Genomic DNA, 72,089 nt, shown 5'->3' with positions numbered 1-72,089 from the left:
CTTCACCTCTTGCCATGTTTAACCACATTTAATATTGTCGTGTATCTAATAGGGATAGAACTAAATAAATAAACGTGGAGTTTCGTCAATATGCAACTCGTTGCATATTGAACTTCACTTAATGTGTAGTGTTTGATTGTGTGAACTCTCATGCCGTGACTTGCATGTTTTCAGTTGCTCATGCATCATATGTGTTGTGCATCGTGTGGTGTATATCATGTGTTGATTTGTGTTTCTGTTTTGCTTCATTTAGATAGAGTTCCGCAAGCGTGTCGGATTGTGAGCACCCGTTCGACTATGTCGGTTCGTCTGCTTCACGGAGTCATTCTTCTTCCAAGCGGGATCTCAGGCAAGATGACCATTTCCCCAGATAACATTACTATCATTGCCATGCTAGTTTTATCGCTTCTATCGTTTATTTCTCGTTGCCCACCACTTGTTAAATATCAGCCTCTCAACAATGCCATGAAACCTTCAACCTGTTCGACCTAGCAAACCACTGATTGGCTATGTTACTTCTTGCTTAACCTTGTTGTTAGCGTTGCTAGTTGCAGGTGTAGATGCTTCCATGTGATAACATGGGTCCCTTGTCATATCACCATATTAAATGCTATTTAATTTAATGCACCTATATACTTGGTAAAAGGTGGAAGGCTCGACCTTTCTAGCCTGGTGTTTTGTTCCACCTTGCCCCCTTAGTTTTCGGCTACCGGTGTTATGTTCCATGATTGAGCGCTCCTAACACGATCGGGGTTGTTATGGGGACCCCCTTGATAATTTGTTTTAGATTAAAGCTGGTCTGGCAAGGCCCAACTTTGGTACTACATTTGCCTAATCACCTAATAAAATTGCATAGGGACTTTCCGGACCCCGAGGATAATTTAATCAACCCCCGGGCTAGTGCTCCTCATGAGTGTTGGTCCAAACTGGACAAACTGCGGGGCCACCACGGGGCAACTCGAGGTTTGGTACATGTAGGCTTTTCCATCCGCCGTGTCCTGAGAACGAGATACGCGGCTCCTATCCGGATCGTCGACACGTCGGGCGGCCTTGCTGGATTAGTTTTACCTTTGACGAGATATCTTGTGCATCGGGATTCCGGTGATGCTTTGGGTAATTTCAGAGTTCAGGTTTTCCACTAGGGAATCCGACGAGATCGCGAGCTTCGTGATTGAGGATTTCTATGCGGCTTGTGGTAATTTGTGATGGACTAGTTGGAGCACCCCTGCAGGGTTAAATCTTTTCGGAAAGTCGTGCCCGCGGTTATGTGGCAACGTGGAAACTTTGTTTAACACTGGTTCTAGATAACTTGAAGTAAATTAATTAAAATATGCCAACTGTGTGCGTAACCGTGACTGTCTCTTTCGTGAGTTCTTTCTCCGATCGAGGACACGGTGGGGTTATGTCTGACGTAGGTAGGTGTTCAGGATCATTCATTTGATCATCAGTACTCACGTCCGTTATACGTAGATCTTCCCCCTCTTATTTTCTTGTACTCGTAAGTTAGCCACCAAATATATGCTTAGCTGCTGTTGCAACCTCACCACTTAACCATACCTCACCCATTAAGCTTTGCTAGTCTTGATACCTTTGGAAATGAGATTGCTGAGTCCCCTGTGGCTCACAGATTACTACAACATCAGTTGCAGGTACAGGTAAAGGTTACTTGACGCGAGCGCATTGATTGTTCATTTGGAGTTGCTTCTTCTTCTTCTTCTTCATCGATCTAGGATGGGTTCCAGGTCGGAAGCCTGGGATAGCAAGGATGGACGTCGTTCTTCTTTTGTCGTTTGTTTTCGTCCGTAGTCGGACCCTGCTCTTACTCTTGATGAATATGTAATGTACTGTTGTGACTCTGATGTAGCTTGTGCCGAGTGTAAGCCAATTCTATATATATATCTCTTCTTTTCAGTACATGTACTTGTAATATCCATTCTTGCGACACGACGAGATGCGCTTCTATCCCTGACGAGGCCTTCGTGCCAAATTGAGGATAGTGTCGCATCTTGGGCGTGACACCAATGCATTAATACTTGGTGAATACATGAACTCCTCATACTATGGTCATCTCCGGGAGTGGTTCCGGCTATTGTCACTCCGGGGTTGCCGGGTCATAACACATAGTAGGTGACTACAACTTGCAAGATAGGATCTAAAACACACATATATTGGCGACAACATAATAGGTTCAGATCTAAAATCATGGCACTCGGGCCCTAGTGACAAGCATTAAGCATGGCAAAGTAGTAGCAACATCAATCTCAGAACATAGTGGATACTAGGGATCAATACCCGCCAAAACTAACTCGATTACATGATAGATCTCATCCAACTCATCACCGTCTAGCAAGCCTACGATGAGATTACTCACGAATGGTAAAGAGCATCATGGAATTGGCGATGAAGGAAGGTTGATGATGACGATGGCGACGATTTCCCCTCTCCGGAGCCCATAACGGACTCCAGATCTTTCCTCCAGATGAAGAACAGGAGGTGGCGGCGCCTCCGTATCGTAAAACGCGATGAATCCTTCTCCATGATTTTTTCCGGGCGAGACGGACTAAATAGAGCTGAGATTGGAGGCGGTGGAACAACGTGGGCCCCACAAGCCTGGTAGGCGCGGCCAAGGGGGTTGTCGCGCCTCCTGGGCTTGTGGCCCACTGGCTCACCTCCTCCGGTGGATCTTTGCGCAGGTATTTTTCATTAAATCCAGAAAAATTCGCCGTAAATTTTCAGGTCATTCCGAGAACTTTTATTTCTGCACAAAAACAACACCATAGCAATTCTGCTGAAAACAGCGTTAGTCCGGGTTAGTCCCATTCAAATCATGCAAATTAGAGTCCAAAACAAGGGCAAAAGAGTTCGGAAAAGTAGATACGACAGAGACGTATCAACTCCCCCAAGCTTAAAGCCTTGCTTGTCCTCAAGCAATTCAGTTGAAAACTGAAAGAGACCAAACAAAAACTTTGACGAACTCTATTTGATCTTGTTGTTGCAACTATTTCTAACTCATAACCAGAATTTCAGCAAGATCACAAACAAACCACATAAGCAAATGACATCTAGGTCTAAGGGTAAACTCATAACAATGGCATAATCAACTAGCGAGCAAATAATAATAAGTCTCAAACGTCAACACTTCAATCAAAACAACATGAAGCAGTACGAACAGATGGTATCTCGCTAGCTCTTTCTGAGACCGCAAAACATAAATGCAGAGCACCTTCAAAGACCAAGGGCTGAATAAACATTGTAATTCATAGCAAAGAAGATCCAGTCACAGTCATACTCAACACAGTTAAAAGCAAAGCATAAAAATGACAGAGGTGCTCTCTAATTGGTGCTTTTACAAGAGGAGGATGACTCAACAGGAACGTAAATAGACACGCCCTTCGCAGAGCGAAGCATTGATTTGCAGAGGTGCCAGAGCTCAATCTTTGAAAACAGAGATAATAATTTTGGGTGGCATGCTTTCATTGTCAACGCAATGACTAAGAGTTCTCAACATCTTCCACGCTACACATGCTATAGGCGGTTCCCAAACAGAAAAGTAAAGTTTTTACTCCCCCACCACCAATCAATCACACTCCACGGCTAGCCGAATCCTCCGGTAATGTCGTGGGTATAAGCCTGACAGTAGATGTGTAGGGTACGAAAAGGATGGGCAGAGTCCCAGCTACGGCGAGGTTGTATGAGTTCAGGCCCCTCTACGGTGCAGGTAATAGCCCTACGTCTCAGTGCTCTGGGAGCTTGTTGTCGAGTGGAATATGGAATACAATGGTTTGCTAACCCCTGCACCAGCGGGGGAGGGTGGCTTATATAGAGTGCGCTGCCCTCCACAACGGTTCCGGTACAGGGGTGGATTAGTGGCGATTGAATGCCTACGTTACAGGTAACGTACGTCCTAAATGCTAATAAATGCACCGGGAAACGTACGACTGTTTCCCTCCAAGGGGGTTACGATGTACCGAGTGGCATCCAGTCGGTTAGTTTGATGTGCTCCGAATGCTAGTCTCCGACTGGATGGTCGAGGACCTGTTACCGACTGGACGATGGGGACTCCTTAATTCAGTCGGAACTGACTAAGGGCCTTGTACCTTATGAGGGGTAGTACTTGGGTAGGACTTACAGGGCAGGCCTATGACCCTACCCAAGGACTATAACCCCATCATTAGTCCCCGAATGGATTGGGGTTGGAACGACGAAGCGATGCTTGAAGTTTGGATCCGACTGGAACGGATGTGACTTTGGCGTTGCTTGCCTCGATCCATTTTATCTTCTCTGACCAACGATCCGAGTGGAAATTTTTGTGGAACAAACTGTCGGGAACCGAGTGCTTCCAGGGTATCTCTTGACGTGACCAGTCAACTGACAGCGGCGGATTTTCCGGGTTCCTCAAATTTCGGTTTCCGCGCACTCAGCGGGGATGACGCCAGCGCGCTCGAGTAGCGCCTGACGCCTCGATTCTCGCGCCTTCATCCTCTCCACTGATATCGCCGCGGTCGGTCGGGGGATAAGGTTTCGGGGCCACCTGCCAGCGACCCAGTCGGAACCTTACTTAAATCCCAACGGCAAGGGTTTTTCGTTACGCCCGCCGGATCTTTTGCCTTTGCTTCGTCCTTCTCGCCGCCTCCAGCGTACCTAACCTCCCCACTCCTCCTTCCCCTCCACGGATTCACAGCTTCCGCCATGACCAAGGGTCAGACCAGCAAGATGGAGGCGAGGAAGAAGAAGGGGAAGGCGGCGGCTCCTGCTCAGCGGCGGCAGCGGCCGTTGCTGGCGGGGTGGATCCAAGGCGACTTCCTCCCCTCCACGGTGACGGAGGGGGATCTGCTGCAGCTGGTGGAGCACGGGGTGATCGTGCACAGGTCTTGGAGGCTGTCGGCGGAGAATGAGGTCGAGCCGGCGCCCCGGGAGGGGGAGCGCGTCCTGCTGCTCAGCCATGTCTATCGAGGTTTCTCTCTGCCCCCCGCATCCTTACTTCAAGGGCATTATGAACCACTTCGGGGCACAGCTTCACCACTTTCCCCCGAATGCTATTGCCCATCTCTCCGCTTTCATAGTTCTGTGCGAGTGCTTCATCGGCTGCCCTCCCCATTGGGGGTTGTTCAAACATATATTCTCTGCTAGATCTCAATACATCAAACGACTCAGCCAGTCGGATGATAAAACACATCTTCTCCAACTCTGCGGACGCTTAGGTTTCCAGAAAAAGGGGCGGAGTAGTTATCCTGCTCTTCAGCTGAGTGAGTCGGTTAGGAACTGGCAGTCGACGTGGTTCTACTGCCAAGACATTGCCTGCCCGAATGCCTCGACAGGGTTGCCTCCCTTTAGCTTAGATCGTCCCGCTCCACCTAAGCAGCTTGCGCTCATGAAGGAGGAGAAGATCGACATCCAGCCCCTGGTCGACGCACTCGTAGACGTCGTCAGAAGGGGAGTCACCGGCATAGATTTGCTGGAGATTTTCCTTGGTCGGCGCATACAACCACTGCAGGCTCGCGACCACGCCCGCGACCACGCCATGTGGCACTACACGGGGCCCGAAGACTCCACTCGGACCAACGTCTTGAGCATGACCGAGGAGAAGGTGGCGTCGTGGGTGCTCCAGATCACAGGCGCCTGTGAGAACCCCAGAGGGTCTCGGTGAGTGAGGGCTTTCAGCACAGACAATCCTCCTCCGAACCAGGTGAGGACTATTTGTCGAGTGCACGTATCTGTCTTAGTTTTATCGCTTTCTTGAATCTCATGTCGCCGACTGTATTTTACGCAGAAGTGGACCAACTGGTTTTCCCCTGTCTCGAACGGGGACCCGACTGAGGAGGAGGAGGAAGGCAGCCGGGAGGGCAGTGTGGAGAGCGGCGAGTATGTCTCCGACAGTGGGGAGACGGAGGAGGAGTCTGGTGAAGAAGAGGAGGAAGACGAGGAGCAGGACTCGCCGCCTCCGCTGCCAGAGCACCAGACCAAGCACCGACATGAACCTGCGGTTCCCTCGGCCCCTCCGGCATCCTCGAGTGCTCCGCCTATTGCTCCCGAGGCTCCGAGTGCTTGGAGCGCCAAGAGGGTCAGGGACGCTGCTGTCGAGCCCGTGGGTCAGCCTTCCAAGGTGGCCAAACCGAGTGGGTCTAAACCTCGGAAGGCTTTGCCGCGGATAAGGGTCATCGTTCCCGTCACCTCGACGTAAGTGTACTGTTCCTCTAACTTCCTCTGATATCCGATTGGACTACTGTTTTATTAGTCGAATGAATTTCACTCGACAGGGTTGCCACCTCTGCCACCTCTCCGGCGCGCCAGGAGGATGATCCCATGGACGCGTACAACGTCGTCTCGTCCCAGCCAGGTGCGTTGTAGCGATTCCGAGAGTTTCATATTGTCGCATCGCGGATTCTGTCTTTGGTCTTGTCCCTTTCTTTTTCTGAGATCCGGCGCCGTTCGGTCCGGCAGGGGCGATTTATGTGGATGAGGGTGGCCAGGGGAGGCCTGAGCAAGCTGCGGAGCCTGTCCTTGAGGCTGCCCCGCCAGTTACTGCTCTCACCGCGGTCGTTCCGCCGACTGAGGCGATGCCGCCGACTGAGGAGGCGTAGGTGGCTGCTGAACCGACTGGAACAGGCCTTGGGATGCCCAAGGAGCTTCCAACGATGCCAGGCCCGCCAAATGTCGAGTTCAACATCGAACACCTCCCGGAGGATCAGGTGGGAGCGGCCAAGGGAGCCATGGTGCAGGCAGAGCTGATGGCGGGAGAAACCAAGAAGGCGTACGACTCCATCGCCTCTCTGTACCAGCGAAGCTTGGAGCAGCGGGACGATATCCGAGTAAGTAGTCTAGTAAGTATTTCCTTTTCTCTTGTTTCTCTTGTAACCCACTGGGTGTGCTCGGATACCGTATGATGTTTGCAATGGGTTCACTCTGAGTGAACCCAGTGGGTGTAGTGTTGGAATTATGCCCTAGAGGCAATAATAAATATAGTTATTATTATAATTCCTGTATCAAGATAATAGTTTATTATCCATGCTATAATTGTATTGAATGAAGACTCATTTACATGTGTGGATACATAGACAAAACACTGTCCCTAGCAAGCCTCTAGTTGGCTAGCCAGTTGATCAAAGATAGTCAGTGTCTTCTGATTATGAACAAGGTGTTGTTGCTTGATAACTGGATCACGTCATTAGGAGAATCACGTGATGGACTAGACCCAAACTAATAGACGTAGCATGTTGATCGTGTCATTTTGTTGCTACTGTTTTCTGCGTGTCAAGTATTTGTTCCTATGACCATGAGATCATATAACTCACTAACACCGGAGGAATACTTTGTGTGTATCAAACGTCGCAACGTAACTGGGTGACTATAAAGATGCTCTACAGGTATCTCCGAAGGTGTTCGTTGAGTTAGTATGGATCCAATATGGGCATCCAGGTCCCGCTATTGGATATTGACCGAGGAGTCACTCGGGTCATGTCTACATAGTTCTCGAACCCGCAGGGTCTGCACACTTAAGGTTCGACGTTGTTTTATGCGTATTTGAGTTATATGGTTGGCTACCGAATGTTGTTCGGAGTCCCGGATGAGATCACAGACGTCACGAGGGTTTCCGGAATGGTCTGGAAACAAAGATTGATATATAGGATGACCTCATTTGATTACCGGAAGGTTTTCGGAGTTACCGGGAATGTACCGGGAATGACGAATGGGTTCCGGGAGTTCACCGGGGGGGCAACCCACCCCGGGGAAGCCCATAGGCCATGAGGGTGGCGCACCAGCCCTTAGTGGGCTGGTGGGGCAGCCCAAAAGGGCCCTATGCGCCAAGGATAAGAAATCAAAGGAAAATAAAAAAAAAGGGAGGTGGGAAAGGAGAGAAGGACTCCACTTTCCAATCCTAGTTGGACTAGGATTGGAGGAGGACTCCTCCCCCCTTGGTGGCGCAGCCCTTGGGGCTCCTTGAGCCCCAAGGCAAGCCTCCCCTCCCTCCTCCTATATATATGGAGCAATTAGGGCTGATTTGAGACGACTTTCCCACAGCAGCCCGACCACATACCTCCATAGTTTTTCCTCTAGATCGCGTTTCTGCGGAGCTCGGGCGGAGCCCTGCTGAGACAAGATCATCACCAACCTCCGGAGCGCCGTCATGCTGCCGGAGAACTCTTCTACCTCTCCGTCTCTCTTGCTGGATCAAGAAGGCCGAGATCATCGTCGAGCTGTACGTGTGTTGAACGCGGAGGTGCCGTCCGTTCGGTACTAGATCGTGGGACTGATCGCGGGATTGTTCGCGGGGCGGATCGAGGGACGTGAGGACGTTCCACTACATCAACCGCGTTCTCTAACGCTTCTGCTGTACGGTCTACAAGGGTACGTAGATCACTCATCCCCTCTCGTAGATGGACATCACCATGATATGTCTTCGTGCGCGTAGGAAAATTTTTGTTTCCCATGCGAGGTTACCCAACAGTGGCATCATGAGCTAGGTTCATGCGTAGATGTCTTCTCGAGTAGAACACAAAAGTTTTTGTGGGCGGTGATGTGCGTTTTGCTGCCCTCCTTAGTCTTTTCTTGATTCCGCGGTATTGTTGGATTGAAGCGGCTTGGACCGACATTACTCGTACGCTTACGAGAGACTGGTTTCATCGTTACGAGTAACCCCCTTTGCTCAAAGATGACTGGCAAGTGTTGGTTTCTCCAACTTTAGTTGAATCGGATTTGACCGAGGAGGTCCTTGGATGAGGTTAAATAGCAACTCATATATCTCCGTTGTGGTGTTTGCGTAAGTAAGATGCGATCCTACTAGATACCCTTGGTCACCACGTAAAACATGCAACAACAAAATTAGAGGACGTCTAACTTGTTTTTGCAGGGTATGATTGTGATATGATATGGCCAAACGATGTGATGTGATATATTGGATGTATGAGATGATCATGTTGTAATAGAAATATCGACTTGCACGACGATGGTATGGCAACCGGCAGGAGCCATAGGGTTGTCTTTATACTAACGTTTGTGCTTGCAGATGCGTTTACTATTTTGCTAGGATGTAGCTTTAGTAGTGATAGCATGAGTAGCACGACAACCCCGATGGCAACACGTTGATGGATGATCATGGTGTGGCGCCGGTGACAAGAAGATCGTGTCGGTGCTTTGGTGATGGAGATCAAGAAGCACGTGATGATGGCCATATCATGTCACTTATGAATTGCATGTGATGTTAATCCTTTTATGCACCTTATTTTGCTTAGAATGACGGTAGCATTATGAGGTGATCTCTCACTAAAATTTCAAGACGAAATTGTGTTCTCCCCGACTGTGCACCGTTGCTACAGTTCGTCGTTTCGAGACACCACGTGATGATCGGGTGTGATAGACTCAACGTTCACATACAACAGGTGCAAAACAGTTGCGCACGCGGAACACTCGGGTTAAGCTTGATGAGCCTAGCATGTGTAGACATGGCCTCGGAACACATGAGACTGAAAGGTCGATCATGAATCATATAGTTGATATGATTAGCATAGGGATGCTTACCACTGAAACTATTCTCAACTCACGTGATGATCGGACTTGGGATAGTGTAAGTGGATCATGAACCACTCAAATGACTAGAGAGATGTACTTTTTGAGTGGGAGTTTAGCATATAATTTGATTAAGTTGAACTCTAATTATCTTGAACATAGTCTAAGTCCACTTTGAACATATTTGTGTTGTAGATCATGGCTCACGCAACAGTCATCCTGAATTTTAATACGTTCCTAGAGAAAGCTAAGTTGAAAGATGATGGAAGCAACTTTGTAGACTGGGCTCGTAATCTTAAGCTAATCTTACAAGCTGGGAAGAAGGATTATGTCCTTAATGCTGCGCTAGGAGATGAACCACCCGCTACGGCTGATCAGGATGTTAAGAACGCTTGGTTAGCGCGTAAGGAGGACTACTCAATAGTTCAATGTGCAGTCTTGTATGGCTTAGAACCGGGACTTCAACGTCGCTTTGAGCGTCATGGAGCATTTGAGATGTTCCAGGAGTTGGAGTTTATCTTTCAGAAGAACTCCCGGATCGAGAGGTATGAGACCTCCGATAAATTCTATGCTTGCAAGATGGAGGAAAACTCGTCTGTCAGTGAACATGTGCTCAAAATGTCTGGGTACTCAAACCGTCTAGCTGAGCTGGGGATTGAACTCCCGCAAGAAGCTATCACTGACAGAATCCTTCAATCACTGCCGCCAAGCTACAAAGGCTTTGTGTTGAACTACAACATGCAAGGGATGAACAAGTCTCCAGGCGAGTTGTTTGCGATGTTGAAAGTCGCAGAGTCTGAACTCCGTAAAGAGCATCAAGTGTTGATGGTGAATAAGACCACTAGTTTCAAGAGAAACGGCAAAGGCAAGAAGGGCAATTCGAAGAAGAGCGGCAAGCCGGTTGCCAATCCGCCAAAGAAACCCAAAGCTGGACCTAAGCCTGAAACGGAGTGTTTCTATTGCAAGGGTATGGGTCACTGGAAGCGCAATTGCCCCAAGTATCTGGCAGATAAGAAGGCGGGCAAAGAAAAATCAGGTATATTTGATATACATGTTATTGATGTGTACTTAACCGGCTCTCGTAGTAGTGCCTGGGTATTCGATACCGGTTCTGTTGCTCATATTTGCAACTCGAAACAGGAACTGCGGAATAGACGAAGGCTGGCGAAAGATGAAGTGACGATGCGCGTAGGAAATGGTTCCAAGGTTGATGCAATCGCCGTCGGCACAGTGTCACTTCAGCTGCCATCGGGATTAGTGATGAACTTAAATCATTGTTATTTAGTGCCTGCGTTGAGCATGAACATTATTTCTGGATCTTGTTTACTGCGAGACGGTTACTCTTTTAAGTCTGAGAATAATGGTTGTTCTATTTCTATGAGTAACATCTTTTATGGTCATGCACCGAATGTGAGAGGATTGTTCATATTGAATCTTGATAGCGATACGCATATACATAACATTGAGACCAAAAGAGTTAGAGTAAACAATGATAGCGCCATATTTTTGTGGCACTGCCGTTTGGGTCATATTTGTGTAAAGCGCATGAAGAAACTCCATGCTGATGGACTTTTGGAGTCACTTGACTTTGATTCACTTGACACGTGCGAACCATGCCTCATGGGCAAGATGACTAAGACTCCGTTCTCCGGAACAATGGAGCGTGCAAGTGACTTATTGGAAATCATACATACCGATGTGTGTGGTCCAATGAGCGTGGAGGCACGCGGTGGATATCGTTATTTTCTCACCTTCACTGACGATTTAAGTAGATATGGTTATGTCTACTTGATGAAGCACAAGTCTGAAACTTTTGAAAAGTTCAAGCAATTTCAGAGTGAAGTGGAAAATCATCATAACAAGAAGATCAAGTTCCTACGGTCTGATCGTGGGGGTGAATATCTGAGTTTCGAGTTTGGTGCAAACTTAAGACAATGTGGAATTGTTTCACAATTAACACCGCCTGGAACACCACAGCGTAATGGTGTGTCCGAACGTCGTAATCGTACTTTGTTAGAGATGGTGCGATCTATGATGTCTCTTACTGATTTGCCGTTATCATTTTGGGGTTATGCATTAGAAATAGCTGCATTCACTTTAAATAGGGCACCATCAAAATCCGTTGAGACGACACCATACGAACTGTGGTATGGCAAGAGGCCAAAGTTGTCGTTTCTTAAAGTTTGGGGATGTGATGCTTATGTCAAAAAGCTTCAGCCTGAAAAGCTGGAACCCAAAGCGGAAAAGTGCGTCTTCATAGGTTACCCAAAAGAGACAGTTGGGTACACCTTCTATCTCAAATCCGAGGGCAAAGTGTTTGTTGCTAAAAACGGAGCTTTTCTCGAGAAGGAGTTTCTCTCGAGAGAATTGAGTGGGAGGAAGATAGAACTTGACGATGTTGTCGAACCTCTCATCCCTCTGCATGGTGGCACAGGGCAAGGGGAAACCTCTGTCGTTGCGACGCCGGTTGAGGAGGAAGTTAATGATGATGATCATGAAACTCCAGTTCAAGTTTCTGTTGAACCACGCAGGTCGAAGAGATCACGCGCTGCTCCAGAGTGGTACGGTAATCCCATCTTATCAATCATGTTGTTAGACAACAATGAACCTGCAAATTATGAAGAAGCAATGGTGGGCCCAGATTCCAACAAATGGCTAGAAGCCATGAAGTCCGAGATAGGATCCATGTATGAGAACAAAGTGTGGACTTTGGAGATACTACCTGAGGGCCGCAAGGCTATTCAGAACAAATGGATCTTTAAGAAGAAGACGGACGCTGACGGTAATGTGACCGTTTATAAAGCTCGACTTGTGGCAAAGGGTTTTTCACAAGTTCCAGGAATTGACTACAATGAGACTTTCTCACCCGTAGCGATGCTTAAGTCCGTCAGAATCATGTTAGCAATAGCTGCATTTTTCGATTATGAAATCTGGCAGATGGATGTCAAAACGGCGTTCCTTAAACGGTTTCCTTAAGGAAGAGTTGTATATGATGCAACCCGAAGGTTTTGTCGATCCTAAGAATGCTGACAAGGTGTGCAAGCTCCAGCGATCCATTTATGGAATGGTGCAAGCATCTCGGAGTTGGAACAAACGCTTTGATGAGGTGATGAGGGCATTTGGGTTTATACAAGTGGTTGGAGAATCTTGTATTTACAAGAAAGTGAGTGGGAGCTCTGTAGCGTTTCTAATATTATATGTGGATGACATATTACTGATTGGAAACAACGTAGAGCTTTTGGAGAGCATAAAAGGTTACTTGAATAAAAGTTTCTCTATGAAGGACCTAGGAGAAGCTGCTTACATTCTAGGCATTAAGATCTATAGGGATAGATCAAAACGCCTGATAGGACTTTCGCAAAGCACATACCTTGATAAAGTTTTGAAGAGGTTCAAAATGGAACAGTCCAAGAAAGGGTTCTTGCCAGTTTTACAAGGTACGAGATTGAGTAAGACTCAGTGCCCAGCAACTGATGAAGATAGAGAGCATATGCGCTCCGTCCCCTATGCTTCAGCCATAGGTTCTATCATGTATGCGATGCTGTGCACTAGACCGGATGTTAGCCTGGCCATAAGTATGGCAGGTAGGTTCCAGAGTAATCCAGGAGTGGATCACTGGACAGCGGTCAAGAATATCCTGAAGTACCTGAAAAGGACTAAGGAGATGTTTCTCGTATATGGAGGTGACAAAGAGCTCGCCGTAAAAGGTTACGTCGATGCAAGCTTTGACACAGATCCGGACGACTCTAAGTCGCAAACCGGATACGTATTTATTCTTAATGGGGGTGCGGTAAGCTGGTGCAGTTCCAAGCAAAGCGTCGTAGCAGATTCTACATGTGAAGCGGAGTACATGGCTGCCTCGGAGGCGGCTAAGGAGGGTGTCTGGATGAAGCAGTTCATGACGGATCTTGGAGTGGTGCCAAGCGCACTGAATCCAATAACCTTGTTCTGTGACAACACTGGTGCCATTGCCTTAGCAAAGGAACCACGGTTTCACAAGAAGACCAGACACATCAAACGACGCTTCAACCTCATCCGCGACTACGTCGAGGAAGAGGAGTAAATATATGCAAAGTGCACACGGATCTGAATGTAGCAGACCCGCTGACTAAACCTCTTCCACGGCCAAAACATGATCGACACCAGAACTGTATGGGTGTTAGATTTATTACAATGTAATTCACATGGTGATGTGAGGGCTAGATTATTGACTCTAGTGCAAGTGGGAGACTGTTGGAATTATGCCCTAGAGGCAATAATAAATATAGTTATTATTATAATTCCTGTATCAAGATAATAGTTTATTATCCATGCTATAATTGTATTGAATGAAGACTCATTTACATGTGTGGATACATAGACAAAACACCGTCCCTAGCATGCCTCTAGTTGGCTAGCCAGTTGATCGATGATAGTCAGTGTCTTCTGATTATGAACAAGGTGTTGTTACTTGATAACTGGATCACGTCATTGGGAAAATCACGTGATGGACTAGACCCAAACTAATAGACGTAGCATGTTGATCGTGTCATTTTGTTGCTACTATTTTCTGCGTGTCAAGTATTTGTTCCTATGACCATGAGATCATATAACTCACGGACACCGGAGGAATGCTTTGTGTGTATCAAACGTCGCAACGTAACTGGGTGACTATAAAGATGCTCTACAGGTATCTCCGAAGGTGTTCGTTGAGTTAGTATGGATCAAGACTGGGATTTGTCACTCCGTGTGACGGAGAGGTATCTCGGGGCCCACTCGGTAATACAACATCACACACAAGCCTTGCAAGCAATGTAACTTAGTGTAAGTTGCGGGATCTTGTATTACGGAACGAGTAAAGAGACTTGCCGGTAAACGAGATTGAAATAGGTATGCGGATACTGACGATCGAATCTCGGGCAAGTAACATACCGAAGGACAAAGGGAATGACATACGGGGTTATACGAATCCTTGGCACTGAGGTTCAAACGATAAGATCTTCGTAGAATATGTAGGATCCAATATGGGCATCCAGGTCCCGCTATTGGATATTGACCGAGGAGTCACTCGGGTCATGTCTACATAGTTCTCGAACCCGCAGGGTCTGCACACTTAAGGTTCGACGTTGTTTTATGCGTATTTGAGTTATATGGTTGGCTACCGAATGTTGTTCAGAGTCCCGGATGAGATCACGGACGTCACGAGGGTTTCCGGAATGGTCTGGAAACAAAGATTGATATATAGGATGACCTCATTTGATTACCGGAAGGTTTTCGGAGTTACCGGGAATGTACCGGGAATGACGAATGGGTTCCGGGAGTTCACCGGGGGGGCAACCCACCCCGGGGAAGCCCATAGGCCATGAGGGTGGCGCACCAGCCCTTAGTGGGCTGGTGGGGCAGCCCAAAAGGGCCCTATGCGCCAAGGATAAGAAATCAAAGGAAAATAAAAAAAAAGGGAGGTGGGAAAGGAGAGAAGGACTCCACTTTCCAATCCTAGTTGGACTAGGATTGGAGGAGGACTCCTCCCCCCTTGGTGGCGCAGCCCTTGGGGCTCCTTGAGCCCCAAGGCAAGCCTCCCCTCCCTCCTCCTATATATATGGAGCAATTAGGGCTGATTTGAGACGACTTTCCCACAGCAGCCCGACCACATACCTCCATAGTTTTTCCTCTAGATCGCGTTTCTGCGGAGCTCGGGCGGAGCCCTGCTGAGACAAGATCATCACCAACTTCCGGAGCGCCGTCACGCTGCCGGAGAACTCTTCTACCTCTCCATCTCTCTTGCTGGATCAAGAAGGCCGAGATCATCGTCGAGCTGTACGTGTGCTGAACGCGGAGGTGCCGTCCGTTCGGTACTAGATCGTGGGACTGATCGCGGGATTGTTCGCGGGGCGGATCGAGGGACGTGAGGACGTTCCACTACATCAACCGCGTTCTCTAACGCTTCTGCTGTACGGTCTACAAGGGTACGTAGATCACTCATCCCCTCTCGTAGATGGACATCACCATGATAGGTCTTCGTGCGCGTAGGAAAATTTTTGTTTCCCATGCGACGTTACCCAACATGTAGTCCCCGAGACTTCTGTCGAGTGCTTTCACCGGCGGTTGTCTTTATGCATATTGTCTCTGACTTAGCCGTATTCGTAAATAATATGGTCGACTGCTAATAGTTGGGGCACGCGGAGTGCACCTACTGTAAGAGTCTCCGAGAGTAATTTTACTCAGGTCGGGTGGTATTAGCCTTGTAGGCGTAGGTGTTGTCATGAATCTCAATAGGGCGGACCTGTTTGAGTTGCATGCCAGTGGGGTCACTCTCAGTGAACCCACTGGGTGTAGTCCCCGAGACCGCTGTCGACTGCTTGCGTCGGTAGGGGTCTGAAGAACTTAGACTTGGTATTGTTGGATTTGTCTGATCGTCTCTTGGCGTTGACGGCAGAAAACTTGCGAGATGGGGACAGCATATGAGACTCTCAGGGCAGAAAAGGTGCAATTTGCTGGTGAGCTGGATGCGGCACTGATTGCAATGGCTGGAATGAAGGAAGTGCTGGCGGAACGAGAGAAGTCGTTGGAGCAGGCTCGTGAAGTGAACAAAGCGCTGACTGCTGAAGTTGAGAAGATGGGGAAGCAAAGGTCCACGCTGATGGGACAAATGGATGTGCTGAACAAACGGTGTATAGTGCAGGAGAAATACGTCAGTGCCTGGGCTCGGCAGATGATGACGCGTCTGGGTGGTAAGTCCTGTTTTTCCGAGTGCTTGTGGTACGTGCGTTACACTCGGCGCTGATTGTTTGCTTGCCCTGTGTTTGCAGATTTTTGCGTGGACGCTGAAGCTAAAGCAGCTGACGTGGAGCGGTCGATTCGCGAGAACATTCCACTCGGCGAGGACGCCAATCGAGATCTGCTCGCAGCGCACATTCGCGTGGGCAAAGTTGGTCCTTTCATCGGTCGACTGAGAGAAGTCGTCGGTCGGATCGACAAGGAGCTTTGGCCGGAAGATGAGTCGCGGCAGGAGATGGAAAACTTGATGAGTCGACTGGAGGAGGTCCCCAACCGAGTGCAGTCATGGAAGAAATTTGCGGCTCGCTGTGGTGCAGACGTTGCTCTGTCCTTGGTCCGAGTGCATTGCAAGGAGGTGCGCGAGGAGAAGCTGAAAGCGTTGAAGGTCGCCAACACGAAGAAACTTCGATTCGAAGACTTCATGGAAACCTTCCTTGAAAGTGCCACCCGCATCGCCGACGGAATCGACCTGGACACCTTCGTGGAGCCCTCCAGTCCTGGCGCCAATTCAGACGACGCGTAAGAAAACTTTATCCTCGGTATGCCGAGTGTTGATTTGTAAGAAACTTTGGCCATTGCTGTTGGCCATCACATTCTGGTTTCGGTGTGGGTAAGCTTGATCCACACCGAGCCACTATCTTTGCTTGAACTTTGAATCGAATCCTTTGCTCTTCTGTTGCAATTTTGACTCGAGTTTTTGTTTGGCGTTTCTTGGTGAAGCCAAAGGCAAACATTCGGAACATGTCAGTTGTCTTGACATCTGCATGAGCCTCATTGAGGGTCCGTAGAATTTCCGATTTGATCTGTATGATCACCGAGTGGATCGGTATGATCGCCGAGTGGATCGGTAAGACGTACTCGGAGGTCAAAGAGTACTTGGGCGATACGGGATCGCAGCTAGGTTGTCGAGTGCGACTATCAGGTCGCACTCGGGGGGAGTTGGTACTGATGTAGTTGTCAGTTGTTTTGACGTCCACATGAGCCTCAATGACGGTCTGCAAATCATGTAGTTGTCAGTTGTTTTGACCTCCACATGAGCCTCAATGAGGGTCTGTAACTCATGTAGTTGTCAGTTGTTTTGACATCCACATGAGCCTCAATGAGGGTCTGCTACTCATGTAGTTGTCAGTTGTTTTGACATCCGCATGAGCCTCAATGAGGGTCTGCTACTCATGTAGTTGTCAGTTGTTTTGACCTTCACATGAGCCTCAATGAGGGTCTGTTGAGTTCCCGAGTGTACCTGTAGGATACAGTCGAAGGCATGCGGGTGCTTAGGCGATTCTGCATCGCAGCTAAGTCCCCGAGTGTGACGTTAAGTGCACGCTCGGAGAAAGTTAATACTTAGGCGATTTCGGATCGCAGCTAAGTCCCCGAGTGTGACGTTAAGTGCACACTCGGAGAAAGTTAATACTTAGGCGATTCTGGATCGCAGCTAAGTCTCCGAGTGTGACGTTAAGTGCACACTCGGAGAAAGTTAATACTTAGGCGATTCTGGATCGCAGCTAAGTCCCCGAGTGTGACGTTAAGTGCACACTCGGAGAAAGTTAATACTTAGGCGATTCCGGATTGCAGCTAAGTCCCCGAGTGTGACGTTAAGTGCACACTCGGAGAAAGTTAATACTTAGGCGATTCCGGATTGCAGCTAAGTCCCCGAGTGTGACGTTAAGTGCACACTCGGAGAAAGTTAATACTTAGGCGATTCTGGATCGCAGCTAAGTCCCCGAGTGTGACGTTAAGTGCACACTCGGAGAAAGTTAATACTTAGGCGATTCTGGATCGCAGCTAAGTTTTTTTTTTTGAGACCGGAGTCTACGACCGCGGAAGAACTTTGAACCTGCAAAAAACTCAATCTGCTCTATATTATTTCACCAATACTTGTTCTTTACATTGCTTCAGTCGACGGTCACGTGTAGAAGCGCTTCAGGAGATCTCCGTTCCATGCTCGCGGCTCGTCTGTCTCCCTGTCGACGTTGTAGAGTCTGTATGCTCCATTGTTCAGCACCTTGGAGATGATGAAGGGTCCTTCCCAGGCAGGAGCCAACTTGTGAGGTCTTTGCTGATCCACTCGGAGCACCAGGTCGCCTGCTTGAAACGTACGACTCCTGACGTGTCGCTCGTGAAAACGCCGCAGATCTTGTTGATAAATGGTTGAGCGAGTCAGTGCCATCTCGCGCTCCTCCTCTAGAAGGTCCACTCTGTCTTGCCTTGCTTGTTCTGCTTCAGCTTCGGAGAAGAGTTCGACTCGTGGAGCATTGTGAAGTAAGTCACTCGGAAGGACTACTTCTGCTCTGTAGACGAGGAAGAACGGTGATCGCCCTGTAGATCTGTTCGGGGTTGTGCGAAGACCCCAAAGCACTGAAGGTAGCTCGGTGACCCATGCGCGAGCGGCATGTCCCACCTCTCGCAGGAGTCGGGGCTTCAAACCTTGCAGAATAAGTCCATTCGCCCGCTCTGCTTGTCCATTGGACTGAGGATGCGCCACGGAAGCAAAATCCACTCGGATACCTTGGCTTGTACAGAAACCTTTGAATCTGTCCGAGTCAAAGTTTGTCCCGTTGTCCGTGATTATGCTGTGAGGTACACCGAATCTGGAGATGATGTCCCTGACAAACTTGACGGCTCTTGAGGCGTCGAGCTTCTTGATGGGCTTGGCTTCGATCCATTTCGTGAACTTGTCGACTGCCACCAGCAAATGTGTGTATCCTCCTTGGCCTGTCCAGAATGGACCGACTGTATCTAATCCCCATACTGCAAACGGCCACACAAGAGGGATTGTCTTCAACGCAGATGTTGGCTTGTGGGACTTGTTGGAGTAGAACTGACAGCCTTCACACCGGTCGACCATATCTTTAGCCATTTCGTTTGCCTGCAACCAGAAGAAACCAGCTCTGAATGCTTTGGCGACGATCGCTCTCGAAGAGGCGTGATGGCCGCAGGTTCCCGAGTGAATATCTTCCAGGATTAACTGTCCCTCCTCTGGGGAGATACATCATTGAATAACGCCTGAAATGCTTTCCTTGTACAACTGGCCATCAATGACAGTGAACGACTTCGACCTGCGAACTATCTGCCTGGCCTGGACTTCGTCTTCTGGTAATTCTTGCCTTAGGATATATCCAATCATCGGCACAGTCCAATCGGGGATGACGGCAAGAATCTCCATGATCAGATCAACCACAGCAGGTACGTCGACTTCAGTCGAATCAGACGAGCTCTTTGGTTGTGCTGGTTCCTCTGTGAAAGGATCTTCTTTGACTGAGGGAAGGTTTAGGTGCTCGAGGCAGACGTCACTCGGGACTGGTCTCCGAGTGGATCCGAGTTTTGCCAACTCGTCAGCTGCTTGGTTCTTCAGTCGCGGAACATGGTGGAGTTCTAGACCTTCAAACTTCTTCTCAAGCTTCCTCACTGCATTGTAGTATGTGGTCATGGTGGGGTTCCTGACATCCCACTCTTTCATCACTTGATTAACCACCAAATCTGAATCGCCATAGACCATCAGGTGACGGACGCCGAGTGTGATGGCCATACGCAGTCCATAAAGGAGAGCTTCATACTCTGCCTCATTGTTGGAGGAATCAAAGTGTATCTACAGCACATATTTGAGTTTGTCGCCCTTTGGCGATACGATCACAACGCCAGCGCCGGAGCCATTCAACATCTTGGACCCATCGAAGAACATTGTCCAATGAGCCGAGTAGATGTGGGTCGGTTGCTGTTGTTCTACCCATTCTGCTATGAAGTCAGCCAGAGCTTGAGACTTAATAGCTTTCTTGGCCTCGAACTTGATATCGCAGTACAACATCTCCATTGCCCACTTCGCCACTCAGCCTGATGCGTCTCGATTGTGGAGGATTTCCGACAACGGAGCATCAAAAACGACAGACACCGAGTGATCTTGGAAGTAATGTTCCACCCTCTTCGCAGTCATGTAAATCCCATAGATGAGTTTTTGATAGTGGGGATACCTCTGCTTGGAAGGAGTCAGGACTTCGGAAACGTAATACACTGGTCGCTGAACTTTGTATGCTTTGCCTTCTTCTTCTCGCTCGACTGTAAGTACAGTACTGACGACTTGATTTGTAGCCGCGATATACAGAAGAAAGGGTTCTTTACTGAGCGGAGCAGTAAGAACCGGCTGGGTGGAAAGTAGGACTTTGAGGTCGTCGAATGCGACTTGGGCTTCGTCTGTCCACTCGAAAGTATCTGATTTCTTCATGAGTCGGTACAGAGGAAGTGCTTTCTCGCCGAGTCGACTGATGAACCTGCTCAAAGCCGCTAGGCAACCTGTGAGACGTTGAACGTCGTGTATTCTGACCGGCCTCTCCATTCGGACGATGGTCCCGATCTTTTCGGGGTTGACATCAATCCCTCGTTCGGAAATGAAGAAACCGAGTAACTTTCCGCTGGGAACACTGAACGAACATTTGGCGGGGTTGAGCTTGGTATCGTACCTACGAAGGTTGGCGAATGTTTCTGCCAAGTCAGTCAGCAGGTCGGAACCTTTGCGTGACTTGACTATGATATCATCCATATACGCCTCCACATTCCGACCGATCTGGTCGAGGAGACATTTTTGGATCATGCGCATAAAGGCAGCTCCTGCATTCTTCAAACCGAATGGCATAGTGATGTAGCAGAAGCACCCGAAAGGGGTGATGAAGGCTGTTTTTAATTCATTGGGACCATACAGATGGATCTGATGATAGCCCGAATAGGCATCAAGAAATGACAGACACTCGCAACCCGCAGTCGAATCGACGATTTGATCGATGCGGGGGAGCGGAAAATGGTCTTTCGGGCAGACCTTATTGAGGTGCTTGAAGTCGATGCACATTCGGAGCGACTTGTCCTTCTTGGGCACCATGACAACATTGGCGAGCCACTCGGAGTGGTGAACTTCACGAATGAAGTTGGCTGCCAACAGCTTGGCCACCTCTTCTCTGATTGCCTTCCTCTTATGCGCGGCGGACCGACGCAGGCGTTCTCGGACAGGCCGAGCGGTGGGATCCACATGCATTCGGTGCTCAGCCAACTCCCTGGGTACACCTGGCATGTCAGAGGGTTTCCATGCGAAGATGTCCCAGTTCTCATGGAGGAATTGGGTGAGCTCGGCTTCCTATTTAGGATCGAGGGTGGTGGAGATGTTCGTCGGGGCAGCAGTGGCGTCCGTTGGGTGGATGCTGACCTTCTTCGTCTCTCCCGCCGACTGGAATGCAGACTCCGAAGCTGGCTTCTTCGAATGCATCAAGTCAGCGGGGTCGACCGCTTTCTTGTACTCGTCAAGCTCGAGGACGGCCATCTGCTGGTCGGCGATTCTTGATCCCTGCTGCAGACACTCTTCGGCCCGCTGCCGATTGCCTGTGATGGTGATCACACCCTTCGGGCCTGGCATCTTCAGCTTCAGGTATACGTAACATGGACGGGCCATGAAACGTGCATACGCTGGGCGGCCCAGAATTGCGTGATAAGCGCTCTGGAAGTCGACCACTTCGAACGTCAGCTTTTCCTTGCGGAAGTTCTTGTCGGAGCCGAAAACGACGTCCAACGCGATCTGGCCGAGTGACTTAGCCTTTCGTCCAGGGACGACCCCATGGAACTGCATGCTGCTCTCGCTGAGTTTGGACATCGGAATGCCCATCCCCTTGAGAGTGTCGGCATACATGATGTTCAAGCCACTGCCGCCGTCCATGAGGACTTTGCGCAGTCGGACTCCTTCCACCACCGGGTCGACGACCAGAGCCTGTCTCCCTGGGGTGGGTACGTGTGCTGGATGATCTGACTGGTCAAAGGTGATCGCAGTCTGAGACCATTTGAGGAACTTGGGGTTGGTAGGGGTGGCCATGTTCACCTCTCTGTTCACCAGCTTCAGTCGACTCTTGCTCTCAACGTCAGCAAAAATCATCAGAGTTGCATGGACTTGGGGGAACGGATCCTCCTTATCCTCCTCATCCTGTTCACGGTCCTTCTCACTCGTTTGCCCTTCGTTGAACCCCTGGATCAGGAGGCGACACTGTCGAGTGGTATGCTTTGCATATATGGGGTTGCCCTCTTCATCCATCTTCGTATGAACCGGACATGGCTGGTCCAGGATGGGGTTATTGAACTGCTTCTTCTTGGGGGTGAACTGAGCCTTCCCTTTGCCCTTGAACTTGGCATTGGTTACGGCTGCAGTCTCTGCTTGCGGAGCGGTCGGAGCTTTCTGCTTCTGCTTCCGAGTGTTGCCCCCATCCCCATCAGCGACTGTTTTGTGCTTGCCGCTTCGGATGCGGTCTTCTTCTTCGCCATTTGCATAGCGTGTTGCTATCTCCATCATCTTGCTGATGGAGATGTCGCCTGTTCGGCCGAACTTCAGGTACAGATCCCTGTACCGCACGCCTGCCTTGAAGGCGCAGACTGCTTGATGCTCCGTGACGTTCTCCACCGTGTGGTAGAGAGTTGTCCAACGCTGAATGAAATCTCGCAGGGGCTCATACTGTTTCTGGACGCAGTGCTGGAGCTCCACGAGGCCAGCAGGGCGCTTGCACGTCCCTTCGAAGGTCCTGATGAACACTCGGGTCAGATCTGCCCAGCTGTAGATGCTTGAGGGGGCCAACTGGTTTAGCCACGCTCGCGCCGAGCCGTCGAGCATCAGAGGGAGGTGCTTCATGGCAGCATGGTCGTCTCCTCCTCCGATCTGGACTGCTACTCGGTAATCATCCAGCCACGTTTCTGGCTTGGACTCCCCTGTAAACTTGCTAATTCCCGTCGCCAATCGAAAGTTGGGAGGGATGTCAGCCGAACGGATGGCTCGACTGAAACACTCGGGGACCAGAAACGATGATCCTGCTTCCACTCGGACGGTCAATACCGTAACCATCGCGATGGGCTCGGCCCCTGTCGACCCTCCGCTAGGTGATATGCCCTCTTGCGTCGGGCCTTGGGTCGTAAGTGCCGCCGACTGAACGCTGATCATCATGATGTCGGGGCCCGTAGGGCCCACCCCGCGGAGGGGTGCGTGAACGGCGACGATCTTCGGGATTTATGGAGCGACTGCCTCCTCTGTGTCGCTGATGAGAACAAGGGCTATGAACTGACCGATGCGTATTCGCATGAACAGAACTATTGTAGATCCTGTTGTGCGACTGGGAGACCGCCGAGTTTTGCTGCTGCGCCGTGTGCAACAGGGCGCGGATTTTCTCGATTCCCCTGCCAGCCTCTGAATCAGTCGGCTGAAGGGAATCGGCTATCTTGGCGGCCACAGCCAAGTTGAGGAGGGGTGTGCGGAACAACTCCACGTTGCTCCGTCGAGTGTGCCGACTGGCAGAACGGCGAGGCGGTCGACGCGCGCCGGACGTTTCGCCGATCTCGTGCTCGTTCCGGCCAGCTTGACGGGGATCTTCATGGGAATTGGCCATGTGTACTTCTGTTGCAGGCCCGCGACCCGCGTACTCGGAAGGAAACTCAGTCGGAACCGAGTCCGAGGGCTCGGACGGCGGGGCTACCACAACCGACTCTAGAACCGCCACTTGTGAAGACGCGTTCTGGCGAGCCTGGGCGTGTTGCACCCAACGCTGGAGCCGCGGACGGCGGGACCGCTTGTTGCGGCGCGTGACGGCGGTGTAGGTCGACACCGGAGCCGACTGCTGGAGAAGAAGAATGCCGCGGGCGCCGACACGGAAGTGCGTAGCCCCGCGACGGGGAAGCGCCTCGACGTCGAGAGGGGCGTCCCGAAGCCATGCCGAATCGTCGACGATGAAGGAGAGAGCGCCGAAGAGGATCTCGTGACCCATGCTCAAATCTCCACCGGACGACATGACGAAGTGGTGTAGTCGCAAACTCGCCGGAAGTCGCCTAGACGCCTGCCCCACGGTGGGCGCCAACTGTCGTGGGTATAAGCCCGACAGTAGATGTGTAGGGTGCGAAAAGGATGGACAGAGTCCCAGCTACGGCGAGGTTGTATGAGTTCAGGCCCCTCTACGGTGGAGGTAATAGCCCTACGTCTCAGTGCTCTGGGAGCTTGTTGTTGAGTGGAATATGGAATACAATGGTTTGCTAACCCCTGCACCAGCGGGGGAGGGTGGCTTATATAGAGTGTGTTGCCCTCCACAACGGTTCCGGTACAGGGGTGGAGTAGTGGCGATTGAATGCCTACGTTACAGGTAATGTACGTCCTAAATGCTAATAAATGCACCGGGAAACGTACGACCGTTTCCCTCCAGGGGGGTTACGATGTACCGAGTGGCATCCAGTCGGTTAGTTTGATGTGCTCCTAATGCTAGTCTCCGACTGGATGGTCGAGGACCTGTTACCGACTGGACGATGGGGACTCCTTAATTCAGGCGGAACTGACTAAGGGCCTTGTCCCTTATGAGGGGTAGTCCTTGGGTAGGACTTACAGGGCAGGCCTATGACCCTACCCTAGGACTATAACCCCATCAGGTACCTTCCATACCAACATCAATCCTGGGGGAGTTTTGTTTGTAATTATCTTTTCGATTTGAGCATGGAACTGGGAATTCCAATTACCGGCCCCTTTCTTGTGAATGATAGTGAATAAACACATATCGAGGATAACACGCCTAGCATGGAAGATACTGATAGCCCCCTGTCACCACATGAGCGGTTCGGGCATGCAAAACAGATTATTTCTTGAAGGTTTAGAGAGTGGCACATGCAAATTTACTTGGAACGGCAGGTAGATACCGCATATAGGTAGGTATGGTGGACTCATATGGAACAACTTTGGGTTTATGTAAGTGGATGCACAAGCAGTATTCCCGCTTAGTACAAGTGAAGGCTAGCAAAAGACTGGGAAGCGGCCAACTAGAGAGCGACAACAGTCATCAAAATGCATTGAGATTAACTAACATTGAGTGCAAGCATGAGTAGGACATAAATCACCATGAACATGAATATCATAGAGGCTATGTTGATTTTGTTTCAACTACATGCGTGAACATGCGCCAAGTCAAGCCACTTGAATAATTCAAAGGAGGATACCATCCTATCACACTACATCATAGTCATCTCAACATTCATGTGGGCATCCAAGACAAACCATTATAAGCTCCTAGCTAAATAAGCATGGCATAAGCAACTATGATCTCTAAGTTGTCATTGCAAACATGTTTCTCTCAAAACAAAGCTGAATCGGGCATGATTAGCTAGTCATATTTACAAAAACAAAATAGATCGAGTTCATACCAGCTTTTCCAGGCTCAGTCACTTCATCATATATCGTCATTATTGCCTTTCACTTGCACGACCGAACGATGTGAACAATAATAAGAGTGCTCGTGCATTGGACTAAAGCTAGAATCTGCAGGCAAACACAAAGGAGAATACAAGGTAATATGGCTCTTTGACAGCTAAACAGGTATGCATGTGAGAGCCACTAAACATTGTAACCATGGTCTTCTACCTTAAACCAAAGAAAAAGAAAACTATTTACATGGGAAAGCTCCCAACAAGCAAAAGAAGAAAACAAAAATATTTTTGTTTGTTTTTCAAACTAGACAGACACACTAAACGAAAATGAGAAAAAGAAAATAAACTAGCATGGATGATACAGTGGCAAAGTGTGAACACCGACGAACAAAGTGAAAGCATAAGCAAGAATGTAAAGTCAGTGAGAACACGTACTCCCCCAAGCTTAGGCTTTTGGCCTAAGTTGGTCTACTCCCAAGGAGGGAAATAACCAGCTCTGGGGTACTCCGGACTGGACTGAGGATGCCACTGCTGTGTGAGCTCCTCTGGCTCCCACTGATAAACTGGCGTCTGGTACTCGACTGGTGGCTCAGGCACGGGCACCTGCGGTTGGGCTAAGCCCCAATATGCGTAGATGTCCGAGGGCATAATAATGTACCTGCCTGCATGAAGATTGAACAAAGAAGGAGCAAGCAAAGTAATAGTCTCACGAGTACCCTGACTAAATACAAGGTTATAAATCATCCTTCTATTTATATCTCTATCAAGAAAGTCATGGCGAACCATGCTATCGTAATCTAGATATCTCTCGGGAAGAAGAATCTCTTCTTCCTCTTCCAGTCTAATAGGTATCTCAAAGTGTCTAGCAAGACGAGTAGCATAGATACCTCCATAGACAATGCCCTTAGAACGGTTCGTGTTCAACCGTTGAGCTACTATAGCGCCCAAGCTATAAGTTTTATCGTTATAAAGGGCTTCGCGCAAGACCCCAAGATCTGGGGAACTAAGTGACCCAGCCTTCCCACGGCCAATCAAACATTTTCCCACAAATAGTGAGAAGTACCGAAGCACGGGAAAATGAATGCTAGCAGCTATAGCGCAAGACACTCCTCTCTCCTCTCCTACAGCAATTGTATCGATGAAAGCCTCCAAGTCCCGTGGACGAGGTTCATGAATATCCCCAACGTAAGGTAATTTGCAAACATTGCAAAAATCCTGGAGTGACATGCGCTGGGGGATATCATAAAGTTTGAACTCAACCATATGAGGATTCTTCCTAGGGTAGAAGTTAAAGCTTTGTACGAAGATATTAGTGAGGAGGAGGTATTGCGGACACTTATCTTCAATGAAGGCGGTAAGGCATGCGTTCTCCACCAAGTGATAAAAGTCCTCATAAAGTCCAGCGGCACGTAAGAACACGCCGCTTGGCCACTCGCACGCTCGAACTTCTGCGACTCGAGGGACCAAATACTTGGGCTTCTTCTCACTTCCATCATCCTTGGGGTCACGGCTTGAAGAGCGTCTTAAGAACCTCCTCATCTTTTCCCTTTTCTATCTCTGAAAATTTCTGAAATTTTTAGTGACTCTAAGGAAAAGTGAACAAGGCTCAACAAAACTCATAGCAGCTACTCCCACAAGTGCCTAGAGGCCATATTACGCATCAAAACTACTTGGGACCAGCTAAAATTAGCATGCAAAGCTCAAGAACGTGGTCACCAAGGCAGCAAAAATACGCGAAGTATAAGGCACTAGAGCAAAAACTAATTGGACCAATGGAGGAGTCACTTACCAAGGAGTAATTTCCCCAAAACAGTTCGAAGAATGGTGCTTTGAGCAAAGAGATCAAAAATCCCAGCAAGAGGAGCAAGAACACGGGTTTGAGCTGCGAAACGATATTTCTAGAGGTAGGAGAACCAGATGAGAGCAAGAATGAGTGGAGGGGGTGCACGTGGGCCCCACAAACTAGGTAGGCGCGGCCAGGGGGTGCCCGCGCCTCTAGGGCTTGTTGCCCACTGGTGCAGCCCCCAAGCAAGCTCTTTGTCTCAGTATTTTTCAAAAATTCCAGAAAAAATCATACTTCATTTTCACGGCGTTCGGAGAACTTTTATTTCCGGGGTACTTTTCTACCGGACGCTAAAACAGAAAACAGGGAAAACTAAACTAAACCTATCATTTTTCTTCTAAGCAACCGAAGGTGAAAGCTTGGAACAGAGGTTTGTGACTCCTCGATTCATCCATCTCATGGTCATCGAAAGAAAATCCATCAATGAGGTTGATCAAGTCTCCTCGACAAACCTTTTCGAATCGCAAAAGAGAACGGAGAATTTTTGAATAGTCACTAGGTCACCTCAATGGGGATGTGTAACTCCCCAACAATCAAATCATACTTCATCTTGACAGTAGGAATAGGGCATTCAAAGCTCCCAATAAGAATCGGTGAAGTTTTTTCGATAGCATTGATGCAATGTACTCCATATTTTTTCTTCGGGAAGTGCACCGTATGCTCATTACTATTGACATGGAAAGTGACATTGCCTTTGTTGCAATCTATAACAGCCCCTGCAGTGTTTAAAAAGGGTCTTCCGAGGATGACCACCATGGCATCGTCCTCAGGAATATCCAAAATAACAAAGTCTGTTAAGATGGTGACGTTGGCAACCACAACAGGCACATCCTCGCAAATGCCGATAGGGAAAGCAGTTGATTTGTCAGCCATTTGCAGAGAGATTTTAGTGGGTGTCGACTTATCCAGATCAAGCCTACGATAAAGAGAGAGAGGCATAACACTAACACCGGCTCCAAGGTCGCATAAAGCAATTCTAACGTAGTTGCCTTTAATGGAGCAAGATATACTGGGCACACCAGGATCACCTAGTTTCTTGGGAGTTCCACCCTTGAAGGTATAATTCGCGAGCATGGTGGAAATCTCAACCTGAGGTATCCTCCTCTTATTAGTCACAATATCTTTCATGTACTTAGCATACTGAGACATTTTGAGCATATCTGCCAAACGCATTTGCAGAAAGACAGGTCTGATCATTTCAACAAATCGCTCAAAATCCTCATCATCCTTTTTCTTGGATGTGGGAGGAAAGGGCATGGGTTTCTGAACCCATGGTTCCCTTTCTTTACCATGCTTCCTAGCAACGAAGTCATTCTTATTGTATCTCTTATTCTTAGGATGTGGGTTATCAAGATCAACAGGTTCAATCTCCACATCCTTATCATTGCTAGGTTGAGCATCATCATGAACATCACTATTGATATTGTCATTAGGCTCATGTTCATCACCAGATTGTGTTTCAGCATCAGAGGCAGAGACATCGTTTGGACTCTCAGGTGTAGCAGCAACATGGTTTCTAGCGTGCAAGTTCCTATCATCTTTCTTCTTCCTAGGATGACTAGGTGCATTAGTGCTAACTCCTTGAGAATCTTGTTCAATTCTCTTCGGATGACCCTCAGGATACAAAGGTTCCTGGGTCATTCTACCGCCTCTAGTGATGACTCTGACAGAATTTTCATTCAACTCATTGAGAAAGTCATTCTGAGCTTTAATTATTTGTTCTACTTGAGTAGTAACCATAGAGGCATGTTTACTCAAGAGCTTAAGATCATTGACATTTCTGTCCACACAAGCACTTAAATGACTAAGCATACAAGCATTCTGCTCCAATTGTCTGCTAACATAATCATTGAAACTCTGTTGGTTGGCAACAAAGTTATCAAATTCATCCAGGCATAAGCTAGCAGGTTTATCAAAAGGAATATCACTCTCATCAAACCTACGCAGAGAATTTACTTCTACTACCTGTATCGGGTTATCAAGACCATGGATCTCTTCGATAGGTGGTAGATTTTTGACATCTTCAGATTTAATGCCTTTCTCTCGCATAGATTTCTTAGCTTCTTGCATATCTTCAGGACTGAGGAATAGAATACCTCTTTTCTTCGGAGTTGGCTTAGGAGGTGGTTCGGGAATAGACCAAGCATTCTCATTGCACAAGATATTATTCAATATAATCTCAACTTGTTCTACGGTTCATTCCTTAAAAACACAACCGGCACAACTATCTAGGTGGTCTTTAGAAGCATCGGTAAGTCCATTATAGAAGATATCAAGTATTTCATTCTTCTCAAGAGGGTGATCAGGCAAAGCATTCAGTAGCTGGACGAGCCTCCCCCAAGCTTGTGGGAGACTCTCTTCTCCATCTTGAGCAAAGTTGTATATTTCCTGCAAGGCAGCTTGCTTCTTATGGGCAGGGAAATATCTTTCACAGAAGTAGTAGAGCATATCCTGGGGGATACGCACACAACCAGGAGCAAGAGAAGTGAACCAAGTCTTAGCATCATCCTTTAGCGAGAAAGGAAACAGCTTGAGGATATAGTAGTGGCGGATCTTTTCCTCACTAGTGAATAGGGTGGCTATATCGTGCAGTTTGGTAAGATGGGCTACAACCGTTTCAGACTCATAACCGTGAAAAGGATCATATTCGAGCAGAGTGATTAACTCAAGGTCGACAGAGAATTCATGATCCTTATCGGTCACAAAGATAGGCGAAGTAGCAAACTTCGGGTCATATTTCGTCCTAGCGTTCAGAGATTTTTCTTTCCACTTGCGCAATAGTTTCTCAACATCATAGCTACCCTTACATGCAATAAAATCCTCAGCTATCTCTCCCTCCATAACATAACGCTCACGCATATCAAGCAATTCAGGCAAAGTAGGTTCTACTTCAATAGTATCAGCAGTTTCAGAAGTATCATCACATCTAGAAGCAACTCTAGCAATTTGTGCATCAAGGAATGCACCTAGTGGCAAAGCAGTATCAGGCATAGCATCATCAGGCAAAGCAGTATCAAGCATAGCATCATCAGGCAAAGCAGTATCAAGCATAGCATCATTAGGCAAAGCAGTATCAAGCATAGCATCATCATAAGCATCATGGGCAGCAGAAGTAGCATCAACAAGCACATGCGACATATCAAGATTTCTAGCAGGAGGTGGTGTCGCAAACTTACTCATAAGTGAAGGTGAATCAAGTGCAGAGCTAGATGGCAGTTCCTTACATGTCCTCGTAGTTGAGGGCAAGACTTTAGTTCTTGGATCTCTCATATTCTTCATAGTGACCAGCAGACGTAAATCCCAAGTGACTCGGAGAATATAGATGTGCTTACCCGGCAACGGTGCCGGAAAAATGTCTTGATAACCCACAAGTATAGGGGATCGCAACAGTTTTCGAGGGTAGAGTATTCAACCCAAATTTATTGATTCGACTCAAGGGGAAGCGAAAGAATATTCTCAAGTATTAGCAGTTGAGTTGTCAATTCAACCACACCTGAAAGATTTAGTGTCTGCAGCAAAGTATCAGTAGCAAGGTAGTATGATAGCAGCAATAGCAACAGTAACAGCAGTAGCAACAGAGTAACAGTAGCAGCAGCAACAGCAGTAGCGGCAAAGTAACAGAGCAAGGACCAGTAGTAAAAGACTCGTAGGCATTGGATCGGTGATGGATGATTATGCCGGATGTGATTCATCATGCAAAAGTTATAACACGGAGAGATATGTAACTAGCTCTCGTTCGTCAATCTAATGTAGGCATGTATTCTGTATGTAGTCATAAGTGTTTAGGGAAAAGAACTTGCATGACATCTATTGTCCATCCCTCCCGTGGCAGTGGGGTCCTAATGGAAACTATGGGATATTAAGATTCTCCTTTTAATAAAGAACCGGACCAACGCATTAACACTTGGTGAATACATGAACTCCTCATACTATGGTCATCTCCGGGAGTGGTTCCGGCTATTGTCACTCCGGGGTTGCCGGGTCATAACACATAGTAGGTGACTACAACTTGCAAGATAGGATCTAAAACACACATATATTGGCAACAACATAATAGGTTTAGGTCTAAAATCATGGCACTCGGGCCCTAGTGACAAGCATTAAGCATGGCAAAGTAGTAGCAACATCAATCTCAGAACATAGTGGATACTATGGATCAATCCCCGTCAAAACTAACTCGATTACATGATAGATCTCATCCAACTCATCACCGTCCAGCAAGCCTACGATGAGATTACTCACGAACGGTGAAGAGCATCATGGAATTGGCGATGAAGGAAGGTTGATGATGACGATGGCGACGATTTCCCCTCTCCGGAGCCTAGAACGGACTCCACATCTGTCCTCCAGATGAAGAACAGGAGGTGGTGGGCCTCCATATCGTAAAACGCGCGATGAATCCTTCTCCTTGATTTTTTTCCGGGCGAGATGGACTAAATAGAGCTGAGATTGGAGGCGGTGGAGCAACGTGGGCTCCACAAGCCTGGTAGGCGCGGCCAGGGGGTGGTCGCGCCTCTTGGGCTTGTGGCCCACTGGCTCACCTCCTCCGGTGGATCTCTGCGCAGGTATTTTTCATTAATTACAGAAAAATTCTCCGTAAATTTTCAGGTCATTCTGAAAACTTTTATTTCTGCACAAAAACAACACCATAGCAATTCTGCTGAAAACAGCGTTAGTCCGGGTTAGTTCCATTTAAATCATGCAAATTAGAGTCCAAAACAAGGGCAAAAGAGTTCGAAAAAGTAGATACGACGGAGACGTATCACCACCGAGTCTTAAGTCGACTCAAGGAGGCGGCTTGAGATTCTCCATACTTGATTGTGGCATAAACCGGCATAAGATTTGAGAGTTGATGATCGATTTTTGACCCGTGCTTAATTCTCGGGTGGTCCGGCTCTCATAGTTCCTCCAGGACCACTTTCCTTTTCCTTTGCTGCTTGCTTTGAATTGTCGGTTCGATGATAGCCGGCTCAAATTGTAGCTTCACCAGGGATGTTTCCATCATGACAAACTCTTTTGTTACTTTTGATATGTTGAAGTAAATAGTATTGGCCAGTGCGTCATGGGGATGGCGGCTTGCACGCGTCCGTTGGGCGGCTCATATAAGCGAGCACTGCACCGATATGTTGATGTGGATTGGATCGTGGGGACGACGGCTTGCACGCGTCTGCTGGGCGGCTCGTATAAACGAGCACTGCACCGGCGGGTTGATGTCGTCAGGGCCGCGAGGGCGGCATCTTGCATCCGTCTGTTGGGCGGCTCGTACAGGCGAGCACTGCACCGTCGGGTTGAGTTGAATGCGAGAGTTGTCTGGCAATTTGGCACGGACTCGAGAATCGATCGTGACGTTGTAAGCCGTCTTGGTCGCGCGGACGTGAGAGTTGTCCGCGTCATTGTAAGCCGTCTTGGTTGCGCGGAGGTGAGAGTTGTCCGCGTCATTGTAAGCCATCTTTGTGCGACACTGACGAACACCGGTCCAACTGATGTTGGCACGCCTTCATCTCTACGGTATTGTGCCACTTTAATAATGAGTAATTGCCCTGCATAAAAATAACGCTGGACAAAGTAATTGTTTTCGGAAGAATTTAATGTAAGAAATAGATAGGAAGGATAACACCTGATATTTGTGTCGGATGAACATCAACAGAGCAAATTGAGTTTAGATAGGCAAATCGATCCATTCCCTTCTTTTTTATTGCTTTGTATCGGCATTGATCGAGAAGTGCAGCTTGCCCGAACGTGATAGTTGACCGGAAATGCATGAAGCCAACGTGAATGCTCCATCCATTTTTTTTCCAAACTACCCTAGTGCATCATCCCAGTCAGCTTGTGCGTCTGGTAACCTTCTGGCAATCAAGATGAGTAGAAAAACCTGATCTACTAGTACTCAGTAGTACTAGCCTTCACGTGTGTGCGGATGGAAGTCCCCTTGTCACAAAGTAACAATATCTTTGTCTGATTGATGAAAAGGAGCAACAACAACGCAGCCGGAATTTGCGTTGGGCCTTTTATGGCAGTAGTTTTTCCCATGAGCACGACCACCTCGAGGCGTATTGCAGGGAGCGTCAGCGCCGTGTTGACGACGGCCTGGAGGTTCTCATCCCGGACGTTGCATAGGCTCAGCCACACCTACTCCAGCCGCGGGAACGTGACGCCGGCCGACGGCCCGAGGCCACCGCAGCTGGTGAGGTCCAACACGCGGAGCGTCTCCGACGTCAAGAAGAGGAAACTGGTGATGTGGCCATGGGAAACGAGGCGGCGCGGCGGCTCGAGCCATGGGCCCTGTTTGGATACTCTAACTCGGTTAGAGGTTAGAGTTAGATTTTAACTCTAGACTAACCCTCAACTAACTCTAACCAAAGAGGTGTTTGGGTGAAAGGGTTAGATTGCCAATAAATGCATTTTTTCCAATCATTTGGCTCCTTTATCTAGGATTTTGTGTGGTGGAGGGAGAGAGAAACGTAACTTTTTCTAGGCCCCACCTAACTCTAACCCAAAAAAGCACCTTTTGGGTGGGTTAGATTTTTGGGGTGGGTTAGATGCATCTAACCCACTCTAACCCACCCTGTTTGGATTTTTGAGAGTTAGATGAATTCAATCTAACCAACTCTAACTCTAACCCTAGGATCCAAACAGGGCCGTGGTTGTGGAGGCCAGTGCGGCGACGGTGTGAACCCGGCGCGGTGCAAGTGAGGTGCGTGCTGGCCAGCGAGGTGAGGCATCTCCAGCTTGGACTCGTGGCGAAGGCTGGCCGGCTCTATATTTTTCGGGGCTCTAGGGCGAAGTTCAAAAATAGGCCCTTAAAAAAAATATGTACGCATTTATAGATATACAAACGTAAAATATTAAAGTTTAAATCTAAGCATACATTCTTATTTAGAGACGTTTATAAATAATTCATAAGCGCTTAAGTTATGTCATATCACGACAAAAGAAATAAAAGAGTAGCGAAATATAACAAAGAATATTCTCTGCTAGTTTGATTATCTTAAATAAGAACCAAGTTCTTATGAGTTCATCGACAACAATGTTGTCCGATCAATCAGGGCCTAAAATAACTGATCTAAAATGACTAGGACACTAGGCAAATATATACACAAACATGCAGTATTTAAATTACCTTGAGCGGATGGGCGCACGAATCAGGGAGTTGCCCTTCGTCCGGAAATACTTGTCCTAGAAATGGATATAATGGATGTATCTATAACTAAAATAAGTCTAGATACATTTATCTCTAGGACAAGTATTTTCGGACGAAGGGAGTATTTGTTAATCACCATGCATGATCACGTGTTGCAGTGTTGGACGATCTCCAGTTCTTCACCAGACCTGATCTCCACTACAGAAAGTATATACAAACTGCAGATACATATATACCAGTTCTCCTCTTTCTCCATCAGGGTCGGACGTGCCCGCCGGAGTGCCGGAGGTGCAACCGCGCATGTGCAGGCGCATCGATGCAGGCAGGCGGCCGAGGCAAGGCGACGAACGAACAGGCAGGGATGGATCGATGCCTTCTCCTCTCCCGAAGTTCCGATCAGATATTTTTTCTCTTTCAATCAAATACCTTTTATCAGCCCATATAACAGCAGAAGTATACTTACACATATACGATGATGGGCCCCTCCGGAAAATGGGCCCTTGGGCGTTGCCCATGTTTGCCTAGGGCCAGAGCCGGCCCTCAAGGCAGGCGCGACGGCGGATCGGACGCAGCGGGACATTGAGTCTGACTCAGGGTGGAGGTGCAGCGCAGCAGGCGGAGGTGTTTCGGCGTGCTGGAAGGCGAGGCCGACGGCAGGAGAGGCGAGGCGAGGTGAGCCATGGCGGCGGCAGAAGCGGCCTACGCAGGCTCGCGCGAGGGTGGTTGGGTCAGCGCGGGCGAGGCGTGGTGGAGGCGGAGTCGGAGCGGTGGTGAGGTGGATGCTGCCCATAGCGGTGCGGGAACGGCAGCGCAGAGCAGAGGCGGACGGGGTGGAACAGACTGCAATGGGCCGGCTCGGCGAGCGGCGGGTCTGCGGCTACCTCAGGCCTCGTTTGGTTAAGGGGGATTGGGAAGGATTTGAGAGGAAAATCCCCGGGGGGCTCAGAAACCCCACAGATCCTCGCGCGCCCATTTGGTAGGAGGGGTTTGCTTAGCCCAATCCCCTCTGTTCCCCTTCAATCCCTTCCTATCCATGTGTTTCAAAACCCTCCTCGGGGGACTAGTGGAAGCAAAACCCCGGGGATTTGAGAGGATTGGGTGAAACAAAGGGATTCACCCAATCCACTGAAATCCCTCCGTCTTAAAACCTCTCCGATCCCCCTTAACCAAACGAGGCCTCAGGGTGAACTGCAGGGCGGCACTGCACAGGACGGGCATGATGTGACACTGACGTGTGGATTAGCAGGCACGAATAGCAGGTATTGCGGAGCCGGCGCACGGAGCAGAGGTGGGCAAGGTGAACAACGTGGCGGTGCAGACGGGGTGGCTGCGCGAGGCCGAGTCCGCTTCCGGGTCGAGCGAATCCACCACCACTTTTCTCCTCTTGCTCGTGGCCCTCCTGCCCTCTTCTTCTTTACTCGATGTATACAAAGTACCAATACGCACAGATGGACGCATGTGCTGGCTTCGGGTGTAGCAATCAGACAACCACCACCTCTGATTTGATATAGCCTGGGTCATGTATTACTAGTGCTTGAGGATTTCTAGACTTGATTCCGTCTTCTCATAGGAAAAAGGTAGTGACGCTCGCTTTTTCTCCAAGGTTGAGTACATGGAGCAGCAGCGGTAGAGATTTGTTGTTCATCGATAGGACCGATCCCGCTGTCGCTTAAAATATCTTCTGATCTCGTCTCGGACTCGTGACGTGCGGTGAAGCAACAATCGAAATCGATCTGTTGTCGGTTTTGGCCGGAAATTAATGACTGCAATCATAACTCTCGTCTGGATCTAATTTTATACACGCTGTCTTGACTACCTCGTTGTTCGTTCAAATCGATCTTGAAATTAGTGTTGATGTAGATCAATTCTTGCGAATCCGGCGGGTCATAAGCTTCTCGATCCCTAGGAGAGATCCCTTCAAGAACACAATTCCACCGTACGATCAGCCCCACGGTGGGCGCCAACTGTCGTGGTTTTGTCACGACAGATGTCCTCATGAGAGACCTTAGGTGCGAGGCCATCACAGCTATGTGGCGGCTTGAGAGGGGTTGGTCAGAATCGAAAGACGCGGATTTACCCAGGTTCGGCCCCTCCAATGGAGGTAAAAGCCTACGTCCTGCTTGTGTTTCATTGATGAAGATGATGATCTCAATTACAAGGGTGCAGACTCGCCATCTCTAATCTCGTGGGTGTCTAATCTGTCTATCTCATGATTTGTCTTGTCTAGACCTAAGTTGTGAATCTTGTCTCTCTTGTGGCGCCTTACCTCTCCTTACATAGGTGGAAGGGGTAAGTTTACATGTAGAGTCCTACTAGGAGTAGGAATAGGACTAGTCTCTCTTGAATCCTAATCCGGGTCTTGTTTCCTTTGTGAGGGAGTCTCTTCTCTTCTTGGGCCTTCTCTTGTGAGCCGACCCTCCTGGCCTCTTTATGAGCCGCCTTATGTCAGGGTGTACGTCGGGCCTTGGACCTTCGTCATTTATCTAAGTCTCCTGTGGGGTCAAGTATGAGTCGCCCGCCAGGTCACTGCTGAGTCGCCGGTGAGTCGCCAAGTCCTTGACGGGTCATACTTCAAGTCGGGTTACACTGCGGGGTATATCCCCGACACCACCCTTTCAACCAAACAAATAAAATGGCTATCCCTAACCAGGTGGTTGGGGATGCCCTCAACCACCCTAGCATGTCCCTGCAACCAAACGCACCCAAACAAAACATGGGTATAGAGGCATATGAACTCAATTTGGCCAGCCATTTGCCAAAGATATACGATGAGTATCACGAAGATCATCAACTCGACATATCGTCTTCAGTTTAAAATACCATCATTCAACTGTCAACTTTACACCGGCCTATGTTACAGCCAAGTATGAAGACTCTCAAGCCACCTCCTCGGGTGGACTTAAGACTCGAGGGCTACACACACGTGGCTAGTCAAATTTGTTCATTTTCAACAAATATAAAAAAATTGGGTCATTGGAGGGAAGATAACCCCGTCCCGGGGGTTGCTGCCTTATTTTGGCAAAATAATGAAGATCACCCAAAAGGACTAGCTACCATGATGCGCAGTTCAAACATGGATGTCCTGCCTTATTGGCGAAAAATTAAAGGTCATGAAAGAGGACTATCTGTCATGATGCGTGTTAGAGCATATATCTCCATATGTGGTTTTGGTAATTGATGACAATTCCTATGGACTAATGGTTGCCTTAAGTTATATTTATAGGATTTGTCCATAGGCACTTCTTGAAGTCCATTTGTTGGGTTCAAGGAGTTTATATGATGACCAAGGTGGTATTCAAGGTATTATCCAAAGAATGGTCATAGAGACACAAGGTTGATCAAGTGATCCCATGGTATGGTAAGCATTGTCCATTACGTGTTTGTGTACTAACCCATGGTCTTCGTGAGAGTTCTATGTGGGGGTTAGGTGTGTTTCCATGGGCTTGCGTCAAAGAGAAGATCTCATACAACCCATGAAGTATGACGTCAAGTTGTGATCGTCATCAAGATTGCGATGTGCAAGTTCAAGTGGATCAGCACGAAGATATCATGCTTGAAGCTTGTTGTCCATTGACAAAGAGTAAATCAAGATGATCGACACACAAAGCGTACAAGATGTACCGAGAGGGATCAAGTGATCCCATGGTATGGTAAGCATTGTCCATTACGTGCTTGTGTACTAACCCATGGTCTTCATGAGAGTTCTATGTGGGGGTTAGGTGTGTTTCCATGGGCTTGCGTCAAAGAGAAGATCTCATACAACCCATGAAGTATGACGTCAAGTTGTGATCGTCATCAAGATTGCGATGTGCAAGTTCAAATGGATCAGCATGAAGATATCATACTTGAAGCTTGCTGTCCATTGTGGTGGCAATGGACTTGTGAAGATATGCTGAAGAGTGGCTCACCCATAGTGAGTATGGGGGAGCAATCAACTAGTCTTCATCAAGCCAACGCAATCAAGAAAGGTGGTCCATCTTGAGGAATCCAAGATCATCATCATCTAGCTCAAGAGGACGAGGTGCAAGGTATAGGTTTGCCCTTGATAGGTTTTCTGGTTAGGATGGATTGTTGTACTATCAAGGGGGGCTCTCAAGTGAGTAGCTTGATCGTATCGTTCGTTGAGAGCTCAAACCATTTGCATCCTTGCATCATACTTCTTGGTTCTTGTTTGGTGTTTCTCTTTGTGAGTTTTAGAGCTTATGGTCATCTTCGTGACAAGCTCGAGTTCATCGAAAATGGAGTCCATATGCATCTATTATGATGTTTTCGATGTTGGAGTTTTTGCCGGTTCTTCATTCATAGAGGACTCACATCTCTATATCATTGGCATTTTCATATCTGCATGGTCTTAACATTTCCAGTCAGTCGCTGTTTGGATAGCTCTTGTCGTCCTGAATCCAACAAGCTTGGGTTTGCTCGATTCGGAGCTCGTATGCGAAAGTTATGGCTGTTTCAGTGGCGAGCGGTAGTACCGCTGGACCTAGCGGTAGTACCGCTAGAGTTGGCGGTAGTACCGCTGGCCCTAGTGGTAGTACCGCTGGCTGGCGGTAGTACCGCCACTGGTGAGCGGTAGTACCGCTCCAGGAGCTTAATACCGCCTGCCTAGCGGTTGTTCGTGGACGGACCTTTTTGCGAAGACTTTCTTGGCGGTGGTAGTGCCTTTGCACTACGAGGGGCCCAGCGGTAGTACCGCTGGGACGAGCGGTAGTACCGCTAGCTGGCGGTAGTACCGCCCCTGGTCAGCGGTAGTACCGCTGGAGTGCCAGCGGTAGTACCGCTGCAGCCAGCGGTAGTACCGCTGGGCTCGGGCTGTAAGTGGGGGTAACGGTCTGGTTCCTTCCCCCACTATATAAAGGGGGTCTTCTTCCCCCTTGGCCTTATCCATTCGTTGAGCTCTTGTTCTACCTCCATTGTTGACATTCTTAGAGCTTGCTTACTCTCAATCCCTCCAATGATTCTTGCTTGTTCTTGAGGGAGAAGAGAGAGGAGATCTAGATCCACATCTCCACCAATCACTTTCTCCTCTATGTGAGGGGAACCCCTTGGATCTTGATCTTGGAGTTCTTTGTGAGCTCCTTGTTCTTCCTCTCATATTTCTCCATAGCTTTTGTTGTTGTGGAGGGATTTGAGTGTGAGGGACTTGACCACTTCGTGTGTTCTTGCCATTGCATTAGTTGCATCGGTTTGAGTTCTCCACGGTGATACGTGGAAGTGAAGTTTGAGAAGCTTACTACCTTTGGTACTTAGTACCCTAGATATTGTTCTTCGTGGATGTTTTGGCATCCTAGAAGCTTGGTGGTGTCTCGGAGCCCAATCATTGTGGTGTGAAGCTCCGAGCAAGCGTCAGGGTCTCCAATTAGGTTGTGGAGATAGCCCCGAGCAATTTGTACGGGTACCGGTAACTGCCCCCAAGGGTTGCCACGTGTACGGGTTCGGTAACCGCCCCCAAGGTTTGCCATTTGTATGGGTTCGGTGACCGTCCTCAAGGGTCCCTTAGTGGAATCACGGCATCTTGCATTGTGCGAGGGCGTGAGGAGATTACGGTGGCCTTAGTGGCATCTTGGGGAGCATTGTGCCTCTACACCGCTCTAACGGAGATTAGCATCCGCAAGGGTGTGAACTTCGGGATACATCATCGTCTCCCCGTGCCTCGGTTATCTCTTACCCGAACCCTTTACTTATGCACTTTACTTTGTGATAGACATATTGTTTATTGTAATATATCTTGCTATCACTTAGTTGTTTATCTTGCTTAGCATAAGTTGTTGGTGCACATAGGTGAGCCTAGTTGTTTGTAGGTTTTGTGCTTGACATATTAAACGTTAGTTTTATTTCGCATTTGTTCAAGCCTAAACCTTAATTATTTTAAAGCGCCTATTCACCCCCCCCCCCTCTAGGCGACATCGACGTCCTTTCAATTGGTATCAGAGCTAGGTCTCTCTTTATTAGGTTTAACCACCTAGAGAGTAAGGATGTCGACTAGGGGTTTAGGATTCACTGACACTCTTAGTTTCGATGGCACAAATTTTGATGTTTGGGTAATTCGCATGCTTAATCACTTTCGGATCTTGGACCCAAATTTAGAGCGAATTGTAGATATGGGTTTTTCTCCTCCAAAGGATTCCCAAAATATATCTTTAGAGGATGAGAAAAACTCTTATCTCAATGCTCAAGCTTCTAATGTGCTTTTTGATGCTTTGAGCAATGTAGTTATATTTCAACTCATGCCATTCCGGGATGCTCATGAGTTGTGGACAAAGCTTCAAGATAAATATGGTGTGTCCAAGATTTGCAGGGATGATTGTTCTCCCTCCACCTCCGGTCATGTGGTCTTCTCAACTTCATCTACTTCACCTACATGTGGATTGCCACAAGGTAATGATATGGTGAGTAGTGGTGACCATTGCAATAATGAAAGTGGGTTTATTGTTGATGATCCTTCATCACTATATTATTGCAATGCTTCATCTTTGGGCGTTAACACTTCGAGCACTCTAAATGTTTCACATGCTTGTGTTGCTAGTCCGTGCATATCATATAAAAACTGCGTGTCTAAATCTCATGATGATATGCCTCCTATATCTTGTTGCCATGATAAAAATATATATATTTCCTCGAGTTGTTGTGCTAACAGTGTAGAGGAAATCCATCACTCCATGGAACAAGATGTGGCCTTGAATGATGCTTCAAGGGATCCTACATCATCATCTATTGTGACTCACTTTTGCCTTATGGCTAAGGCTTCAAAGGTATCTCCTACTTTGAATTCCAATATATCTCATGATGATGATGATGATGATGATTATAATGGGGATGAGGATAATGATAAAGAGAGTGATAATATTGCATCCTTAAAAATTAAGGGTGAAATGATTTTTAAATCTCTTTATAAGAATAAACTTGCTCGTTCCAACTTCTTGGAAATCATGTCTATTGCCACTGAGGGCAAGAAATACATTGAGGAGTTGGAAGCTCATCTTGAGGAGCATGAGGCCACCATTGAGACAATGCAAGGTCATGAGCGTGATTACGCTAATGAGATCGCAGAGCTATCTCAAGCTCTTGATAATGAACAAACCACCAAGGAATCTCTTGAGGAAACCTTTGCTCTAGAATTATCTAGATTAAAGGGATCCTATGATAGAGCTCTCGAGGTGGCTAATGATTTTAGAACTAAGAATGATAAGCTTCAAGTTGCTCATGCTAAACTCCTTGAGGACTATGAGCACCTCGGAAATGGCTCAAGGGCTATCAAGAGCTCGCTCATCGAACTCACCGAGTCTCATGCTCAACTTGAAGCTTCATATGCTAAAGAGCTTGCCAAGGTGCCTTTTCCTCTTATTGCTAATGATGATGCTTGTGCTACTAACTCTACTTCTTGTGAAGCATCCATTTTAAAGGAGAATGTTGAGCTAAGGGCTCAACTAGAGTTGCTATCTAGCAATTATGGGAAATTGGAAGAAAGTCATGTAATGGTCACAAGCTCTCATGATGATCTTCTAGCATCTCATAATGTGCTAAAATTAGCTCATGAGGCTATTACTACCAAGGTAACATCGAGTGAGCCTCATGTGGACATTAGCACTACTTCTAGTCAAAAAGCTATATTTCCATGTGCTAGTCCTTGTAATTCATCTACTCATAATGTTGCTACATCTTGTGATGAATTACTCTCCATGCCTTGTTGCTCTAACAATGAAGCTTATACTTCCTCTAGTACTTGTGTTGATACTAACCATGTAGAGGAAATCAAAGAGCTCAAGGCCCAAGTCACTTCCTTGAAGAAAGACTTGGAAAAGAGTCATGAAGGGATGTCCACACTCAACAATGTCTTGTGTGGACAAAAAACCCCGAATGATAAAAATGAACTTGGATTCAACTCCAACAAGAATAATAAATCCAAAAGCTTCAAGAAGAAGGGCCAAGAACAAGTCAAGAATTTGGCCAAGATTATTTGCTTCAAGTGCAAAATTGAAGGGCACCATGTTAGATCTTGCCCACTAAAGAAGAAGCCCCAAAGTCACAAGCAACAAGGGAAGAGGCCACAAGTGCACTCACATACTCAACTACAAGTTGAAGAAAGGCCCCTTCCCAAGAAGACCCAATCCAACACCCCTCATGTTGAGAAATCAATAGGGAAGAAATTAAAGGGTAGATGTTGCTACTTATGTCGTCAGAAGGGTCACTTCGCTTCTTCTTGCACGAGAGGTAATTTATCCAACCCAATAATTATTGATGATATATATTCTCTTGGGAAGGATAAGGTTGGCAATGTGTTTGCCAAGTTTGTTGGTACTCAAAGTGGTGTCAAGAAAAGTACCATTTGGGTTGCCAAGCCTATTGTGACTAACCTCTTAGGACCCAACGTGGTTGGGGACCAACAAGCTTAAACTTGATCAATAGGTGAATATGGAGGAAATTAGAGACTTGGACACATAATGAAGAATTAAGGGGTCTTCATCATTCATATTATCTCAAGCCAAGTCATTTGGATTATCGAGTTTCTATCTTATATCCAATGTGCCTCCTTACGGTAACTTGTACTTAAACTATTTACATTGTTAGTTGCTTGCCCCTTTTGCATGTTGTGGTTTTGTACCTTGGATGTGTTTGTATATGTTGTGCTTCCAACTTGCTTATCTTGAAGTAAGCGAATATGTGTAGGTTGGTTTGCATATCATGTACATGTGAGTCTTGTATTGAGCCTTATTGCATCTTGTTTGTATCTTTGATTGGCTCTTGTGAGATATTAATGGATTATTTCATTATGGGGGAGTGATGTGCTTTGCACACCTCACGATCCTATAAATGTGTATACATGTGGAATACCACTTAGTATTGATATTTCAAGATTATCTAGCTTCTATGTGGTATGTCTTACTCATGAGAAATTCAAATTCTAAATGGTCCATTAATTGTCTCTTGTTGGTTTTTCATTTGCCACTTGTTAATATTGTTGGGTTATCACATTATGGGGGAGTAATATGCTATGTGCATATTACAAGCCTAGAGAATGTGTACATTTGAGGTATTGCCACTTAGTGTTGACATTGTAAATTATCTTGTTCCTAGGTGGCATGTTTGCTCTACAAGTGTCATTTGCTTGCGTTTTATGGGTAAAGATGATCTTGGATATATTTGCGATCTACCAATGAGTATCATTTCCAAAATACTTCTTGTCCTTGACAATTGGTATTCCCATCATGTGGTAGGAATTGCTAATCGTCTTTACATAGGATTTTGTGTTTCGTTTGTCTTCCTTGCCTCTTGTGGATCTATTTTAACTTGTCTAGTGTTTTTATAAATATAGAGAAAGTGATGATCCCATCTTGTGCATTTTGTATTTAAATGCAAATTCTATATAATGCACAACCCTTGGGGGAGCTATCCTATTTTCTTTAGAACACTCTCTTTATACGCCCATCATAAAATCCTTTGATCCCCATCAAGTATATGTTGATGGGAGGCAAGTCTTGCTCTTTATGATGTTTTGTGCCATCATGAAAATTTGTCGAGGGTTTGGTTTGTTGGAACCTAGCTCTCTTTTGGAAACTAGATACCTCGTGTCTGTTTTCCTTCAATTGGTATCTTGTTTCCTTTTTATTTGGCATGTGTCAATGGATATCTCATTCCTTGTTGTATATTTTAATTGATATCCCTCAAGTGATAGTTTTTCATTAGCTATCTTATTATCACTTGATACCTTGTCTTTTGGTATCTTATCAACTATATGTTGATTGGATTCTTGAAAGCCATGAGCATGCATATTTACTATATGTATTTCCTTTGGCATGCTTTCTTTCTTTGACCCAATATATAGGGGAAACTCCACCTTGTCATAAAATGGCTAACGTGTGCATGAAATTCAAATTCATATCTATATGCACATATGTATGTGGAGTTTGTCCTATGTATTGTTGGTTTTCTAACTCTTTGGTCCCAATGAGTTTGGGCACCATTTTGTTTGTTTTGTTGTTCCAGGAACAACTGGAGATGCATTGGATGCTCGGCTCACCTATAAGGAAGGTGTTGAGACCATGTGATTATTGGAGCCGAGTTAGGATGATCAAAGAACAACTATCTACTACATCAATCCAATGTTGTCTCGGTAACAAGTATCTACTTCATGCATTCTTTTCTTGCAAAGGCCCCTGTCTTTTCTTTGCAGGTTGCATCATGGCATGAATCTCTTGATTCGTTCTTTGCTTTGTTTCCTTTCTCAAAGCATCCTAACGATGATGTCTTATTACTAGTTGGGATGTCTTTGATGTTCGTATGTTGGAAGTTCATATTGTACAATAAGAAATATTAGGCCATGTGCTATGCCTCCAAGCAAAAGATCTTATTGATATATTTATGACTTCCTTTTGGATATCTAGTTTGTTCCTTCTTGTAACCATTTCATGTGTACATTCTTCTTTATGGATATATATCATCATGATTGTCTTCTACTTAGAATCTTTTACACATGAGAGAAGTTACATCTCTAATTGATATCCTCTTTTCTTTTACGTCCACCGTTGCATTTCCTTTTTCAGTTTTTGGTGGCTTCGTGAAAGGATTTGTCTTGAGTGCGTATCTTATTTTCCTACATCTTGATGCACTCTTTGTCCGTGAAGATTATTTTTCCTCATGCCTGTCTTGATGAGGGTTTTGCCATTTCGATTGGTATCCCTCCTCTCTTGACAAGGTTCTTATTTCCTATCTTCACCATGGGTTGTCACAAGCGTTGGTTCTTATTTTGTTTTTTAGTAAGCTTGTGAACCCAGTTTCTAGTATGTGTGTGTGGGAATGATATGTCTTGCACTTTGTGTCTCATTTCATCAAGACTATGTTGATGAGTAATGTTCATCCTTATCTTAGTCTTCTCAAGTGCCTTGCCATGACTCACACACATTATTTTGGTTGAGCCTAATCTTAAGTTGCTTCTTTTACATGTTGCTCAACCACTTGTTTTGTGCAAGAGATTTGCTTATTGTCTCATCCTTCTTCTTGCACCCGTTGTGTGTTTTTATTAATTTTGGGGGAGCAACGATCCTATTTTGTGCACTTGTATCATATACAAAAATCTCCAATTAGTGCACAAATCATGGGGAGCTTCTCTAGTTTTGATAAAACACTCCGTTGCTTTTATCATAATATCTTTTATTCATGTGGTTCGAAGGACCATATGATTGTTTGTTCCATCCGGTATCTTTTGATTGCTTGCCTCTATTGTGGTATGTCCTTGTGGCATACGGTTCTTTTATTTGCAATCTTTGGGTCCTCAATATAGTTTGTTTTCCTCCAACTACTCATCATTGTATTTGTGTATTTCTTGGCACTCATTTGCTGAGAAGTACACACTTCTTGGAGGACCACCAAATATATTGGCTTTCTAAACTTTTCGTCCATTTTGGCAATCGATGCCAATGGGGGAGAAGTTTAGAGAGTTTACTTTGGATATGTTTAGAGGGGTTTGCTTTTATTGCGTAAGCATTTACATCTTGCACGCATGCATTATTGCTTTGTATGTGTGCGGTTGGTTATGCTTACTTCCTTATATAAACTCTCTTGAAGTAGTTGTCATCAATTACCAAAATGGGGGAGAATGTTAGAGCATATATCTCCATATGTGGTTTTGGTAATTGATGACAATTCCTATGGACTAATGGTTGCCTTAAGTTATATTTATAGGATTTGTCCATAGGCACTTCTTGAAGTCCATTTGTTGGGTTCAAGGAGTTTATATGATGACCAAGGTGGTATTCAAGGTATTATCCAAAGAATGGTCATAGAGACACAAGGTTGATCAAGTGATCCCATGGTATGGTAAGCATTGTCCATTACGTGTTTGTGTACTAACCCATGGTCTTCGTGAGAGTTCTATGTGGGGGTTAGGTGTGTTTCCATGGGCTTGCGTCAAAGAGAAGATCTCATACAACCCATGAAGTATGACGTCAAGTTGTGATCGTCATCAAGATTGCGATGTGCAAGTTCAAGTGGATCAGCACGAAGATATCATGCTTGAAGCTTGCTGTCCATTGACAAAGAGTAAATCAAGATGATCGACACACAAAGCGTACAAGATGTACCGAGAGGGATCAAGTGATCCCATGGTATGGTAAGCATTGTCCATTACGTGCTTGTGTACTAACCCATGGTCTTCGTGAGAGTTCTATGTGGGGGTTAGGTGTGTTTCCATGGGCTTGCGTCAAAGGGAAGATCTCATACAACCCATGAAGTATGACGTCAAGTTGTGATCATCATCAAGATTGCGATGTGCCTAGTTGTTTGTAGGTTTTGTGCTTGACATATTAAACGTTAGTTTTATTCCGCATTTGTTCAAGCCTAAACCTTAATTATTTTAAAGCGCCTATTCACCCCCCCCTCTAGGCGACATCCACGTCCTTTCAATGCGCAGTTAAAACATGGGTGTCCTGCTTTATCGGTGAAAAATTAAAGGGCACCAAAGAGGACTAGATGCCACGGTGCGCAGTTCAAACGTGGGTGTTGTGCCTTATTGGTGAAAAATCATGGTTAAACATGCATGTCCTTGATGCTACTCAGAACCCCGTTTACTCTCGATAAGTCAATCCATATGGACCCTGAACTTATCCAGGTTAAAACATCGATTGGGCCATGTGAGAGCCGGCTTACGGAAAGCGAGGATACTCCATTGGGCTCTTAAGCCGCCTTTTTTGAAACTTGGTTAAACCTGCTAGTTTGCGTCATGCTACTCTGAGCTCGTGTACTCTAGGATAAGTCTCATCCAAACTTATTCAAGTTAAAACATCGATTAGGTCATGTGAGGATCGGCTTACAGAGAGTGAGGATAAACCAGTGACTATCATGCTAGTTCCATTGAAGTAAGATTCCAGCCTCGAAAGCTGACTTTTTTTACCATATGCATACATCATCATGCATTGCATCATTGCATCATGCATCATACATACATATCATACCGATCTTTAAACCGGGTTACATCGCAACTTCTTTGGGAATAAATAAATCTTTGATAGCCAAGATGGCCGGATTTTCATCATGGTTTATCATAACCAGTATTAAATGATTGGGGTTTTTCAAGCCTGCTTAGGAGAAATAAATATTCTCGAAGAACTAGTCTATCACATAAGCTGTTATATTACATATTGCTAAAGACGGCGTGCCACACATAATGCCGGTTCATCTAATTGAGCAGCTCTTGGATTTTCTTCAACTTGTGCTCTATAGTAAACTACGACACTTATGAATTTCTTAAACATATATTTGTCGGGTTGTACCACAACCATGAGCAGGGATTTCATTTCAAGCACAAAGGCATTATTCTAGAATATTTCCTACAGACAATAAATTACCGGGTTGCATTACAACCACGGTCAAGGATTCATTCAAGTTCAGGAGAATTTTTGAAATGCATTATGATAAGTTATATTATTCTCACGCAGTCTCAAGTCGCCGCAACCATACGACCCGGTACTTGGGAGCTACATCATATGATGTTTTTCTTTTCAAATGAGAAGTACATATAAGTCCTAGTCACTGCAAACAAACGACCCGACACTTGAGGAATACACTACTCACATTAAAAAAAATTGAAGTCTTAAGTTGTTGCAGGCATGCGACACGACACTTGGGAGCGACCCGACCATGACAGCCACGGTCCGCCTCACGTCATCTTGCGAATAATCTTATCGCCAAAGGAAAAAACAGAAGATTGGATTAGAATAATCATATACTCCCTCCGTCTCAAAATAAATGACTCAAAAATGATTAAGTTTTATACTAACTTTAGTACAAAGTAGAATCATTTTTTAGTCACTTATTTTGGGACAGAGGGAGTACAATGTTGGGAAAATCTAATTGGTAGCGTGTGCATGGCTGTGTTGTCGTGCGGCGGGCAGACTGACCCGTCTAATCTAAGCATATCGTGTGGGACCGTTAGATTAGGGAGGGGAAAGAGTTTTGCATGCAAGAGACAACGTGTGGTTCCCTTTGATGTTTGAAATTCAAAAAGTTTTATCTACAAAATCGTTAATTCAATCGATGATCTGTTTTCATCATTGGCTTTCTCGTGATGAGTGCTTTGAAACTAGATCTCATGTCGATATGTTTCGTCAATATTTTTTCCGTTCGTACTTGCCATATTTTTTGACCCACTTGTCATATTATTAACCGCTTACTTGCCTCAAAAAAATAACTTGATTGTCACTTTTTAATGTTTGTTTCGTACAAAAGCCTTGTAACAGATTTCACTATACATGATATAAAAGCATGTCATTGGTTGTGTTTTGCCAATTTAAAATATACTTACTTGTCATATTTACATACAACTTTGTCAGAAAACTATTTTGTATGCTTGTGACCAAAAAGTATTGCTTGTGGTCATTGGTTTTAAATATGTTGAGTTGTCATATTTTTGCGCGTAATCGCCTAAAAGAAATTATTTGTGCTTGTTAGTTTGATTAAGTCGAGATGTCATATCTATTAACAATTTCTAAAAATAGGTCGATTAAGTTATTTTTTATCAGACAAATAAGTACTTACTAATATGACAAGTAAGTACAACAAATGTGGTAAGTACAAGCAAAAAAGATGTTGTCGAAACATATCGACATGAAATCTAGTTTTGAAAATTTCGTCGAAACAAAGTCAACGGCAAAAACGGATCATCGGTCGAATTAACGATTTAAGAGATAATTTGTTTTGAATAATGCATGTGTCTTTTTTTTCTGTTTTTGTGTCAGACTTTGCATGAATGCAGTGGGTTTCTTTTTTCTTTTTTACGATTTCCTGAATACAAGTAGTCTAGTCTCAGCTGCCATAGCGTTGAATGGCTTACTAGAATGAAGAAAGAAGAGACCATAGGATGAATGGGAGTGGTGACGTCCGCAATAGGGCCGGCGCGGCGCTGCTGCCTAATGGCCTCCTACAATGATTTTTTAACAAGAGCCAACAAGGCCGACGAAACTGCATCGGTACATTGCAGATTACAGCAGGACCCAGAAAAACTAAGAAATTACAAGCCAGTCCCTGAGTAATGCAGGAAGGACCCGGAACAGAGTAGGAAAAACGCAATTGTGTCCTGACAACTAGGTCCGGGGTATGTCCCAACACTCTCAAGTCGTCAGGTTTTTAGCCGCAAGCGCAGAATGTGCACACGCTGCTCCTCTCAAGTCGTCGGTTCACATGCAGCATGCGCCTGCGTGACTAGGCCGTGTTCTCCTTCCCGGCTTTCGCCACCTCAACAGGCACTGCCCGGTAGCTAAATCAAGAAGCACTACCGTGTGAAGACCACCTGCTACAAATTTGGAGCCTCGCTGAGCAAGGCGTCCGCACCTCTCCTTTCCCCCTCCGTGCGAGTGCGACGGTTGCAGCTGTGTCATGGTGCTAACCTCCACCGCCGGTGAGTGCGCCATCGTGAGTTGATCACGCTTCTCTGTCCTCCTTCCACCATTTGCAGAAGCTGCACAACGAAGAAACAATAGCGTACGAGACGGTCTACACTCTACATCCCTCTTCCATCTTCCTTTCCTCTTATTATCGTCCGCTAATTCACGACGCTAACCGCCACCGCCGGTGCCGAGTGCGACATCGTGCTTGGCCGCGGCCGAAATCACGGCAGTTCAGCGAGCTTTGGCGGGCATTTTGAAGCCAAAAATGGATAATTGTGCAGGCCACGCAAACCCCACTACGGAGTACGGATACGGAGGCTGCGTGCCTGCGCAAGCGAGCGAACTGCCAGGCGACGATCGCGCTTCAGTCCCTGCACGCCGCCGCCTGCGGCTATAAAATGAGGCACCATCCCCCGCCGGAACGATCACACCTCACTCTCTGCCTTCTCTTGCTCTAACACTCTAGCACACGCACATGGACTCGAGGGTGCCGATGGCTGCGTGGTGGGTTTGTGGATTCCTCCCGCTCCTGGCGGTGGCCGCGGCCGCGGCCGCCGCGGAGCCGCCGTCGGAGAGTGGGCATGCCCCTGCCCCAGCGCCTGGCCCGTCAGCGCCGGGTGAAGGGGTGACCAAGTGGGCCGTGCTCGTTGCGGGCTCCTCCGGCTACGGGAACTACCGGCATCAGGTGAGAGTCCTCAATGCAGCTCGTATATCATTCACTATATGGAAATTTTTGTGCTCAACGATTGTTTGCGGTGTTGTTGATGCACGGCACGAAGTACAGGCCGATGTGTGCCATGCCTACCAGATCCTGAAGAAGGGAGGCCTCAAGGACGAGAACATTGTGGTGTTTATGTACGATGACATCGCCAACAACCCTGACAACCCAAGGCCTGGAATCGTCATCAACCATCCTAAAGGCAAAGATGTTTACGCGGGTGTTCCCAAGGTATCATTAGTTCCTTAGTGGCTGTGTTCCCTGTAATTTAACTTTGAATAGCGTTGGTGATCAGCTTAACGTGCATTGCAGGACTACACCGGTGACCAGGTCACTGCTGACAACTTCTATGCGGTTCTCCTGGGGAACAAAACTGCCGTTACCGGAGGGAGTAGGAAGGTGATAAACAGCAAACCAAATGATCACATCTTCATCTACTACACGGATCATGGGGCTGCTGGTTTACTTGGTAATCCCACATAAACGACCATGTAGTTCAGCTGACATATTTTGTACTATAACTAAGCTAACCTTATCAAGCTTGTAGGTATGCCCAACCCGCCAGATGTTTATGCCGACAACTTCATCGAAGTGCTACGGCAAAAACATGCTTCCAAAAGCTATTCGAAAATGGTATGTATCCTTTCTTTTCTTTTTTCCCTTTTTTTTGTTCTGAAACAGTATGTATGATTTGAGTCCCATCTCTAATGAGAATTACTACAATAATTGGCAGATCATATATGTTGAAGCGTGTGAAAGTGGCAGCATCTTTGAGGGTTTGCTTCCACAAGATCATAATATTTATGTTACAACGGCAGCAAATGCGGTAGAAGATAGCTGGGCAGCATACTGCCCTAAGATGGAAATACCACCTCCTCCTGAATATTGTACCTGTTTAGGTGATGCATACAGTGTTTCTTGGATGGAAGACAGGTAATAAGCATCAGCTGTAATATATTGTGCTCGGTGTATATGTACAACTTTCTGTCAGTTATCTACAACCATGACGCTTGCTTGCTATTCTGAATCATTCGATCCTACTTAATTTGCAGTGAAACTCAAGATCTAAAGAAGGAAAGCATCAAGCAGCAGTACGAGGTGGTTAAAGCGAGAACGGCACCCCGAAACGAGTCAAGTATAGGCTCTCATGTCATGGAGTATGGTGACAAGACATTCAAGGAGGACATGCTTTTCCTCTATCAAGGTTTCGATCCTGCAAAGTCAAGCATCAGAAACAGGCCGCTGCCTATGCCCAGCCTCAAGGGTGCAATCAATCAAAGAGATGCCGATATTCTTTTCATGTGGAGGAAGGTAAAATTCGCACTCTGTATTCCTTGTCTAGTTCATCTTCTCTGTTACTACTCCCATCCGTTCCTAAATATAAGTCTTTAAAGAGGTTTTTATTAGTGGACTACATACAGATGTATATAGACATATTTTAGAGTGTAGATTCACTCATTTTGCTCCGTATGTAGACTTCTAGTAAAATATCTTAAAAGACTTATATTTAGGAACGGAGGGAGTAATTTTCATGTGTTTTGTTTTGCCAAATTTGCCTGCTAATAATGTACTATCTTGTTGCTTTCAGTATGAGAAGTTAAATGCGGGATCGGAAGAGAAGCAGAGGGCTCTCAGGGAGGTCAAAGAAACCGTGCTACACAGGAAGCATCTGGACAGCAGTATCGATTTCATCGGGAAGCTTGTCTTTGGATTCGACAAGGGGCCTTCGGTGCTCCAGGCTGCCAGAGGCTCTGGCCAGCCATTGGTCGACGATTGGGATTGTCTGAGGACGATGGTGAGTGTAACGATTCCTTATATAAAATCCCATAACATGCAACACTCTTTCTGTTTCCGGTTGAACTTACTCTGTAGTCTGTGCTGATGCCAACTGTCAGGTGCGAGTGTTCGAGTCCCAGTGCGGATCACTCACTCAGTACGGCACGAGGCACATGAGGGCGTTCGCAAACATCTGCAACAATGGTGTCTCCGAGGCCGAGATGAAGGAGGCGAGCATCAGCGCTTGCGACGGCTACGACATGGGGTCATGGGGAAGTGGAACCCTCTGGTTCTAGGGCACAGCGCCTGATCCGCTTGCAGTGCTGTAGTATATGGGAGCAGTACCAAATGCTCCAGAGGTTCCTAGCTAGGCCTCATATATGGTGTACATACAACATACACTGGTATAGATACCTCTAAAAGAAACCACGCAACAATGGCGCCCCATGTGTGTTGGGTTAATCAGTAGCTTATGGCCGTGCCTTTGTAAACCAAATTTGACTGCAATCAATTGAAAGGCAATGATTATCATAACAGAAGTGTGTTAATGTCTTTGCATGACAGTGTCATTTTTTTAGAATGATTTACAGTGCCATCTGATTTGGTAATAATGAAGAGGTGAGCCATGATTAGTGGACCAAAACTGATGACCCGTTGTAGTACGGTAGTGATCCTCCTACAGGCAGCCCTACCATCCACGAAGTGATGAAGATCACTTACATAAGCTATTGCTGCTAATTAACAAGATGAGATTAGGATCTTTGTGAAGCTTCTCTGGGCCATGCCGATGCCGGTGTGGATCTCCCTTTCACAAGTCGTTTGGTCTGGGGCCAGTATGCGACAACTCAAGCTTCTTCCAAGAGGCAACCTAACCTGCATTGATAGTTTGATACACCACTAAGTTCAGACTCTGCCATCGGCATAACATATATTGGCATTCAGATGCTCTCTGAACCTGAAAACAAGCGACGGTTTTCCGGGTGAGGAGCTTACATGATTTCCTGAGGAAGGAGAGGAACACCACGATAAGGGCCAGCCCTGCCAAGATGCCTATGATTATGGCCACGGTCCGCCCCACGTCGTCTTGCGAATAATCTTATCACCAAAAGGAAAACCAGACGATTGGATTAGAATAAGGATATTTTTGTTAGAAAAGGAGGAATACCTCCGGCCTCTGCTTAAGGATATATATACTTCCTCCTTTCCTAAATATAAGTCATTTTAGACATTTTAAAAGGACTACATACGAAACAAAACGAATGAACCTACACTTTAAAATATGTGTATATACATTCGTATGTAGTTTCCTATTAAAATGTCTAAAATGACTTATATTTAAGAACGGAAGAAGTATACAGTAGCACCACTGTATACAAAGCTAGATGCGCACTCTTGTGGAGCGGCTCCTTTCATCTAGTTTATCGGGAATATATTCAGAATTGGAGTGGTTGGCCGGCCGTCAGCAGTCAGCCGCCGGCAAGGTCTATTGTCAGTCCCACAATGTGCGCGCCTATCGCGGCCGCACCCCTACGCCGGTATATGCTCAAAAAAACCGTGCCGTTTGGTGGCCGTCAGAAAGTTCTCTGAACCTCTAGCCTAGACCAAAAGCTCGAATCTATGGTAATCTGATGGCAGTCGACTTTGGTGCTTCATTGGACCAAACCGGAGAACATAGCATCGAGCATCATGACTTGTCGCTGTCACCTCAAAAGTTCAAATCGCCTTAATGGCACTGTTTGCGTCGCCTAATGGGGTCCGATTTATGATGCCGCGGTCCCGTGGAAAGGCCGAGATGATTAGCATATCTTAGGGATATGATCATATGACTGAATCGTATCCGTGGAGCTTAGCGGCCGATATGGCTGACTAACTGGTGTTGCGAATGATGATGATGGCAAGCTTTGGTTGGGTTGGTGCTCTCTCTGCAATCGAGTGATTGTTCTCCTGTCCCTTTCTCCGGTGCTAATCGGGGACACACGCACACGCCTATTGGATCGACTGGCAGCTGATTGAGTGTGTACTCATAGTTTACAGCTGGTACGGTGATTGTACTCCCTTCATTTCAAAATAAGTGTCTGAAGTTTAATACAGTACAATATTATACTAGAGCTAGTAGAAAGTTAAAACACTTATTTTCAGACTAATAGAGTACTGATAGACAAGTGGACACACTGTGAAAAGGCCATCCACCGTGCAAGCCCGTAAAAGGATAGAAAAAGGATGTCAGAGGACATATTCCGACCGATCTCACTTATCAACTTTGGTAAGTTTACCCGTTACCCATCGGAATCGATTCCATCAGTGCACCCATCTCACTACCTACAACTTGCTCTGCCAATTGGCTTTTGATACTATTTCCTCCGTCTCGCAATGTTGTGCATCTAGATTTTTTGAAAAGTCAACTTTTATAAATATTGACTAAATTTATAGAAAAAACTGTTTGTAACTACAAAAATGATATGTATAAAAATAGGTCTTGTGATGTATCTAATGACATGTACTTCCTCCGTTTCAAATATTTTATCTTCGATTTGTCTATATATGAATGTAACTAGTCATGTGTTTGTATTTACATGCATCCATTTTTAAACAAATGTAAGACAAAAATATTGGGACACAGGGAGTATTTGGTATTCTAGATTTATATATTTTTCTCTACAAAAATTTTGTCAAAATTTATATTTATAAACTTTGACTTTTCAAAAAGATATATCACAACGAAGCAGTCTTACTATCCGCCAAAAAAAAAAAACGAGGTAAGTCTCGTAGAGAACGAATTCGGTACATTTGTTTCGTTGGTTCAAACAACAGAGGACGTGCATGTTTCATACTAACGCGTTGTAGTAGTAGTAGACTAGTAGTACCTTGTGAGGGGCGGAAGTAGTAGCCGCTGGCCCAGTACCTGACGTAGCACTGCGCCAGGTGCACGTCGGCGGCGAGCGCCGTGCCGCAGGCGCCCTTGAGCTGCCCGACGGCCTGCGCCAGGCACGCCGTGCAGTCGGCGGCGGCGAGGTCGCCCAGGCACTGCGAGACGCCCTGCACGCCGCCGGAGCTGCCCGTCCTGTACCCGCCGGCCGCGGCCTGCAGCGCGCCGAGCACGGCGTCCCGGCTCCCGAGGAAGCCGGCGTCGGCGCTGGTGCTGGCGCTGCACTTGCGGTACACCATGGCCGTGTCCGGCCGGCCGACGAAGTTGGTGCCGTCGTAGCGCACGTAGCACCCCTCCAGCTGCAGCGACGCCGCCGACGCGCCGGGGCACACCTGGTCGAGCTGCGCCAGCGCGCTCCGCACGCACGCCGCGCACTCGCCGTCGCCCAGGTCGCCGCGGCACTGGTAGAGCCCGTACGCGGCGGCGCCGTCGCCCGTGCCGTTGGCGAAGCTGCTGTACGCGCCGGTGGGCGCCGCGTTGGTGATGGAGGCAAGGAGCGACTTGAGGTTGCCCTCGTAGGGCGTCCCCGGTTGGTACTTGGACGGCGAGCACCCCGCGTAGATGAACGTGTCCGTGTCCGCGTCCGTGAACGCGGCGCCGAGGCCGATCGCGAGCAGCACGGCGGCCGTGGCGGCGGCGCGCCCACGGCGGAGCTGGTTGCGAGGGTGCATGGCCGACGAGACGAACGTGCACATCGGCTCGAGACGACGGTGCCTACTTGACTCCTGGTCGGAGTTTTCGATGGCTGTGAGCGGGGGAGTGGCCGGTGATTTTTGGTTATGCTTGCGATGGTTTGTGCTTTGTAGTGTGCGAGCACGTCGACCCGAGACGACGGTGCCTACTTGACTCCTGGTCACGGCTGGGCCTCGTAGAGACGGGGTCGGACGGACGACTCTGGTCTGATCCCGTCGATATAACTACTACTCGGTTTCTTCAAATTAGACAGGAACAGGACCGATGACAGGGAACGTTCAGTTTTCGTTTGCTTTACTACCAGCTGGCGATAAGATAGCTAGCAGCATGGCTAGCTATACGGGGGTGGCATGCATGGTGCACAATTGGACGATAGATAGCAGTGGTGCCGTTTTGACGAGTGCACTGGTGTAATGCTACGTCCCTTCGCGTTATCATCAATCAGTTTAAGGCGATCGCGATTGGGTGACTGGTGAGACGTTCCTCTGTGCTTCTACAGCCGCGGCACATGTTGCGGAGTTTGCGCATGCATTTTTTCTCCTGTTACCATGACGAGCAATCGTCGTTTTGGACGCTCAGGTCATCCCCAGATTTGTCGATGAGCAGCGGCCGCTCGAGCACGACACGAGCACCTGCGGCACTTTTCTTTGTCGACGGTTGACGGTGCTGGTACAAGTAGTATGGTGGTTACGTGATTCCGGGCGGATGCCTCAGCAGCGAGTGGGAAAATGGCGGTGGTTGTGCCAAGCCTACGGCAGCAGGGCTCGACGCCTCGACCGACCCATCGGATCACCGAGCTTTTGGGAGCCACCGGGGAAGCCTGGATTCCTCGAGATAAAGAGCAGGCTACGTCGTAGCCCGACGAGGATTCAGGGGGAGGGCGACACCGGGCCGGAGCGTCGAGGCGGGCAAGTGCAACGACCGTGTCCCGCCATTTGAGCGCGTTGCTTGGTTCCTGAACGTTCGTAGGCCCCGGTGCTATGCGCCTACACATGGCGGCCATGCGCGCGGGGACACGCGAATTCGTGGCTCGCTTCGGCTCTTCCGCGTCGCCGTGCCGATCGACGGTGATGCCGCCGTCCTCGTGTGCCGTCCGACCAGGTGCGGCTGCAGGTGCTCCGCAGCTGCAAACCCGGCGATGCTGCGTCGGTCGGTATCGTCAGAAAAGAAATCAAGACGCGGTCGGTATCGTCGATTGGTCGGCGCATAGTGTTTTCGTCGGCCCATTGGCTGATGTCTCAGGAGTGTATCGACCGACCTACCGCCCACAAATGCTATCTCTCGCTGTCTATAAAAGATGTCACCCATGTGTTCAATATATGAACGAATTACTACGAAATTTAATCCCAATAAACATTAAAGAAATCATAAAAACAGAGATTATAAACTAATCATGCATACTACCATAATAGACGAATAGATCAAATTTCTAGGAGATACTGGAAATGAGAATTCTAGTACAATATCAAATACAGAGCACAGAATTGCATACGGTGCAACAGAAGCCCAACCGCCGGTGTTGATGTTGTCGCCTATGTCGAAGAGATTGCCGAGATCGGGGAAGAAGTCGTCGTTCAGGAAATTATCGCTGCCAACAGCTGCACGAGTGTGCTTCCCAGAAACCTGATCGCCCCTTCCCCGTAAAGGATCACGGGAGGCGGGGTTCCGGAGGACTGTTGTCCCTTCTTGTGGTGCACGTCGGAAGAAGGCATGGAAAAGATTTGGCTCTCTTATCCAATTATTATCCTAAATAGGTTTTTTTTTACTAGTCTGCTTTATTAATGCAGAAATAAGTAAAAAAGTATAATTAGATCTATCTCGGATTTTTGAGAACCCTTTGAGAAGGCGTTCAAGTGGTTCTCAAATAAAATATAAAAGTAAAAACGTTCATTTCATGAACGTTTTTTTATGTAATCATTTAGGTGTTAATGTAAACGAACCATAACTATGTAAACCTATTCCTAATAGATTGGTAAAAAAGATAGGGAAATTCTTGATTATTCAACGTCAGATCGAATCATGTCCAATGGACATTGGAATTTGATCTATCCTTCTATTTTTTAAGATAATTCAGATTTGTTGGCGAAAAAGTGAAGAAATAGGTTCGTCATTCCATTACAATATCATCAAGAACAAGAGAAAGAACTAATATCCTGTTTTGGGATTTCGATTGAAATCCCCTTTATGGGTGTTTTACGTAGAAATAATATTTGACTGTTTGCAGCATGGGAGCTGATTACCCAAAAAATCCCTGGGAAAAAAGAAAAAATATCTGGGTAACGAAAACCATAAAAGGTTGTATTGGCGAGATCCAAGGGTTCACAGCAGCCCAAAAGAAAAACCACCTGGAAGTCCGAGGACCTTTAGTACCGTACCGAACTAGCAGCCTTCGCGCCAAACGACGACCGCCTTTGTCCCTTTCCTTTTTTCCATTCAGCCTACTTCTTAGCTTTGTTCCGTCAGTCTAAGGCAAAGCTTAAGTGGTTTGCCTACCTTACCCACTTGATGAAAGGGAACGAACTTCGTTTCCTTGGCGGCTTTATGGATGGATTCAGTCAGAAAAAACTCCTTCCTTTTGAAAAAAGTGACGCTTTGCGTCTTCGCTTCCGAGGGTTAGGGTATAGGCCGTTTCGAGCAAGCTTTCGCTTTTTCTCCCGGCTTTCTACAACTTTCGCTTTAGCTTCCAAAGACGACCCAATGACCTTTCCGGAATTGGAAGTATTCGTCGCCCTACCCTAAGAAAGAAGTCACTATAAAACTGCTTGCCCTCCAGAAGTACCAAAGGTGCGCGGAGCCCGGTGAAAATGAATATGTTTGCTACTGAAAGAAGCCTGCCTATTGACTAATATTCGTCTTTAGAATGAAAGTAGCTATGAAGCCCAATCTACTGTCGATTCAAAAGGGGGCATAGTCATATGGGTGGGGAGGCACTTCTTTTTAGAGAAGTTTTAAAATATATCCTTTCTTTATGATAAGGAAGGGGGTGAGATTAGGTTCCCCTTTATTTTTTTGCGTTTCTTTATTTTGTATTCCACTATTCCGACGTATATTTTTTTAGTCTTGCTTATCTTTATCTTATCTTATTTTCCTAGTTGTGCTAAGTCATGTGCGCGATACAAAGTTCCTGGTAGAGAACTTCTTTGAGTCATCCTATTTTCTGTTCATATGAAGGAAATTAATATGTGATTTTTAAAATAGGGGAATCCAAATGAAACCCTTTTTTGGCTCAGTCTATCTGGAATGCTTTTGTATAATAGGAATTAATTATAAATAGGTATTCTGTTTCATCTAGGAAAAGAACCTAATAATATTCCTTGACTTGAATAAAATCTGGAGTTGTGTTGTATAAGTGAGCACGAATTTCTTATCATTCAATGAGCATCTTGTATTTCATAAAAATTGGGGGTTATATAGTCCTTACGTAAGGTCCAGCCTATCCGCTCCCAAATTGCCGTTCTCAAACGGCATGTATTTCCACATCTCCTTGCCGTTCTCAAACGGCATGTATGAATCCACAATGGAATTGTCAAGAACACTCAGAAGGGCACCCTTGAAGAGGGTATCGATTTTCTCAAAAGCTTCCTGTTGTGCAGGATTAAGATAACCCTCAGGCTTGCCCTTGGTGGTGTCATAGCAGCACAAGGTTTGAAACCAGTATACTGCTCTCATGTTCCACCTCTTATATTGCACCCCTTGAAGGTGGGGGACTTCAGATGCGCAGCAAAACCACTTGAAGTAAATTGCCTATATTCGGGTTTTTGGAATGTTGAATATATGAGCAAATTACTATGAGATTTAATCCGGATAAGCATTAAAGAAATCATGACGATAGAAACAGAGATCGAACTAATCATGCGGACTATCATAGTAGACAAATAGATCAAATCTATAGCAGAGACTAGAAACAAGAATTCTAGGAGGATCTCAAACATAGGGAACAAAATTGCATACGATGCAGCGGGAGCCAAACAGTCGGTGTTGATGTTGTCGCCCATGTTGTTGAGGAAGTGGTTGCCGAGATCGGGGAAGAAGTCGTCGTTGAGGAAATCATCCCCAAAAACCTGATCACCCCTCTCCTGTACAGGATCACGAAAGGTGGGGTTCCGGAGGCCTGTTGTCCCTTCTTGCGATACACACCGAAAGGAGGGATATAGAAGACTTGGATGACGGTGCAATGATCTAGAATGGTGAGAAACCATATGTTGTGACAACGACTAGAGTTGGCAGGGACCTTGCGTATATATGCACGATAGGGTGGAGAGAAGTGGATTGGACCCATGTCCGAGTCGGTTACAGCCCACGATCCGACGTCTCAGACCGTGACGTGTCTGTTATGGACTCTCTGTTTCCGACTGGTAAAAATGAACGCATAGGTATGAGCTCGGGTCGGCTCAATCTTGCAACCCACGTCGCGTCACGACTTGGGAGCAAGGAGGAGTTTGCGATGGCATCCTCTCTCTCATTCTCTTACAAGTTCTACAAGAGCTCACCTTATAAGGTGGTGTAGCTCTCTCCCAACTAGCGGTATGACACTAAGCTTTAGTCTCATTCACACCACACAGGCACACACAGCCAAGTCACATGGCCATGAAAATTTTAGATTTTAGTTGGACTTTGGGCCAAAGACCAACTAGCAAAAATCCAACACTATGATATTTGATGAGGTGGAGGAGAGAGAGGAAAAATAGGTCGTTGGTAAATCGTCACACGATCAAATAGCATAAAATCGCTTGCTAACGACGCCACTTTTTCCATTATATGGCTGGTGTCGGTACTGGTGCGGTTGCGCGCCAAATTATCCCGTGATCCCATCTTCTTTTTTCTACTCCCTCCGTTCCTAAATATAAGACCTTTTAGAGATTGCATTATAAACTACATACAGATGTATATAGACATATTTTAGAGTGTACATTCACTCATTTTGTTATGTATGTAGTCTTCTAATGAAATCTCTAAAAGATCTTATATTTTGGAACGGAGGGAGTAGATCCATGGCATGGCAGGCCCATTTATCAGGTGGTCATGATTCCACGGTTGTTGATGTCCCCAACCCTGGTAAATCTATGACGCCATGATGGTTCATGCAGTAACAAGTTTATATAGACAACTGAAAAAGATAATCCATTGTAGAGGTTGTTGATAACACTATCTATATGTACTCGCAAGAAAATCCATGGTAGAAGCATCTACATTGAGTCTACACACTTTCGAGGAAAAGTTGACTATACTGTAGAAATGTCAGGATTAGAGAGAGAAGCTCTATGTAACACTAGAGGCCATCATCTTACAGCAATAGACGAGAGAAGAACATCTTGCAGCTGAGAAGGAGTATGAGTGCATATGGTACCAACTTGTAATTACCATCATAATACAATACACTCAGATCCTTCCTCGGCCCTGAGCGAGAAAAGATCTACACACATTCCATATTTATCTGGTATGAGTTATTTAATAGTAACCATTTCAAACGGGTGTGTTTTATTAACTATCTGATTTAAGTGGCAAAGATTGGAATAAATGTAACATCCAAACATCATGTTACCATAGACACGACTATTCGAATAGTTAATTTTATCTTTCTTGCAAGGGTGCACCAAATAGCCTGGCACCCTCGATTACCTTTGTTTGGACACACTTTTCCGTAAGCCATGCCCGTTCTTAGATGATCGACACGCTGAAGTCCTACCTAGGCTATCCAGAGAGTCAACACACCGCTCTACATCCTAAGCGCGAAGGGTTGTTCGATCACTCACACTAAGTGCTCCTCCATGTATGTTGGTGACACAATGTTGTTCGAAGTCCCGAATGAGATTCCGGACATGACGAGAAGCTCTGGAATAGTCCTGAGCTAAAGATTTATATATGGAAAATTGATATTCGGGTTTCGGAAAGGTTTTAGGTTTTGCCTTTTTTGTCGGAGATGCCGAAAGGGGTTTCGGAGAGTCCATCTGGCAGGTCCACCTCCCTCGGAGGGCCTTATGGGCCGAGAGAGGGGGCGTACATTTTTTTTTTCCTATGCATTTTCTCTACTAATTCTTGGTTTCCGCATTTTCTTTTTTGTTTGGTCTTTCTTCTACTTTATGATTATTATTATTTTCGTTTTTATATTTCTATTTTGTTTCCTTTTGAAAAAGTTCATGAACTTCTTAAAAGAAAAACGAGCTAACGTTTTTAATATGGCATGGCATTTATTTAATATTGCGCAAACAAACTTTTAGTTTTTAATTAATGAAAATTTGTCAAATGTTATGAAGTTATTTTTAATGGCATGAACATTTATTTTTAAGCTGAGCGACCAAACTTCACATTTCCTATACCATTTTCTAATGTATCATGAACATTAAAAACGTGTGTACATTTCTAAATGTCATGGGTATTGAACGGAATGGACTTTTAAAAAATTACATGAACACATTTCTAGATTCCATAAACACTTTTTTAAAATGGAATAAACATATCTATACACGCGTGCACCCCTTTTAATTGTCACAATTTTTTTAATGACACACATCTTATTTTAAATGCTTATTTTTTACATTTCATGGACAATTTCAACAAATGGTGAACAGTAAAAAAGTGAACTGTTTATAAATAAAATTAATAAATAAATATTGACGACATTTAAAGTTGACATTTTAAAATATAAATAAAAGTAATACAAGGAGAAACAAAAGAAAATTAGTGGACACTAAATAGGGGCACAAATGTAAATATCCCTATTTTTCAAAAGAGGGATGTTCACATCAACATTTCTTTTATTAAAATACATACAAATTTGTCGGCATTTTATTTGTTGAGCCATGCAATATTTTTTATAACATATTTTACACTTTCCATTATTGAAATTGATGAGTAACATAAGTTTTCCAAGTATATGTTCGGTTGCCGATGACACGTGATGAGCGCTACATAGGCCGGCCCATCTAGCGGTTTTATATTATGGTCTACATCGACGTTTTAGGTGTTATTCGAATGGTTTTTGTTTTGTAGTTTGTTTCTCTTTCTTCAGGTTTTACAGGCCTTTTGTCTTGCGTTTCTATATAGTTTTTTAATCATTATAATTGGTGTTTAAAACATGAATTATTTCAAAATTCTTGAACCATTGCAAAATCGGCAAATATTTTAGTCTGTGAACATTTTAAAATATTCAAAATATTTTATAAGTTCTTGAATCTTGAATTTGTTTGGAACAATAAATTATTAAAATGTGAGAAATAACTTGCAGACAATTTTCTCCGAGCATACCTCTGCTGGATTTAAAAAGAGGTAAATGCAAGTTTTATTGATCAAAGACCATAGTATGTGGGACACAATTTTGATCATAGGGTTGACCAACCTAGACATCGGGCTCCTGACCAAAAAAATGTGAAAACTTACCTAGACTATGTGCTTCACCATTCGCAACACGACCTTCAAAACTAAATTTACAATGTGGCAGTTTGGCAACAATCTATTAATGACCATCTCTGCACCCTCATCGGCAATGGTGTCGGTGCCAGATTTTTCAACTACTTTTCCTTTAGATAGAATTGTGTAATCTTTCTAGAGTAGGAGCGCTACCTTGGCCGGCTCATGTGGGCATTTTAGAAATAATCTATCACTATGAGTTGTGTGTGGCACGCAGTTCTCTAGTGATCTTCACTTCATTTTTCTTTTGGTTTACACCTGATTTTCATCCAGTAAACTGGTTGTTGGATATTTTTTTATAGTTGAAGAAATATATTGCAAGACTAAAAGATGTTTACTGGATATATAAATACCCATGAATTAATATATTTTTCTTGGATATTAAAAAAATCGATGGATTTTACAAAGTGGAAACAAAATTTAAAAACTATTATTGAATTCCAAAATGGTTATGGCAATTTTAAGAAGTTTTTATTCCAGAACTAATATTTGCTCAAAACAATTCGGGCATTTTTTTTAAATGTAAGCATTAATTGTAGCCATTGTGTAAAAGGGCCGGGCCAGCTAGCAAGCGTTCTTTTGCAGGTGCATCCGGCTTCTATTTCACGCAAGCGTTCTTTTGCAGGCGCTGAATATGGAGCTCATACTGGGAATTCCTTATTTGTCGTCGTTGCCTCAAAGTGTCGGACAGAGGTGACGATGGAGTGATGACCAGAGCCGGGCTCATTAAAGTGTTGCAATGTTTTCCGGTATTAGGAACCTGCTAAGGCTTTCCTTATGGTTTTTCTTGTTTCTGTTTTTTTTTTTAAGTTTTCTGTTTGTTTTTCTTCTTTCTTTTTTTTATTTTGTGTTTCTTTTTCCTGTTTCGTTTCTTTTTTATGTTCCCAGTTTATTTTTCTTTTTTTAAAGAGTTCATGTTTTGAAAATTGTTCGGAAACTTAAAAAATGTTTATGATTATAAAAAAATCCAAATTTTATAGAAATCGTCGTGTTATTTCAAAAATTATTCAAATATTCAAAAATTGTTTTTAGTTTTTTACAATTTGATAAGGAATATCAAGAAATGATTGTTTTTGTTTGGAATGTTTTTGTTCTTGTATTGCAAACTTGATCACAAACTCAAAAAATGTTCTTCTTTTAGAATTGTTTGTCACGTATTAAAAAATTATTTGTGTTTCAATTCTGTCGGGATTTTCAAAAACAATCACCATTTCGAAATTTGTTCAAAAAATTCAAAATATGTTTGTGATTTAAAAAAAATCCCGTTTAAAAACAATTATCATAATGCGAAAACTGTTCATGTTTACAAAAATGTTCAGAATATTAAAAAAATTCCCTTATCCAAATGATGTTCGTGTTTTCAAAAAATGTTTGATAATTTCAAAAAATGTCCCTGCTTCTCAAAAATTGTGCACCAATTCAAAAAATGTTCGCAAAATTAAAAAATGTCTCACAAATTCAAATAATAGTTGTGTTTTCATAAAATGTTCAAGAAGTTTTGAAAAAGCTCAACAATTCCAAAAGAGTTCCCATTATCAAATTTTGTTCTCATAATTCAATAAGTATCTGAGTTTTTCAACTATGTCTGGAATTTCAAAAAATATTTGCACTTTTCAAAAGTTGTTGTCATTAATAAATTTCTTTTTTCAAAATTAAATAAATGGTCGTGTTTTCATCAAATGTTCAGCAATTTCCAAATTCTTTCTGTAAAAAAATGTTAATGTTTTTTTTTTAAACTTGGAACATTGTCTGAGTCCTTCAGTAAATTATCATAATTTCCAAATAAAGTTAGAAAAAAGTTCAAAAACCTGTCTGGATTCTGCTTTGCAATTACTCCCTCTGTTTCACTAAAAGACTACATATGAATTTATATAGATATATTTTAGACTATAGATTCATTCATTTTGCTCCGTATTTAGTCCTATAATGAAATCAGTATAAAGACTTATATTTAGGAACGCAGGGAGTCGTTATTATACCATCACACTCCACTTTTTAGACGAATGTTTGTTAACTATACCGGTTAGCTGCTTCCATACATAAGATAGAGTCCAAAGTTTAAATCCTAGCCAGGATTTTACGTGCTTATTTTTAGCAGCAGAGAATAACTGTAGCATTCCACTGCTTCTTTTGATCTAATGTTTTTAGTCGTTTTCTGAAAAAATGAATAATTGTTGAAAATGTGAAAAGTTCCTGAATTTACTGGACATTCCTTGTAGAATCCAACATTTTCTTCAATTTTTTGATATTGTTTTTAGAAACGAAAACAATATGTGAAAACTTGAGCATTTTCGAAAATTTCAGTCACTTTAATGAAAACACGTTTTTTTCAATTCCATCCCATTTTTTGTGAAATTTAATAAATCTTCAATTTGTGGATTTTTTCTCAATATATGATTTTTTTATATGTGAAGAAATGTTAAAACATAAATAATTTGAGAAGAAGAACCGTTTTAAAAATCACGAAACTTATTTGCAATTTACAATAAATTTGGAAGTTTAGAGCATTTCCCAAAAAGGGTATTATTTTGAAAAGAAAAAGTACAAAACAAGAGGACAAGAAAAAAAATCGGAATAGACCCGGTCAGGAACCTGCTCGAAAAATCGGATGCACTGTGGTTGGTTCGGCCGGTCCATTTACTTAGTTGCTGTTCTTGGTTTGTGCGAGTGGTGATTGCACGAAGCAGTAAGAGCATTTCATTAAGAAAAATAGTAAGAACATCTATAACCGTATCCTCATATCCGTTTCAAATGTTCGGACGGGCTGCCATGTCACGTATAGGTCATGAAACATCGACTCAGTTGAGCGCCTCAAACGAGCCTCAAACGGTCGGGCCGATTGACACCCCTCATATAGAGGCCAAATATTGGACGGATATATGGTGTTCGGGCACGCTCATCACGTCGGCCTAGCCCATGCTGACCTGTATCAATCTCATATATATTCGTTTCCATCCGCTCGCCGGATTAAACGCTAAGCATTTTACTCCACTTTCATCTGCCATCCAAGCTCACCTCTGGCGATCTTCGGCATGGCGGGCAGCGGAGCAGACTCTGACCAATTGTATCCGTGGACTAGCTCATCCCCTACGGGTATACGTGGGCATACATTGGGCTGGGCCAAAAAAGCTCGGTGCCGAAAACCCAGGCCGGAGCCCGGCCCGACCCGACCATCGGGTCTCAATATTGGGCCCGAACCCGAAAAAGCCCGACTTGGCCCGACCGGACCAGCCCGACCTGAGCGTCGGGCTCAAATTCTAGGCCCGAGCCTGGCCCGATGGCATGTTTAGGCCCGGCCCGGCCCGGGATTTTTGTGTCGGGTCGGGTCGTCCGGACGTGCTGCCCATGGCCAGGTATACCTGCGGGTTGGAGGAGGCAATGACAGTCCGCATTGCACTCCACAGCTCGTACGAGGACATCACCCGACCAACGGCAGGATCTGTCCAGCGCGACTTCATAACATCAGCTCAACGGGCGCTTGGATCCGCTGGGCTGGATTATCGACAGTCGGAAATCTATCCTTCCACATCACCGGTTCGACAAACTGTGACTCTATGAGTCCCACCGGAAACATGATGTCTGCTGTGGGAAGGAGAGGTTAAGGGCCGTCGAAGCCCGTACTGCACAGGAACTGGCGGCGGCGGAGGTGGCTGATGCGGTGTTGCGCTAAACGCAAATGAGGAAGCCACACACACTCGCGTTTTCAAGAAACAACATCGAAGAAACATGCGTGCCCTTTACCAAGAGTAGAATCGGGTGGTCCATTAAATGGCCGGACTGCCACGAAGAAGGGGAAGGGCGAGAACAATTCCGACGACGAGTAGATCCGGCTCGATACCTATTGCGTCTTCGACCGCAACTTCCGCGTGGACGACAAGGGCTCCGGGAAGGGCAAGGGCAGTCGTGGATGATCTCCACCATAATCAAACTTATCAAATTTTGTTAGTCTGATGGCATGTCAGCAGTGATGGAGTAGCTCTACGATGTGTGTAATACAACAATGTAATATTTACATGAGTTTGTATGGATTTGAGATATGATATTTGAGGTGTTTGGTTGTGAGCATGCAAATTTGAGGCTTGACTAGTGAGTGTATGTGTACATGTCCGCGGGCGTTTGAGAGGTCGGATTTGCAAAGTACGATTGTATATGCTTTAAGAGCATCTACGACCGGACCCCTCATACCCGTCTCAAACGTTCGTACAGGCCACCCGATCACTCACTCGTCACAAAATATTCACCTAGTCGGACTCCTCAAATGGGCCTTAAACGCCCGGGCTTACCGACACCCCTCATATCCATCCCAAATATGAAGAGGATATGGGGGAGCTCGGGCGCACCCGGATACGCCCACCTAGCTCGCACTGGCCCGCATTGATCCCACGTATATTCGTCCTCATTCGTTCGCCGGACCAAAACCAAGCCACTTCACTTCACTTCCATCCACTCCCATCCATCATGCTATCTCATCTCCGATGATCGCCTGCCTTCTCCGGCATGGAGGGCAGCAGATCCGACTCCGACCAGACCGGATCCATCGACTCGAGGGTTTTCCCCTATGGAGTGGAGAAGGCAATGGCGGTTTGCATTGCACTCCACCGCTCCCGTGAGGACAGCGTCTGATCGACGTGAGGAACTGTCCGCTGTGGCTCCATAGCGTCCGCTCAACGGGCTGTTGGGGAACGTCGCATGGGAAACAAAAAATTTCCTACGCACACGAAGACCTATCATGGTGATTGCTAGCAGTCCCCGGCAACGACACTAGAGAAATGTTGTTGACGTGTTCCTGACTTGATGCCTCCCCGGCAACGAAGCCAGAACTGCTCCCAGTTGCTCAACAATTAGCAATTGTCTTGCAATGGCCCACCAGCGCGTGGGTTCGCGACAGTTTTCGAGCGTAGAGTATTCAACCCAAATTTGTTGGTTCGCCCTTCAGGAAGTGAAAGGATACTCTCAAGTATTAGCAGCTTAATGCGTCGGATTCAACCACACCTGAAAGATTAGTATCTGCAAGCAAAGTATCAGTAGCAAAGTAGTATGATAGCAACGGTGCCAGAAACTATCTGGTGACAAGGCAGACTATTCCTAACTGTTGTATCAATGGCGCCAGAAGTTGACCGTGGACAGAAAATATTCTTTCCCGTCAACGGCGCGAGAAAAAGTATTATAGCAGGTAGCAGCAGTGTAACGAGTAACAACAGTGGCAAGGAACAGCAATAGTGACAGCAGTAGCAAGTAGCAACAATAGCAAGTAGCAGCAGTATCAAGTATCAATAGCAGCAACAGTAGTAACAGCAGCAAAGCAAGACAAGTAACAGCAGCAGTAGGACAAATTCGTAGGCAATTGGTCGGTGATTCGTTTGGATGACATTCATCATGCAACAGTTATAACACGGAGAGATATGTGGCTAGCTCCCGTTCGTCAATGTGATGTAGGCATGCATTCCGTGTGTCGTCATACGTGCTTAGGGAAAAGAACTTGCATGACATCTATTGTCCATCCCTCCCGTGGCAGCAGGGTCCAAAAGGATACTACGGGATATTAAGGTTCTCCTTTTAATAAAGAACCGGAACAACGCATTAGCACTTGGTGAACACATGAACTCCTCAAACTATGGTCATCACCGGGAGTGGTTCCGGTTATTGTCACTCCGGGGTTGCCGGGTCATAACACATAGTAGGTAACTACAACTTGCAAGATCGGATCTAAAACACACATATATTGGTGACAACATAATAATTTCAGATCTGAAATCATGGCACTCGGGCCCTAGTAACAAGCATTAAGCAAGGCAAAGTAGTAGCAACATCAATCTCAGAACATACTGGATACTAGGGATCAATCCCCGTCAAAACTAACTCTATTACATGATAGATCTCATCCTACTCATCACCGCCCAGCGAGCCTACGAATTGATTACTCACGAATGATGAAGAGCTTCATGGAATTGGAGAGGGAAGAAGGTTGATGATGACGATGGCGATGATTTCCCCTCTCCGGAGCACAAAACGGACTCCAGATCTGTCCTCCAGATGAAGAACAGGATGTGGCGGCGCCTCTGTATCGCAAACGCGATGAAATCTTCTCTTCTGATTTTTTTTGGGACGAAAGTGAATTTATAGAGCTGGAGTTGGGGGCGGCAGACCCACGTGGACCCCACAAGCTTGGTTGCCGCGGCCAGGGGGAGCGGCAACAGGGCTTGTGGCCCACTGGCCCATCCCCTCAGGTGGATCTTTGCGCATGTATTTTTCATATTTTCCTAAAAAATTCTCCGTAAATTTTCAGGACGTTCCGAGAACTTTCATTTCTGCACAAAAACAACACCATGTCAATTCTGCTGAAAACAGCATGAGTCCGGGTTAGTTCCATTCAAATCATGCAAATTAGAGTCAAAAACAAGGGCAAAAGAGTTTGGAAAAGTAGATACGATGGAGACGTATCAACTCCCCCAAGCTTAAAACCTTGCTTGTCCTCAAGCAACTAAGTTGACAAACTGAGAGAGAAGGAAACACTTTGACAAACTCTGTTTGATCTTGTTGTTGCAACTATGTCTAACTCATAACCAGAATTTCAGTAAGATCACAAGTTAACCACATAAGCAAGTGACACAAAGGTCTCACGATAACTAATATCAATGGCATAATTAGCTAGCGAGCAAATAATAATGAGTTTCAGATACCAACAATTCAATCAAAACAAGCATGAAGCAATATGAATAGGTGGTATCTCGCTAGTTCTTTCTGAGACCGCAAAACATAAATGCAGAGCACTTTCAAAGATCAAGGGCTGACTAAACATTGTAATTCATAGCAACGAAGATCCAGTCATAGTCATACTCAATATCAATCAAAAGCAAAGCATAAAAATGACAGAGGTGCTCTCTAATTGGTGCTTATATAGGAAGAGGATGACTCAATAGGAAAATAAATAGACAGGCCCTTCGCAGAGGGAAGCATTGATTTGCAGAGGTGCCAGAGCTCAAGCTTTGAAAACAGAGATAATAATTTTGGGTGGCATGCTTTCATTGCCAACGCAATGACCAAGAGTTCTCAATATCTTCCACGCTATTCATGCTATAGGCGGTTCCCAAAGAGAAAAGTAAAGTTTTAACTCCCCCACCACCAATCAATCACACTCCACGGCTAGCCGAATCCTCGGGTACCGTCCATACTAACATCAATCCGGGGGGGAGTCTTGTTTTACAATTATGTTTTCGATTTAAGCGTGGAACCGGGCATTCCAATTACCGGCCACTTTCTCGTGAATGACAGTGAATAAACACATGTCGAGGATAACACGCCTAACATGGAAGATACCAATAGCCCCCTGTCACCACATGAGCGGTTCGGGCATGCAAAACAGATTATTTCTTGAAGGTTTAGAGAATGGCACATGCAAATTTACTTGGAACGGCAGGTAAATACCACAAATAAGTAGGTATGGTGGACTCTCATGGAAATACTTTTGGGTTTATGGAAGTGGATGCACAAGCAGTATTCCGCTTAGTACAAGTGAAGGGTAGCAAAAGACTGGGAAGTGACCAACTAGAGAGCGACAACAGTCATCAAGATGCAATGAGTTTGACTAACATGGAGTGAAAGCATGAACATGATATAAATCACCATGAACACGAACATCATAGAGGCTATGTTGATTTTGTTTCAACTACATGCATGAACATGCGCCAAGTCAAGCCACTTGAATCATTCAAAGGAGAATACCATCCTATCATACTACATCATAGTCATCTCAAAATCTATATTGGCATTCAAGACAAACCATTATGAGCTCCTAGCTAATTAAGCACGGCATCAGAAACTATGATCTCTAAGTTGTCATTGCAAACATGGTTCTCTCTCAACAAAGCTGAATCTGGAACGACAAGCTAGTCATATTTACAAAAACAAAATAGATAGAGTTCATACCAGCTTTTCCAGTCTCAGTCACTTCATCATATATCGTCATTATTGCCTTTCACTTGCACGATCGAACGATGTGAACAATAATAAGAGTGCTTGTGCATTGGACTAAGCTGAAATCTGCAGGCAAACACAGAGGAGAAGACAAAGTAATATGGCTCTTTTAAAGCTAAATAGGTATGCATACAAGAGCCACTAAACATTGTAACCAATATCTTCTACCTTGACCCAAAGAAAAAGAAAACTATTTACATGGGAAAGCTACCAACAAGCAAAAGAAGAAAGGAAAATCTTTTTGGGTTTTCTCAAAAGGACACAAAACAAGAAAACAAGAAAACGAAAATAAACTAGCATGGATAATACAGTGGCAAAGTGTAAACACCGGCTAACAAGGTGAATGCATAAGCATGAATGTAAAGTCGGTGAGAACATGTACTCCCCCAAGCTTAGGCTTTTGTCCTAGCTTGGTCTACTCCCAAGGACGGTCCTGGCGAAATCCAAAATCATAATCGGGGTTATACGGGAGCGCTGCAGCCACTGCCTGAATAGCTGCCTCACGGAGACGAGCAACCGTCGCCTCCCTCTCGTACTCCTCTGCCTCTCCTATGGTTATGTAGTATCTCTGTTTTACCTGAAAGTCAAAGAAAGCAGGAGCAGGAAGGGTAATATGGAAAACACGCTGCCGGTTAAATATCAACCGATATAGGAGGGATTCATCATCACTCTCAAGGAACTGGTAGCGTGTCATAGCGACACGGTCAAGGAAAGCTGTATGGAGCGGGGGATCTCCTGCGCGGACGGGTACTCCAAGAAAATTTGCTATGCGAGTGGCATAGATGCCG

At 45.8% G+C, this 72,089-nt stretch overlaps 1 protein-coding gene and 1 pseudogene across 2 annotated transcripts; one reads left to right on the top strand and one right to left on the bottom strand.

The window, feature by feature from the left end:
* Positions 1–50,253: 50,253 nt before the first annotated feature.
* LOC123427360 lies at positions 50,254–52,840 on the top strand (annotated as a pseudogene). Its single transcript, XR_006622391.1, has 8 exons — positions 50,254–50,492; positions 50,592–50,756; positions 50,838–50,994; positions 51,073–51,158; positions 51,259–51,458; positions 51,578–51,836; positions 52,114–52,320; positions 52,421–52,840. The product of XR_006622391.1 is annotated as a vacuolar-processing enzyme beta-isozyme 1-like (transcript).
* Positions 52,768–56,119, bottom strand: LOC123427361 (plasmodesmata-located protein 8-like). Its single transcript, XM_045111386.1, has 3 exons — positions 55,166–56,119; positions 53,295–53,396; positions 52,768–53,174 (listed from the first exon to the last, which is right to left on the bottom strand). The coding sequence occupies exons 1-3, from the start codon at positions 55,920–55,922 to the stop codon at positions 53,170–53,172; spliced, it is 864 nt and encodes a 287-aa protein (XP_044967321.1). The 5' UTR covers positions 55,923–56,119; the 3' UTR covers positions 52,768–53,169.
* Positions 56,120–72,089: the final 15,970 nt, after the last annotated feature.

Source organism: Hordeum vulgare, chromosome 2H (assembly GCF_904849725.1).
Source record: "Hordeum vulgare subsp. vulgare chromosome 2H, MorexV3_pseudomolecules_assembly, whole genome shotgun sequence".
Classification (NCBI taxonomy): domain Eukaryota; kingdom Viridiplantae; phylum Streptophyta; class Magnoliopsida; order Poales; family Poaceae; genus Hordeum; species Hordeum vulgare.
The sequence above is the reverse complement of the archived record's forward strand: the minus strand, read 5'-3'. Positions and strand labels throughout refer to the sequence as shown.

Excerpts from the sequence above, each read along its gene's own strand:
- LOC123427361 (XM_045111386.1), bottom strand. The coding sequence starts at position 55,922 with ATGTGCACGTTCGTCTCGTCGGCCATGCACCCTCGCAACCAGCTCCGC. Across the intron at positions 53,397-55,165 it reads CTACTTCCGCCCCTCACAAG|ATTATTCGCAAGACGACGTG; the intron begins GTACTACTAGTC and ends TTTGGTGATAAG.